This window comes from Carlito syrichta, unplaced genomic scaffold (genome assembly GCF_000164805.1).
Source record: "Carlito syrichta isolate Samal-C Ts95f unplaced genomic scaffold, Tarsius_syrichta-2.0.1 Scaffold315099, whole genome shotgun sequence".
In the NCBI taxonomy this organism is placed as follows: Eukaryota; Metazoa; Chordata; class Mammalia; order Primates; family Tarsiidae; genus Carlito; species Carlito syrichta.
In genome coordinates this window covers 630,963-703,051 of record NW_007259195.1, presented here as the reverse complement: position 1 = coordinate 703,051, position 72,089 = coordinate 630,963, and positions in this window count along the sequence as shown.

Here is a 72,089-nt window from a genome sequence, read left to right as displayed (position 1 = left end):
TAGAAAAGAGTATTTGGTGAAGTCTCAGTAAGATAGTAGTAGGTCTAGTTGGAGAGACTACTCTTGCTATGTCACTTGGACTAGAGTGAGATCCTTGACAAATATGCTCCAGAAATCACAGCGAACATTTGAACCACCATCTAGGGAGCATGGATCTCATTCACTGTATAGTTTACAATTGTTGAGTTTGGAGGCAGAATACAATCGCTAAGGAAATTGAGGCCAAATTCAACATAAATCATTACCTTCTTAAGAGAAACTTTTTAATACTACATTATTTTTACCATAGTGCTTTGTAAAATAAGTTATATTTGATGACCAGATTCCTGAAAAATATCTTCTATTAATGGAAAGTTATTTTGCTTATCAATGTTTCTAATTAATTCCTTTTTTAAAAGACTGTGTTGTTTCAATTTCTTCTAGTTGCCCTCACTTAATAAACCTCACTATCTATAATGTGACTATAGATATTCCCATGAGTTATTTTTCCTAGCTCAATTCTTTTCAAATTACACTCTTTCCCTCTTTTTTTATTTCTGGGGAAAGCCGTTTTTTTCCCCTATGGATTTAATTATCAACTCTGTGCTGAAATTTCCCAATTGTATGTCGACAGCTCTGATCACTTTCCTCATTTGTAGGCTTTGGTAGACTTACTGTTACTAATATCACTAATATTATTAATAATAATGACTAATGTCAATTGAAAATCTGACAGGTTCCAGTCACCATTTTAAACATTTTACCTATATCAATGCTTTTAACACAAAAATAAAATGCAATCAATAATCATTATTTCCACTGTGCCACAACGAAATAGAGGTAAAAAGAGATTGCATAACTTACCTTAAATCTCAACAGCAAATAGAAATCTCCACAGGCACATCAACCTGAACAGACTTCAAAACTGAATTCATTATTTTTTTGGTAATAATTGTCCCTCCTTCTGATAAATCCCCTTTGGTTACATTTGCCCCTAAAAATATCACTGTGAATGTGAACCTTCTTACATGTAGGAAAATCATGCATTGTATTTTCGTTTCTTGTGTAAATGTAGGAAAAATTATTTTAGCTAATCTTTCTCCATTCATAATTTACATTTGTGAGCAGATACCAATAGTAATTAAGATATTTTAAACATAGGTAAATTCAGCAGACAAAATATCCCCAAACAAACCTTAATGTTTTTGTTCTTTAAGTTGTAATTAATTTCATTTTATCAATTCATCATTGTTCCTTGTGTTAAAACGTCCCTCTAGATTACCTTACATCAGAGTCCCAGAGGGCTCATATTAACTTTCTGTGTACATATTTACTTACATCTTCATTTACTCAATAAATGTTTATTAAACATGAGTTACATGATAAGCTTTATGTCATACTATAGTACATGGTACTACTGTCAGTTAAGTTTCATCTATTTTGTACAAAAAAGCAAATTAAACAAAGTTTTCTTTAAATTTCTTTCATTTGTGCTTTACATATGTCTTAATCCCTTGCTATCTCCTTGTTACATTACTAATTCTTTTTTTATTTTATACATTACTAATTCTTATGAGATGTTACTTTGTTGCTCTTTAATTCTTCCAACAAATATTCATTGACTCCTATCCACTGTATTGTACCATGATGATACACTGTTGAATAAAACACACAGAGGTCTCGCCCTTTGAGAACTTCTGGTGTAACTGGTAAGAGACATTTTGCATAAGTAATCTCACAAAAAATTGAACGTTGAAGAAGAAAATCGTACCATGGGGAGCAAGACGGGGTTAACCTACCTGGAGTGGTCTCTAGAAGGTCTACTTGGGGAAAGTAACACTTACGATGACATTTAAAGGGCAAGGAGTGATGGAAAAGGAGATAATGTTTCGAAGGAAAGACATTTCAGGTAGAGGAGACAATGCTTGGCAAATCTGAGGAACTGGAAAACAGCAGATAAGTCTATAGAGCATAGAACACCAGGGGAGATACCCTGCAGAAATCCCTCTCTTGCTCCACTAGCTATGGCATCCTCTCTCTGCTCTGCACCTCTTTGTAGCTTCTGAAATATTTCATTCATTAGTTCTCCATCAGCAAGAGCCATGTTGCTTGCTTTCCAGAGCATAGTGTTTGCTTGAATAAAAGTGACGTTCATTCGCTCCTTACAGCAATTATGTTAGATAGGAGTCGTCCTTACAAATGTAATTAAAGAGCAGAGAGGGAAGATACCCACACTTGGAAGTTATGAAGTGTCAAAACCACAGCTTGCATTTAGCTCTTTTGCCTCCAGCCTCTGATTTCTGTATTGTATCATGCTGCCCTATTCCCTAGTGAGGAAACATCAATGTGGTTAGAACAGTGCCTCGCTTTCCTATCCAGAGCAGAAAATGACCTGCACTTTTCAAATGCCATGTTTTGTTTACCCTGGAATAGACTTTTGTGGACTGGAATAGAATGAAATACCTCTCCTCAATGAATGTTTCCTCTTTGTTCATAGAAAGAGCAAATTAATCCTTATGCTTTTCCTTTCAGTAGCAAAAATATCTCAAGTTTTTGAGAGACAATAATTTCTGTTATTTCTTTGAGTTGGTTTTAACAAACAGAATTTTAAATGAAATGTATTCTGGCAACATAGACTACAGAAGCATCTAGAAAACTTATATGGTAATAAATATTTAAAAGCATCAACTCATTAAAAGAATTTGATTGTCTATTTAGAATAGTTTTCTGATCTGATCAGTGTTTCTGAAACTTTCTAGTAGGTTCTTCTATGCTACTTTCACCTTTGATCCGATGCCTCTGTTTTATCTGTCAAATATTAATTATTGTTGCCATTAGTATTCAGAATTTAGGCCAAAGTAACCCATGAAAAAAGATATAACTATGCTCAAAGTCAAGGAGAATCTTACATGTTGAATTGAGGCTACTGAGTTTGTATCGGTAACTGTTCAAACTATAAGAATATCAGATTTTTATAATTAGATCTATTTTTAGGGGCCAAAGCTACTGTCAGCTATTGCTGCTGTTAATTAATTATCCACATTTGTAGTGTCTGACCCGTATTTATTCAATTAAAAAGAACAATATTTTTATCAGTAATGATAACGAGGAAAAAAAGTCGTTTTGATTCTCTGTAAATTAAATATTTGTTTTTCTAGATATAAAGTGTTGTCTCTGTATCACACCTTCCCTAATTACATGCTCCATTGAATGTTTACTCATTCACTAATACATCACTAATTCATTTTCACAAATACATTCTCACTTATAGTTATTGGTTCCATTATGCATCAAACAATGGAAATAGAAAGGTTGACACCTATTGGTGGAGAAGGACATGCAAAAATCTCATCACAATATATTTTATATAATCTTTCATTCCTCAAATTTTTATTGAGTACCTAATAGTAGTGACATTGTTCCAGGTGATGGAGACACAGAAGGGAACAAAAATCTTAATGAGATAAGTTTTTATTCTCATGCAGATTACTCTCTTTTAAGTGAACTAGCAATTAACAAACTATACAAATATATATTAGGATAGTATTAGTACTATGAAACAAAATAAAGCAAGGTAAAGAGGTAGAGATGGATAAAGGCATTATTTTTGATAGGATAGTTAGGGAAAACATGTCCTCCTAAAGTATTTGGGCAGAAAAATAAATGAAATGAGAGAGAATTTTTGAAGACCTGAGTGAAGTTAGTAGGACCAGAGGTACTTGAAAGTATAAAATGAGGTTGAAATAGCTTAAAAAATTCAGAAGAGCAAGCGGTTTGAACACAATAAGCTGTAAGGTAGCAGTTAAAAATGGGGGCAGAAGTATTGACTATCTAAATCTTTTGGAGTTTTAGGTCATGTTAAGGACTAAAAATTTTGTTGAAGTGTGACAGATGCCAGTAAACAATTTGGAACAAGAACATGACATTATCTAATTTATACATTAAAATGGGCTGTGGTTCAACAAATAATAATAACTAACATTTACTGAGATATTTATCTATGTCTACACTGGGCAAAGCCTTTTATCTTGAATACTTTGTATTATTCCCAGACCAAATTTATGAAGCATATTCTTCTTCTCTTTTAACAAACAAGGAAGCTTTAATGCAAAAATTAAGTGACTCTCACATTATCATAGAGCTGGTGATCTTTGAGCTGGTCATTGAAACGAGCAAATCTTAGAGTAGAGAAGAGGTGTTCACCCACTGTCAGTTGCTTCCACCAAGGAAGGAATATATCACAGAGGAGCATGAACAAAAGTAGGATATCCAGTTAGATGCTATAATGAGAGTCAAGGTGAGAGATGACACCTGAAATGGTGTGAGAAGTGGGTGAATTAGGTATAAACTTTGAGCAGGAATCCTACAGGAGAGTACATGTGAGGGTGTAAACTGACAGTAGGTGAACAATGGTGCTATTTACTGAGGACAGAAATGAGAGGGAACAGGAAAATACATTTTTGTTTTGTTGTATGATGTGTTTATTGAATAGAGGTAGAAAAGCAACAGGTTTATTTTGGTTTGAAAGAAACTTGAAATACCTATTTAGACCAGCGTGTAAGACAAGACAGTCAAGTGAGCATTTGGATATAATCATTTGAGACATAAATTGAGAGTCACCAACACAGAGATTACATTCAAAGCTATGGAATTTGATAAAATATCACCAAAGATATCTAAGTATTGATTCCTGGGAACTCTTATGTGTAGAAATGGGAACATGAGGTGGAAATCAGTAAAGGAGACAAATAAGGAACAGCCAGTGAGGTTGGAAAACAAATTGGGAAAGTGTGGTGTCCTACAAGTAGGCAGTTTAATAGACTATTAGAGAGGATGGAGCTTATTCTTATAGAAGATGACCCTAAGGGTGAACTGGATAAACTGAAGTTGGCCAAACAGAAGCAAAGTTAACATCCTTGCAGATGTCTATCCAAACAAGTAAAATTTAGGCATATTCAATATCATGCTTTCATTGCTCAGTGAGTACCAAAAACAAGGACCAAATGTGGAAAGATACAGTGTAGGAACTCACAGCTAAAAAGACTCAAGAAACCACTGCTTACATAGTGTCATGGTCACTGTAACAAGAGTTTGGCAACACCCTAATATCTTCTAGTCTTCAGATGCTTGCAGGGCCAGCCCCGCAAGTTTTGAGGAGTCCCTTGGAAGATGTGGTGGTGCCGGAGAATCTGTAGGGACAGATACTAAAAGAAAGAAAGAGGAGGAGAAAGAAAGAAACTGGACTCTGTCTAGCACAGAAGCTGATTCTGTAGTAGGGATAGATATTAAAAGAAAGAAAAATGGAGGGATAGATATAAAGAGGAAGAAAGAAAGTGGACAACTGTTTAGTGAATTGAGCAGAAGCCATTTTATTGGAAGTTACAGCAGGTATTTATCGCCAAATTTTACACAGACAGTCTCAAAAGTCTTTCACGTGAACACAAAGCCAGGTGCAGGAGGGGCATCCCCCACCCACCAGATGTTTTCTCAGGTATGAGCAAGGACAAACCCCAAGATTGTCTTATTGTTCCCTTTGCTAATTAATACTCATCAAAAGCAGTGCAACAATCCCTACTAGCATCATGATGTTCTGATAATCAATAACTTCTAAAGCTCATGCGCGCACAACACTCATGATGACTAGCTTAAATTTTATTTCCTTTCTATTCTATGCTAATACTACTTACACAATGCTATGGAAGCTCTTAATTATAACTTAAACCAATTCCTAAAGAATGTGGCCCAGTCCAAGGTTCACAGTGAGCCACTTCTTGGAACAATCGATTCCAATCTCTTAACAAAATGGCTATTCTAAAGTCCTATATATCTATCCTAATTTCTATGAAAATTTCTAATTCCTAATGCTAAAATATAAAGCTGATCATCAGCAATAAAGCTTCTAAAAATAAAACCCAAATATAAACTGTAAATGTACTAAGGCCAAAACCACAATAGTAGAAAATGGAGACAATGAAATTTCTAAAGTTAACTGTTTTCTTATTAAACCTCAAAATATCTTGATTGATCATGCTTGAACTAACATGATTCCCTGATGTAGCATGACCTATTCAACAATACTTTCTATGAATAAAATAAATTCAATTTCTACAACAGGTAGAAAAAACCCTGTACTACCTGTAGCTAAAGCTGGCCTAAAAGAATGCAGCCCAGTCCAAAGTACACGCTGGGCCCTCAGGAATGTGGCCCAGCCCAAACTTTGTGCTGGGCCATTTCTGATAACTCTAGATAGTCATCTATACCATTGAAAAACTGAAAACACCTCTCCATAAGTATATACTAATTCTACAAATATACTTTTAAATCTTATACAGAAGCTTGTACCATATAAAAGGCTCCCAAATGTGACCTGAATTTGAATTATATCTAATACCTACACCGAAACCACAGTTTATGGGAAACAGGAACAATGGGTTTCTAGAGTGAGCCATGCCTGTCACAGTCACAGAGCCTTCAGCTTAGATCAGCAGAATTCCTTTAGGTTACTTGCGCTGCATGGTAAAAGGAGGAAGAAAATAGGGTCAACAGCTACCGAACACATTCTAGTGGTCTTGGGGTCCACAGCCCTCCCTGATCCCTAACACTCAGTCGGCATCCATGGCTGGCTCCCAACAAGATGCTAAAACAGAACATTTCTGAGTCTGTCAGAATTATAGTGGATTATCTCAGTTTTTGGATGGAATGACACTGGTTTGGGGTTCTTTGTTTGCTTTATACTAACATGAAAGCAATAAACAACAAAAAATAAATTAAATTATGCTAAGATACTTAAGATGAACATTTGCAACAATTTTATGAAAAAAGAATAAACCATGAAATTTGGAAGCAGATACATCAGTTCAAATAGGTGCTCTGTCACCTATTATGTGTTTGTTGGGGATTTATTTACTCTCTCCCTCTTTCTACATTAAGAAAATAGAGATAATAATAGTACCTATTTCTTGCAGTAGTAAAGATAGCATGATATAATGCATTAAGGTACTTATCATATTGCTTGGTTGAAGGTAAGAGCTCAAACTGTCTTGCCTTGTATTATACCATGTCAGTTTATAATATGAGCATTTCCTTTTACTGTAGCATTAGACTGCAAAAACTTATTTTAAGGGCTGATGACTGATACATTTACATAATTTTTTATCACTAAATATGAAGGCTATTTCTAAATTTATATTATTAATATTTCTCTTAAAATGACTTTATATAAATCATTATCTGTAGCTTTGATTGGCATTCCTTATATGCTTAATTTTCTTGATTCTATTTTGGGCTATTATGTATATTTCACAAAGCCAAATTATAGATTTCATAATTTTAATAAAATAGTTATGGGCTTGTTTCATTCATGTATAGATTTTGCTGCCCAGCATTTACCATAAAGCATCGCAAATCATTATACTGTTCCTATGTGCTATAGTTTCCTTAAATTTATAGAGACAATGGAAGGAACAATAAGTTGCAGGCCAAAAACTCCTTTTAAAGTATGCATCTGAGTACATCATTCCAAAGGTATGTTAGCCCATATAGGAATTTACTTATGCCAAGGGAAATATCCCCTACTATGTATTTCAGATAGTATTCTATACTCTGAATCTCTTTTCTTTGAGTTAATTATCATATTACTCAGAACATACGTGATGAAGAGTATGGTTTTTCTAGCTAAATGATTGCTGATGTTTCAGGGGAATTATTATTCAAAGAACAGAGACCCCATTTTTCTTGACAAACTAAAAGTGAACTAATTGAATCTTTTCATGAGGTAGCTGGTACAAACCTTGGAAATTCAGTATGCAGGAAGACATCAGTTAGAATATGTGTGTTTTAAAAAACGATTATTTAGTTTTTAAACTTAACTCCTTCATTAGATACTTTAATCAAAGATAATTTAATCAGATATTACTGGCATGAGTTTCTCAGCCCTTCTGCAGATGAAATTCCTTTCTTTGAATTGTTTTAGAAGTCACACCACTGTCGACCTTCCTCTCTTCTGGTGTCTTAGGATGGGAAGGCAAAGAAAAGTTTGTTGGAGGTCAGGCTCTGGGGACCTGACATAATCACTGACTCCTCAGAAAAAGTGATCAACTAGTGATGGTGTCTATTTACAGCTCTTCCTGTTTTCATTTTAGGCACAGAAAGGACTAATATTTATAAAGTCTCATAAAAAGGCAATAATTACAGTTAATAGTTTAGAATCAATGTAGTGGCAGATATCAGATATTTATTTTGTAGCCTTAAAGGCCTTAGCAAGGAAAGAATAATTGATGTTTTGATCAAGAGTACATGTGATTTTTCAAAAAATCTTATACTTCCTGTAGAAAAATTAAGAAATTCTTTCAAAAGAGTATCTGCTGTTTAAAAAAGCAACAGATCTGACTCAAAAAGTTTTTTCTTACATTTTTCCATTTCAAAACACTGTGCCGTGACTTATAATCTTTTCTTATGAGGAAACAATTCTAATTTCAAATATTTTAATGATTTTTTTATAAGACTAGGGGACTTCTTTGGATCCTCCACGAGCTGAAATTCTCAAGTGGAATCTGGGTTTTGTAGAATGAATCAGTACTCAGAGAGGATCACTAGCAAGCTAATATTAGATATCCCTGCTAGTTCAAATTTGTTACTACCGAATGCTTTGAAACCTATATGAGTCTTTGCCCCCATAATCTTATCAAAGCATGCTAGGAAATTTTCAAACCTGCACTACTACTATGTGCGATATTGTGTTAATAAATATATGTACTGTTGTTTAGATTTCAATCTTGACTCTACCATTCCCTAGTAGTGTGACCTTGGGCAGTTTTCTTTGCTATCTAAACATCACTTTCATCATCTGTAATGTCAGAATTTTAATACCTGTGTGGCATGCTTATAATGAGAACTCCAACTATGCATACATTGAGATGTTATTCTTGACCTCCATTCTCTAGGAATCTTCCTATTTCTAAATCCAACAAATTGCCAAGTACTATTATCTCTAGCTTCAAAATGTTTTCAAAATCTGCCTACCTCACTTTGTCTTCTTTGCATTATCATGTTTGTCCAGCAACCACTTTCCTTTTCTGAAATAACCAAATGAGACTCCAACGTGGTCACTCTGCTTCTGCTCTTGCCTCCTCAGTCTTGCCATTTCACATGTGATCTCCAGAGTTGGACAGAGAAATCTCTTAAAAAACACAGATAAATGATTATATTTATCATCTGCTCAAAACCCTCCAATGGATTTTCATCTTTTTCAGAATGATCTAAACTCCCTTCCCTGGCCTACAAGGTCTTGCACCTCCTTGCCCCTCCTATAGTCTCATCCCACCCCACATGGCTTCTCCCCTCCCTTGCTCTGACCTTGTCACTCTGAACATTTGCTGCCTTCCCTCCAGGAGGCCAAATTCTACTTCCTAAGACCTGTGTCCACACTGTTCTCCTTGCTTAAAAACAGCTTCCCATAGATGTCCCTTCCAGCCTCTCCTTGTCATTTAGGCTTTACTCTTCCTCAGCTTCCAATTTAGAAGAGCTTACTTCTCCAGCTGCTCTCTATTAAATTACTCAGTTTTACTTTTCTCCTGACAGCTGTCACAGACTACAAAAACCATATTTACTGGCTTGTTTATTGTGTGTCTCTCACCCACTGGACTGGAGAATCAACAGGGGACTGGTCTGTCTCACTCACCCTTGTATTTCCAGTACAGAGGATAGTATCTTATAGCTAGTAACCATCAAAAAATGTAGGACTAATGAATATATAAATCCTCTACTATGCTTGACACTTAATAAATGCTCAATTGAAAATCATATTTATACATCCTTTTATTCCATTTCCACTGGGTAATTCTACTTTGGGTGGAAGAAATGCGTGTGTCTCAGTCATGTCTAATATCTCTCTGGAGAAACTGAAAAATAAACCTAGCCTTCAGTGTTGACATTACGACTCAGCACTTGTTGGATAGATGTTCGAATCTATGTTATCAAAGATCTGTTTAATTATTGCATCAAATTATAAACTAAATAATTATCAAGAATGAGAAAGCACAATTATTGTAATTTAGACTTGTAATATTTAGAATTATTTTTATGATATCTTATAAATGTAAATTATATATTTATTTGACCAAACATGAAGGCAGTATGGTGCTATGGAAAAACACTGGCTTAGAGTTAGGAAAAAAATTATTAAGCACTTATTTCATGATTGGTATTAGGTATAAAAATTGGTATAAAATATGATCCTTGCTCTCCAAGCAGCTTTTACTGTCATTCTGTTACTAAATATAATATGATCCTATTATTAACAAGCTGAGTTATATGGGTTTTGTAAAAATATATTCTTCAATCCCACATTCTCTAATATTCCCTGACACAAGACAGCTTTTGTTTCCAAGTGGGTATTTCCATTCCTCTTAAAACAGAAAAAACAATATGTTTTCCAACATTTCTTACATCTTCTCAGTTTTTTTCCCGAAGTCTATAATATAGAAGATATAGCTACCGACATCACAGTGAGAATCTATATAGCTGAAAGTATAGGAAATGCCAAGCTAAGTAGGCTGCTTTCTGATGGCATGCCCTCTATGAGACAGCCCTGTCCTGTCACTAGTCACAGCTGATGATGATTTACAGTAGCAAAACAGAAATTCTGGTCTTCCTCCAAGTCGGCTAAGGTGATACATAAGAAAACCTCAGTAAATAATATAAAGAGAAAAGAGAAAAAAAAAAACTAGAAAGCTGTAACTAGAATACACCAACTAGTATATTTAAATGTGTGCATATATGTGCATATATAGCAAAACAAAACATATTAACAGATGTACCTAAATTAATGCTATCATATTGATACATGCGCCATTTTGTCAGTTAATACAATTGGTTTTGATATTAAAGTACTCTTACATTACTGGAACCTGCTCAGTTGAGGTGTATTGCATTTTTAAATACACTGTTGGGTTAGTTTTGCCCAAATTTTGTTAACATGTTTGTATCTGTGTTTATAGGCAATATTGTTCTATAATTTTTATTTGTGAAATATTTTCCTCTTATTTTTGATTCCAAATAATGCTGATCTCAGAGAATGAGTTGGCCAATAGTTTAACCTCTTCAGCTTTTTGAGGAATTAGTATATAATTGATACTAATTATTACTGCAATGTTTGGTTGAATTCACCTTTGAAGCCATGGGTGTCCTAACTTTCTTTGTGAGAAGATTTTTAACTATAGGGTCTGTTTATTTAATAGATATAGAACTATTTACATTATCTATTCACTCCTTAAGTAACTTTTGGCAGTCTGTGTCTTTCAATAAGGGTGTCTATTTCATTGAAAGTGTTGAATCTATTGACACAAAGGTGTTCATCATATTCCATTTCAATTCAATACCTGTAATACTATAGTAAATACTCTAATGTAATACTATAAATTATATAGTACATATATGTATATGTACACACACATATATATACTATAAATACTATAGTGGTAATAAATACATTTCTCATTCCTCATATTTGTCTTCTCTCTATTATTCCCCATCTATCTGCCTGGAGATGAATTAATCATATTGATTTTCATATATATATATTTTTTTAAATTTTAAAGATGTAGGGTACAATTCAGGATTAGGTGTAAAGTAGACATCATACAGGTAAAGGTTGGGTCTCCCATTGGTCCTCACTTTGCCTGGTTTGAGATCAGGTAACTATATTGATGTTGTGTCCCCGCCCCACCACCACCCTGGCAGTATCCTGCTACTGCCAGTCCTTTTCTTGTAGTATTATGGTAAATATTTAGGGTTTGCTTATGAGTAACAACATATGGTACTCTGTTCTTTGTTTCTGTGATAGATCACTGAGTATTATAGACTCCAAATTCAACTAAGTTGCTGTGAAGTTCATATGCTTATCCTTCCTCATGACAGCATAATATTCCACCATGTATATGTACCACATATTTTTAATCCAGTCCAGTGTTGATGGGCAGCACAGATGGTTCCATGTTTTTGCTATTGTGAATTGTGTTGCAATAAAAATGCAAGTGCAGGTATCCATGTTGTTGAATGATTAGAGTTCCTCTGAGTATTCCCATTGGGGAATTGCTGAGTCATGTGGAAGGTCAATTTCTAGTTCTTTTAGAAATTGCCACATTATTTTCCATAGAGGTTGAACTAGTTTGCATTCCCACCAGAAGTGCAGAAGTGTTTCCTTTGCTCCACATCCTCACCAGCATCTGTTGTTTTATTAATGATGGTCATTCTTATGGGATTAGGTGATATCACGATGTGCTTTTGATTTGCTTTTCTCTGATGATTAGTGAGGCTGAGCACTTTTTCATGTGTCTGTTGGCTGCTTGTATGTCTTCTTTTGAGAAGTGTCTATTCATGTCTTTTACCCAGTTTTTAATGGAGCTGTTTGTTTTTTTCCTTTCAGCATGTTTGAGTTCCTAGTAAATCCTGGATGTTAGGTCTTTTTGAGATATGCAGTTGTCAAATAATTTTTCCCCATTCTGTGGGCTGTCTCCCTCCTCTCTTGATGGTTGCTTTTGCTTTTCAGAAGCTTTTCAGTATAATGAGGTATGATTCATCTATCTTATCCCTTATGGCATGGATATCTGGGATTTTGATCAGGAATTGGTTGCCTACTCTGATTTCTGTAAGAGTGTCTCCTATGTTTTCAAAGATTCTTATAGTTTGAAGTTTTACATTCAGGGCTTTTATCCATTTAGAGTTGACTTTTCTGTATGGTAACAAATAGGGGTCCTGTTTCATTCTTCTGCATGTGGTCAGCCTGTTTTCCAAGCACCATTTGCTGAAGAGGTTCTCCTCTCCACAGTGATTGTTGGTGGAGGCTTGTGGATAATGTGTTGGTTGAGAAATTGAAGTTTTGCTTCTGGAATCTCTCTCATGTTCCGTTGGCTCATATGCCTGTTCTGGTACCAATACCAGGCTATTTTGATTATTGTAGGCTTATAGTAAAGTTTAAAGTTTGGAAGTTTGATGCCACTCACGTTGTTTCTTTTTCTAAGGATTGTTTTGGCTATTCATGGCCATTTACATTTCCATATGAATTTCTGTATTGTCATTTCCAGGTCTGAAAGAATGCTTCTGGTAACTTGATGGGTATTGTGTTGAATCTGTAGATAGCCTTTGGTAGGATGGACATCTTAACAATATTGATTTTTCCTATCCATGAGCAAGGAATATTTTTCCATTTGTTTGTGTCTTCTTGGATTTATTTGAGCAGTGTTTTGTAGTGTTCATGTTTTTATTGTAAAGGTCTTTCACTTCTCTGGTTAGGAAGATCAGGAGGTAATTCTTTTTGTGTCTGTGTGGTGGGGGGCTATTGTGAATTTGATTGTGCTTTTTATTTGGTTCTCTGCCTGTTTGTTGGTGGTGTATAGGGATGTGACTGCCTTTTGCATATTTATTGTATATCCTTTACCAAAGTTCTTTATCAGTGAAAGAAGGTTTTTGACAGATTCACTCAGATTTGAGAGGTATAGGATCATGTAGTCAGCAAAGAAGGATAACATAATGTCCTCTTTTCCTATTTGGATACACCTGATTTCCTTCTCTTGACTAATTGCTCTAGCTAGGACTTCCAAAACAATTTGGAACAGAAGGGGTGAGAGTGGGCAGCCTCATCTTGTTCTGGTTTTCAGGGAAAATTCTTCCAGTTTCTGTCCATTTAGCAATATGCTTACTGTGGGTTTATCATAGATGGTGCTTACTATTTTGAGGTATATTCTTTCTATACCTAGATATTCAGGGTTTTTGTCAAGAAGGGAATCTGGATTTTATTAAAAACTGTTTTTACATCTAATGATATAATCATGTGGTTCTTGTTTTTACATCTGTTAATGTATTGAACTACATTTATGGTCTTGTGGACTTTAAGCCAGCCCTGCATCTCAAGGATGAAGCCTACTTGGTCATAGTGAATGATTTTTGAGATGTGTTGTTGGATCCAGTTTTCTTGAATCTTGAGAATTTTGACATCTATGTTCATTAGAAATATTGACCTGTAATTCTCTTTTTGTTGGATCTTTACCCAGTTTGGGTATCTGTGTGGTGTTAGCTTCATAAAATGATTTGGGGATAATTCTGTCTTTCTCAATTGCCTTGGATACTTGCAATATAATTAGTATCAACTCTTCCTTGTATGTTTTGTAGAATTACCCTGGAAAGTCATCTGGTCAAAGGCCTTTTATTTAGGTAGCTTTCTTATGATGGAGTCAATTTCCTGAGTTGCTATTGGTCTATTTACTGTCTGAATGTCTTCTTGTTTCAACCTTGGGAGATGGTGTGATGTCAGAAAGCCCTCCATTTCATGTAGGTTATTGAGTATGTTTCCATACAGATGTGCATAGTAATCTCTGATAATCTTTTGTATCTCTTTGAAGTAAGTTGTGATTTGATCATTTGCATTTCTGATTGTTTTTTCAGACTTTTTCTCTCTTTTTCTTAGTTATTCTGGCTAGCAGTCCATTAGTCTTTTTTATTCATTCAAAGAACTTGCTTTTTGTTTTGTTGATGTTTTCTATGATATTTTTGTCCTTTATGTAATGTATTTGGGTTTTTACTTTGGTAATCTGGATTATTCTGCTAAAGTTTGGGTTTTGGTGGTCTTGTATTTCAAGTTTCCTTAGGGGATTTGTTAGGCTATTAACTTATGAACTTTCCATTTTCTTGATGTGTGTTCATAGAGATATAAATTTCCCTCTCAGAACTGTTTTCATGGCATTCCAGAGGTTTTGGTAAGATATTTCTTCATTTTCAATAATCCCAGGAATCTTTTAATTTCTGTTTTGTTTTCTGTGCTGACCCATTCAGCATCATGCTGTTTAGTGTTCATGTCTTTGTGGGCTTTGGGGAACCTTGTTGGTGTTGATATTTATTTTTATTCTATTGTGGTCTGAGAAGGTGCATGGCAGTATTTTGATCTTATGAAATTTGTTTATGCTTGATTTATGGTCGATGATGTGGTCTATCTTAGAGAATGCTTCATGTGGTGATGAGTAGAATGTATATTCTGTGGTTGTTGGGTGAAGTGTTCTGTAGGTATATATAAAGTTCATTTGGTGAAGTGTCAAGTTGAGGTTCCGATCTCTTTATTATTTTGTCTCAATGATCTATCTAGGTTGTTGGTGGGATATTTAAATCCACAGCTATAATAGTGTTAGAGTTAATTGCTTTTTAAAATTTACTTAGTAGTTGCTTTAGAAACACTGGTGCTCCTGTGTTGGGTTCACATATGTTTAGGATGTATATTTCTTATTGATGTATTGAACCTTTTATCATTATGTTGTGTCCTTCTGTATCTTTTTAAATTTTTGATTGCTTAAAGATAGTTTTTCTAATATTAAGATCACAACTCCTGCCTTCTTTTGTGAACCATTCACCTGAAAATTCATTTCCCATCCCCTAACTTTGAGTCTGTGTGTGTCTCTTGTTGTGAGATGAGCTTCCTGGATGCAGTAGATTATTGGGTCATGGTTTTTTATCCAGTTTGCTATTCTGTGTCATTTAGTCCATTCACATTCAGGCTGATTATTGAAATTCTTTGTCCCCTTCATGTGGTTCTTATAAAGTTTTTCCTTTGTTTGTTTGTTTTCTTTTAACTTTGGGGTTGATGCATGTGGATGTTTTCAAGTTTGCAGTCATGATGTATTCTCTGTTGATTTTGTGTTGTGTTGTTCTCCTGGGAAGTATGTGATCATTCTTTTTTTATTCTTCCTGCTGCTCTTAATACCTTTTTAAGTGTCTCATGTAGAGCTGGTCTGGAAGCTGCATAATCTCTTAGGGATTGGATGTCTGGAAAGGATTTTAATTCTCCATCACTGATGAAGCTGAGTTTGGCTGGATAGGAAATTCTTGTTTGAAACTGTTTATCTTTGAGGACTTTGAACATTGGACTCTAGTTCCTTCTAGTTGTAGTGTTTCTGCTGACAGAGCTGCTGCTATTCTGATTGGTTTTCCCCGGTAGTTAGTCTGAACTTTCTCTCTTGCTTCCTTTAGGATTTTTTTTCTTTTGTAGCTACTTTGTGTAGACAAATTACTATGTGCTTCATTTGATGTCTTGTGAGGATTCTCTGTATCTCTTGTGCTTGGATGTTCACATTTCTGCTGAGATGGGGAAAGTTTTCTTTGATAACCTTCTGGAATACTTGCTCCAAGGTGTTCTCTGCTTCCCTTTATTCTTCTGGGGCACCAGTCAGGCATAGGTCTGGCCTCTAGATATAATTGCACATCTCTTGGAGGCTTTGTTCTTCCTTTCTGAGTTTTCTTTCAACATTTTTTACAAATTGCTTTAATTCCATGTTTTGGTCTTCAAAATTCTTTCTTCTGCTTGATTATTTCTGCTTTCCATGCTTCCATCCTTGTCATCTTATTATTTTATTTGCTGGGCAAAATTTTTTATGGCCAACATCTCTGTTGCAAGTTCTTTCAATGTCGCATCTTGTCTTTCTTGAATTTTATCCACTCTTTCCATCCATTCCATAATTCCTCTTGTATTCTGGGACCAGTCCTTAGTGACTTCCATGGTTTTAGCTCTCAGGTCTAATTTTTCAAGTATTTTCTCTTTGCTACACAGGGAATTGCCTGTGTTCTTCTGCTTATTTTTCCTCATTTGTGACAGATCTCTATCTCTCTTTTTTTTCTCCTTGGTTCCATTATTCAGTGGCAGTGGGAGAGGCTTTCACTTCTGATGTTTGCTCAGCCTTCTATTCTTCCCTGATCAGGGCTCTGAATTTGTTCTATTTTGAAACAGGGGTGTGAGTGGGAGGTTTTGCTGTCTCTTATGGCATTTTTTTTTTCACTTTCTTTGCACTGACCACAACACCAGGACCCTGATGCCTCTTGTAGTTTTGAGAATCAAACAAGGTGAAGGATGGGAAGCTAGGATTCAGAAACATCTTGCAAATTACAATTTTCATTTATTGTGGTATGGGTTCCCTGAGACCCACTCCCCATCACCACTCTATATGAAGATACAATGGGTACATGTGTGTACCCCCTGAGCCCAAGATACAGTAACAGCAATGAGGAAAACAGAAAAAAAGGACAATGAAATAAGATGGATAAAAATTTTTAAAAACACAGAAAAACAAAAGCAGAAACCAAAGCATAAAACAATTAAACACCACACAAACACACAGAAACCAAAACAAGCTGAAAAAAAGAAACAAAGCAAAATAAACAAACAAAAGAACCCCAAAACAGGAAAACTGAACACACACACGCTCAACACAAAATGAAAGAAAAAGAAAAGGGAGAGATTAAAAAAAGCAAAGTAAACACTCACACACACATTAAACTGAAGATAACAACAACAGCAGCAAAAACAAGCAAAATAAAAAACAAAACCTGAAAGATGAACATTCAATCAATTGCATGCACAAATAAACAGGAAAAAAAAAAGAAAGAAAAGAAAAAAAAATGTTGGGGGGAATGCAGATCAAATCCTTACATACAGATTCATGCACAAAGAAAAAAGAAAAAAAATTAAAAAACAAGAAGCACATGGCCGGGCTTGGTGGCTCAGCCTGTAATCCCGCGCCTTTGGGTGAGTGGATTGCCTGAGCCTGCGGGTTCAAGACCCGCCTGGGCAGCGAGACCTCATCTCTACAGTAAATCAAAAAATCAGCCAGGCGTGGTAGCACATGCCTGTAATTCCGGCTACTCGGAAGGCTGAGGCGGAAGGATCGCCAGAGCCCAGCAGGTGAGGCTGCGGTGGCCGGGAGCAGCCACTGCACTCCAGTAAGGGCGACAGAGTGAGACTCCAACTCAAAAAAAAAACAACAAAAAGAAGCAAACAACAACAACAAAACTAAAACCAACTTGCCCTTTTGTGTCAGGTTCTGTAATTGTTCTTTTCAGGTGCTCACAGGTAAGCCCCTCTGCTGTCTCCTGTGGAGCTGTGGCCTTATTCACTACCATTTCAGTGTCCAACTGGGGGAAAGAGAAGAAGGTGGTGGGGGTGGGTTGGGGCTTCAGTCCCCCCTTACCACTCTCATATGGTCTAGGGGTCACTTCCAGTGGGGAGGTGTGGGATTATCTCTTCCCCAGGTGCACATGGGGTCAGAGGGGGTTGCCCCTGTAAGGTTTATTCTGGAATATAATCTTCCTACTGCGACTGACGTCCAGCCTCTGCCTGGGTTTGTCCCACTCAGTTGTGCCATAACCATGTGGGTCTGACATTTAGAGAATTGCTAGGAAGAGGGAGTTGGGTCAATACTGGACTCACTGCTGATCTCTTCAGGAGTCTTTCTTGTCCTTTTATGGCCAGACCCTTTGTCTGGCAACTGAATCAGGGTAGGGAGCAGAGTGCTGAGACTCATCACTTGTTCTTTCAATCTGGAGTTTGTGCTTTCTGAACATTCATTCCCTCTGGGTCATGATCAACTCCTGAGTAGTTAATCCACCAGTCACAGAAGATTCTGTCACTCTGTGGTGAGCAAGCCAGAGCACTTTCCTGCCCAGTTTTCAAGATGGTGGCAGGGTACCTCTTTCATCTTCTCCAGTGGAACTCTGCCTCTGGACTCCCTTGCCATACTCCATTCTCTGTCCTTGCTGCCAGTGTCTAGCCAGGTGCTGTAGTGGTGAGCCAAAGCCTGGAGCCAAAGGTCACTCCCAGGAGCTTCTTCCCAGGAAGGACTTTGCTGATTAAAAAAAATGACACTCAGCTTCTGGCCCCAGGAAGTGCTAGGGTCCAAGTAGAGTATCTGTGACACCAGCTTCCTCACCAGGAGAACCCTGGCCACTTGTTCCCTAGTCCCCACTTAGACAGTCACTCACACGCCCACTTACTCACAGACACATAGGCACAATTGTCCATACACCTACTCACACTGGGATGTGCATAGTCTGATTTGCTCCACTGCTATCTTCCTCCTTTCTCCTGATTTTCTAAAAAAAAAAAAAAAAAAAATAGCCTTAACTTCATTAATATTCAACATTTTAAAAAATTTCATGATTACTATTTCGGCCTTCATTATTTCTTTTCTTCTACTACTTTTACCTTCATTTACCCTTCTTTTCATGGTTTCTTCAACTAGAATTTCAAATCATTAATTTTAGGTCTTTTTTCCAATGTGGTAGAGTTATTGCACATTAACAATTTTCAATTATGATTTTAACTCCATCACACAAATTTTGACATGTTGTGTTTTTTTTTTTTTTATTCAATTCAAGTATTTTCTAATTTGTCTTTTGAGTCTTTGTTTGACCCACTGATTACTTAGAAGTGTGTTATTTATTTTCTAAATATTTGGGAGCTGTTCAGACATCTTGTTAATGATTCAAATTGAATTTGTGATCTAATTACATATTTGATATGATTTGCATGCTTTTAAATGTATTGCAACTTACATTATGGGCCCAAATTTGGCCTATCATTTCAAATGCTCTGGATACAGTTGAAAAGAATGACAATTCTGCAGATAGTAAGTAATTTATAAATGTCAATTAGGCCAAGTTGGGTTACAGTATTGATCAAAGTCTACATTTTTACTAATGGCTTAGTTATTCTGTTATCAAAATGATAGTGTTGAAATCTCTATCACTACCAATTTTCTATATCATTTTGTGGATTTATAAGTTTTCTCATATCATTCTGTTACTGGCTACATAAATATTTATAATTAGTATGTCTCTAGACTAATCAGTACTCTTGATACCTGCCAATATAGTTGTATTTTAATCTATTGTATTTGATATTAATATAGCCACCTTAGTTTTAATTTCTGTTAGCCTGCATACACTCTCTATAGATTATTTTTAACTAATTTTTATCAAAATAGAGTATATCTCTCCTTAACATGCTACTTTTGCCTGTTGTATCCTAAGTACATGAAATAGAGTTATAATAATATTTTTAAATATTTTTGCTTAGGAATTCAGTTGTTTGTGGCATTTCCACTTCAGTTTTAATTGATTAACCTTTTTCCTAATTATGGATTTTTTTTTTTTTTTGCTTCTTTGCATTATTTGCAGACATGAGTGATAATTTTTAACCAGATATGAAGCTTTGTTGGATGCTGAATGCTTTATATTCTCATAAAATATTCTTGAACTTTGTTCTGCAACATAGTTAAAATGACCTAGAAACAGTTTGATTCTTTTGTGTCTTGGTATTATGTTTTCTTAAGCAAGATCAGGGTGCTAGGTAGTCAGAGTTAATTTTTTCCATGTTACTGAAGCAAGATCCTTCTTAGTACTCTGGTGCCATTTGAATTATGAATAATTCTGCCCTAGCTATTGGGAATAGCCACTATTCCTTGACTTATGTGATCTATTTTCTCTAATATTTTCAAGTGATTCTTTATGGCCTGGAGTAGTTTCTTCATATATGTGTGCTTATTAGTACTCAAATATACACCACATGCAGATGTATGCTGAGAATCAGGCTACCGCCAATTGCAGGGACTCAAATAGCTACAGAGTTCCTTTACAGATATTTGGAGTCTGTTCTCCATGCAGCTCTCTTTCCTCTGGAAACTCTAGCTACCTAACCCCTTGGACTTCCAGTCCCATCTCCTCAACTCAGATAGACTGGCCTCTGTGTGGGTTCTCATCATCTGCACTATGTCCTGAAAACCTTCTCCAGTCAGGAGGCTGGAGTTCACCTCATTTATTTCTCATCTTTCAAGAGTAAATGTCTTTTGTGCCATCATTTCACAAATCTTGTGAGCTGGTTTCTTATATTTCATCCAGTTTTTCAGTCTTTTAAGACAGAAAGTAAATCTAATCTATGTTTCTCCATCTTGGTCAGATTTGAATGTCAACTGTAAGGCTCATTTTTATTAGGTTACTGTGAACAATTAATAAGAGTGTTGACCACAAATACTCTAAAGAGTCAAGAAAGCTAAAAAACATAACAAATACCCACTCATGATATTTTTAGATATTAGCAAATAAGCAATCCAGACTGGAAACAAAAGAAATTTCAAGGGTAAGGGAAGATATAGTAGGGAAATCAACCTAATGAATTATGAAAAAGAAAATACATTTCAGAGACATAGCCAGACTTAAGAAGACAAGATGCCTAAAAGCACCAGGGGAAGGGTTGTAAAATCAACTGAGTGAGAAGGAGACACCGACATTCCAAAGAGACTCAGTTAGTGTTTTCCCTCAGCAAACAAGGAGGTGGCGGATTTACCATGGTTAGTTGGTTTCCACGAGGACATTTGGGTCTTTCCTATTCTTTACTGGCATTCTTCCACAATCTACAGATGCACACTGGGAATCAGGCTTCTACTGGACAGCTGGCTCAGACAGCTGCAACCATAGTTAACAAGTAACTGAAGCAAGGAATTGTTTACATGGTCCTAGCTCTATTTTCCCTTTTCTGCTGACTTGATTGCTAAAAGTTATTGGGGAACATTCACTGTATTGGGTACATTGATAACTGTAAATATGTTTAGAAAAAGTATATTATATTTTGTTTCATATATAATGCAAAAACATGTATATGCATAATATATATATCAAAAGAATTTATTTGTCCTTCTCTTACTAGTTTTTCCCCACTTTCCCCAGTCTACCACCTTATGAAAATATATGAACTCCTGTGTGAATCAGATTGCTTCTCTGTTGTAAATTAATAGTGGATATAATCATTCATTTATTTATTCCTTATTGTTCATTAGGGATCTAATTTCCTGATATTTTAATTATTGCCAACTTTTAAAAATTTTCAGATCTTGATAATTTGAAGTATAATTAGTGCTGTCACCTTTTTTCCTCCTTTGTAGAAGCTGGGTAGTCTGTTCAAAGAAAAAAAAATACATATTTTCTAAAGAGATTATATTTTGCTTCATGTTAAAGAGACAAGAAAGATATTTCCTTCTGAAATTATGTCTATTACTCAAATAACTAAGGGGGAAACAAGGGAGATTTTTTAATCACCTCTAAAGTAATATGATAGCAGTTCTTACCTAGAAATATATTTAATATATATAATTATAAAAATCATTGTTTCATAAATGTACTTAATTTTGTAGGGAAGAGTCTTTTAATTCTAAAATCCTATTTTCCTTGTTCAGTGTTTTAGATGTCTAGTTTAGCTTCCCTTGACTCATGCATTTAAAACCACAGGTTTCTATATGTTTACCCAAACCAAACCATAGCTACAATGGATATGGCATGATATAAATGTCACATAGGAATCAACACTAGGCTAATGATTAAATCTTATATTTGAGTCATATCTATTTTTTCAGCTTCATCTTTTTATTTCCCATTGTATACTAATACTTCTAATTTTAGGTACATATAGATATATCAAAATATATGGCCTTTCTTCTCAGATGTATCTTTAGAGGTGATTCGTTTGATTTCTGGAAAAGAAACATCACTGTGCTGTTATCATGGCACACTGTGGGGCAAAGAAAAAGACTTAATTGTCTCACTTGCCAATTTCCATGAAATCAGCTACTGAGGCTGACTTCAAGCTACCTACTGCTTATCTACCATATGTACAGTTTCCAGATATTTGCTGACTCTCATTAGTCATTACAAGCTGGTTCCAGCATTCCACTTAATCTAGAGACATACCAATCATAAATATTTATGTAGCCAAAAATAACAGAATGACATGAGGAGAAAACTTATAAATCCACAAAAAGATATCAAAAATTAATAATGATAGAGATTTCAGCACTATCATTTTGATAGTTGATAGAATAACTAAACCATAAGCAAAAATATAGGCTTGACCAATACTGTAAGCCAACTTGGCCTAATTGACATTTATAGATTACTCTTTATCTGCAGAAATGTCATTCTTTTCAACTGTATCCAGAGCATTTGAAATGATAGACTAAATTTGGGCTCATAAAGTTAATAGCAGAATTTGGACAAGAAACCATCAGATCCTCCTGTAAAATCTTGTAAATATCTGTTAGAAACCTCAGATATACAACAACTATCATAATCTAGCTTCCCTCAAGATGTGAAAAATAATCTTCTACCAAATATATCTTCTTGAGAAATCTGCCTTATATTCATGTTTAGTTGTTTCTCTCTCTCTCTCTCTCTCTCTCTCTCTCTCTCTCTCTGTCTCTCTCTCTCTCTCTCTCTCTCTCAAGTAGATCATTTATGTTTTCCAAAGTTTCACCTATAGTCTTCTATATTTAGAGTTATTTATTTATTCTGGGTTTTCTTGATAATAAAATTTTGCTTTTAAAGAGTCAGACTTTTGAGTAATATTAAAGTTAACATTAAAAGATCATCTCGATTGAGGCATTAAATCACAATTTTATCATTTAGGAATAAGCCCAGGTTGTGGAAATGTGCTTTTAATTAAACAAAAAATTTTAATTTGATAAGAAAAAGTGATGCCTCAAACTAAACATTAAATTAAATTCAATGATATAATTTATTTATTTTCAGATAATACTATCTTCTCAAATTATTCACATGGGGGACAAAAGAGTAAGTTTGATAAATTTAAGGGTATTAATTGTTTGATAATGTCTTCAATGACTTAAGTTTTTTTCTTTTTTACTTTCTAACATGGCATAGATACAACAAATTAAGGCTACAGCAGTGATTTGAACCCTTTATGGGTTACTCCATGAAGCCCTACTTAGATAAGTTATCTGAACACAAAGTTCAATCTTTTATCTGGAACCTTTTAATGTTTTGGAGAAGCATCACAAATAGTCAAAATAAGTCAGTTTGCATAATTAGAAAAAGATGGGTTGGTGTTCTATATCTGCAATTTTATAACTGGAAATCAGTTCCTCACTGTGTCAAGATGAGTAAATAGATATGATGCTTTTAAACAAAATAACATACACAGATATTATATGTGATTTGACTTTCCATATTTTCTAAATATATGGTGAAAATTCTTTTAATTTAGCTACATTAAAGAGAAAGAGTTAGATCTGCCCACTATCAAAACCAAAACAAAGCAGCAAGAGCTCTGGCAGCAACTATGATTGATGAAAATTTCATCAACAAGGGTCCTATAATGAACGTTTGTATACCTAACCCTGAATTGTACCCCCATCTTTAAAATAAAAAATAAATCATTATTATTCAAAATATTTTAAATGTACGTATCTCAGGCAAATCTCGTTAGAAAATTACAAGTGTAATGTGTTTTCTTTTTCTCTCAATACATTCATCTAAATTGTACACCATATTGGTAAGAGTCATTTTCATCTTTTACTACATTAACCTCAGCTATCTGACTACCAAAACATAGCTTTCATACTTTCTCATTGGTTTTCTCATTGTTATCTGGAGCAGCATTTTTTTTTTTCTTACTTGTTTTATAGTGTTTACTCCTAGGATCCTTAGGAACAAGTGTAGGAAAAAGTAGAGATTGGAGAGGAAGACCAGTGAACAACTTAAGGCCACCAAGTCATCCTCCTCTTTAACAAATTCTTTTGGGTATTTAGACTCTGATATTTGGATTGTTAGTATTTCATAAGAAAATGAGGCAATATAGATATTAATTCTTTCCATAAGAAAGCAAACAAAGAACAAATCAAAATATTGAAAGAACTAACCAAGGAACTAACTAAACTAACAAAAAAAAAGAGAGAGAAAGAAAGAAAGGAGGGAGGGAGGGAGGAAGAGAGAGAGAGAGAGAAGAAAGAAAGAAAGAAGAGAAAGAAAGAAAGAAAGAAAGAAAGAAAGAAAAAAGAAAGAAAATATAAAGAACCTAGGTTCTGGGAATAAAGAGATAAATCAAATTGAGAAAGTAGGAAAAGGAAAGAAGTAATAAGAAAATCCCATGTCAATTTTGTTTGCTATAGTTTTGAAAAAGGCATGGGGCTTAGAGTCTAGAAATTATAGTGTAATAACTACTCAATGATAAAAGGTTTGCCTTCCAAGTTTGAACAAATAAAAGACCCGATATGAGCCTTTGAATAAAACCTGGATTCATTAAAGTTGAATTCATACATAATGTTATTTTATACAATAAAAAAAGCAGGAAAGACAATTCATCTTTAGTATATAACTTAGGCAGCAAACAGAAAAAGTTAAGTAAAATACTGATTACCCCCGTACCATGTTGTGATATTCCTATTTAGACTCCCTGTTAATATAGGCCCCTAAGACAAATAAATTCCCACAAATAGGTCCAAATATAATTTAAATGTTTTCATAATCCTGGCCAAAGAAGATCCCATGTAAAAATCAGTCCTTCTTGAAGCTATGCTTACATTAAAACAAATTATATCTCCCATAAGGAAATAAACAAACCTAAATAATTAACTCAAAACACAGATCAGAAAATTAACCTCCATGGCTCAAATGTGGCCTGAGGATCCTTTTTGTATAGTCATTAGTTATGAATGGTTTTAAATTTTTAAAGTGTTGTAAAAATAACCAAAATATATGAAAAAGAGATAATTTGTGACACGTACCTAAAATTTTTACTATCCAGCTCTTACCAGAAGAAAAAAACTGCTGACTCCAATTTAAAGGCTATGTATTTGATAGTCTCAGAATTGTCTGACACTTCTGACTCTTCTTCACTCATGCAGACAAAGCAGGTGAAAATATAAAACATTAATTTATTATGACAATACTCAGAAATCTAGAAATATAGAGGAACTTCCTCAACTTCATATAGATTGTCAACAAATATCCTATACCTAACATTATAGTTAGTGGTAAAAGATTGAATATTTTCCCTCTAAGAATGTGAATTAGACAGGGGTGACCATGCTTATAACACTTTCAACATAATTCTGGAAGTTGTAATTAATAAATTAGCAAAAAGAAACAGTTATACAGAGTGGAAAGGAAGAAATAAAACTGTATCTATTTGCAAATAATATGGTTGACTATGTAAAAATTCCAAGAAATAAGTTTAGCAAAATTACAGGTTAGAAAATTAATATGAAAAAATCAACATTTCTATATACTAGGAACAAACACATGGAAAACAAATTATGAAATGTTTAGGAGTAAGTTTAACAATATCTATACAGAATTTGTATGCTGAAAACTACACAGTGCTGAAGAAAAAAATTCAGAAAGAGCTAAACAAATGGAGAGACATACCATGTTCATGGACTAATAAATGTGCCAATTCTCCACAAATTGGTTTACAGGGTTTATGAAATTTCTATAATACAATTCCCATAAAAATTTCAGAAAGATTTTCTCCAGAATTAACAAGTTCATATTAAAATTTATAAAAAATGTAAATGATCTAGATAGCAAAAAACGATTTTGAAAAAGAAGAGTAAAGTTGGAGGACCCAGTTATTTGATTTTAAGATTTACATTATAGTGCAGTTATAATGACTCTGTGGTATTGTTGTGGAGTAGACACAAAGGTCAGTAAAGTAGAACAGAGAGTCTAGAAACAGATCTACACAAATGTGCTCAATCAAATTAAACAAAGATGAAACAGTAATTCAATAGAGAAAATACAGACATTTCAGCACAGAATAGCCATCAACAGGCAGGAGAAAGAAATGGAAAGTAAAAAAGAAGGAAGAAACAAATAGAGGAGAGAGAGAAGGAGGCAGGCAGATAAGGAGGGGAGAAGAAAGAAAGGAGGAAGAAAGGAAGGAAGGAGAAAGAAAGGAAGGAAGGAAGAAAAAATAACACTGACCTGTCTCTCGCCTTATACAAAAGCTGACTCAAAATGAATTATCAAGTGTAACATGTAAAACTATATACTTAAATCCTCACAATTTCTCCTAAAAATTGGATTTCACCAAAATTTAAAGCTTTACTATGCAAAAACTGTATTTAGTAAATGAAAAGTCAAGCTACAAAGTGGAAAAAAACATTTCCAAATCACGTCTTGGACAAAGAACTAGTGTGTAGAATATATGAAAAGCTGTCAAAATTCAACAGTGAGAAGACAAACAATATAACTAGAAAATGAACAAAATATGTTGAAGAGATAGTTCAATGAAGAGGATATACCAATGTAGATAAATATATGTCAAGATTCTCAACATCATTGGCCAATTAAAACAATAGTGAAATACCATTACATAATTATCAGAATGCCCAAAAATTAAAAAAAAAAAAATACTGACCACATAAAATACGGGCAAGGATGAAGAGAAGCTCAATCACTTTTACATTATCAGTGTTTATGCAACATGATACAGTCATTCTGGAAAACAATTTGGCAGTTTCTTTAAAAAATAATAATAATAAAGCTAAACATGCACTACCATGGGACCTAGCAATTGCACTATTAAACTTTTGTCTCACCAAAATGAAGATTCACCTTTATGCAAAAACCTAGAAGCTCTAATGTTTCTAGCAGCTCTAATTATAATAGCCCCAAACTGTAAACAACATAAGTGTCCCTCACTGTGGTAATGGCTAAATGTCAGTATATCCATATCATGTAATACTATTCAGCAGTAAAAATTTACAAATTACTAATATCTTCATAAACCTGAATAAATCTCTAGAGAATTATATAGAGTGACAATAAGGCAATCCAAGGATTTTATATTACATGATTTCATATGTACAGAATTCTTCTTAGTGGTTACACAGAATTAGGGAAGGGATGAGACAGAAGTGTAATGGGTGTGACTACAAAAGGAAAAGATGGGGGATCTTTATGGTGATAAATTTCCACTGTTGGGAGTCAGCCTTGGAGGCCCACCTGATTGACAAAGTCCAGGTGCGCTGAGGATCCCCGGCTGCAAAGCGAGCCCGGGAAGCTGAGGGCCCTTCTATCTTCCGTCTTTGCTGTTGGTACAGCTGAAGAAATTCTGTGCAGTCATGGAAGAAGAAAATTACATGTTTATGCAAAGTACTCACAGCTAACCTGAGAATGTCATGGTTCATTTTTCCATTTCCCACTATGCCACTTGGCCTTTTCTAACATATACAAGGGTTAAACTCTGAAGCACATCAAGAATGCTTTCTTTCACTTGGTTATAAGTTACTAGATATTACTTGAGTAAAAAAATGATATAAGTATATTCACTCCTTATTTGATTTAGAATTATGTAGTTTAATGTTTAGACATAGGTTTTTTAGAAACACAAGTTTATAGTAAGTTCATTATGAATTCATTATAAGTTCTAACACTTATCTAGGAGTTATGTAGGTGATTTATAACACTGTTTTCACAGATTTAGGATGAAGATTAATCGTTAAGGTTTTTACTTAATTCAATAATTAAAATTCGGGGTTTTTTTTGTTTTTTTTGTTTTTTTTGAGTTGGAGTCTCACTCTGTCGCCCAGACTGGAGTGCAGTGGCCGCTCCCGGCCACCATAGCCTTGACCTGCTGGGCTCCGGTGATCCTTCCACCTCAGCCTTCCAAGTAGCCAGAATTGCAGGTATGCGTTACCATGCCTGGCTGATTTTTTGACTTATTGTAGACATGAGGTCTCACTGCCCAGGCAGTTCTCGAACCTGCAGCCTCAGGCAATCCACTCACCTCAGCCTCCCAAAGGCGTGGGATTACAGGCTGAGCCACCGAGCCTGGCTAATAGTTAAAATTCTAAGTTAATGTTTGTAGAGTGGGCTTTCACTGAATTCATAATATACTAATTGGATGCTTTTAGGCTAAATTAACTAAAGACAGAAAGCAACCTTGGGGGCCTGGGAAACATTACTAAAAGCTTCTTTTGAGTTTTCTTTAGAAATAAGCACTGCAGGATAAGAGAAAAGTAATGAAGACACCTGGACAAGAGAGACGAGTACAAAGCTTTGAAGGTCATAGAAGCCCCAGAAGGAAAACTACTGCTATATGAAGAAATGTGCACTTGGAAACTTTCTTGAGACATTTCAAGGAGTGTAATTCGGGACTTTGGACTAATACTATCATTTTTGGCTTTATGAATAAGATTCATTGTCTGAATGTTTATAGGGTTCTTGGCTTGTTTGTTGCTAAGACTACTAGATGGTGGTAACTTTTAAAGGATATGTACATAAAGGAATTTTCTTTGTCTTGCCCCTTTTCAAATGGTATAAAAGCTTTCCGTTAGCCAACTTAAAGTTCACCTGTTCAGCGAGCAGGTGTCCGAGTATATTATATTCATCTTTTGCTTATCCGTCTCTCCTTCAGGAAACCTCACAACCCGGCAGGGGCTGGACCCCTGCAGCCTACAGTTTTTAAGCTATTATCACTGAGGAAAACTGAGTAAAGGGTATTGTTTCTTAAAACTACATAATAATCTATAATAATCTCAGAACAAAATACTTAGTAAAACAAGTTGAATAATTCACTTTAAGCTGCTTTTCATAAAATCAGGGGGAAAATAAATTTAATTAAGATTTTTTTCAAATTGGTAATTGAGAAAGATATATGAAAATAAGTGTTTGTGTTTAATCATAAAAGCAGGTCAGAAAAAACCTATGCTGTATCAAAGAGACTCAGAAAGTAGTAAAAAATAAACTCTATATTTTTGTATGTGTAGAACAAAACCTATAAAGGCTATGAAGCTGACTCGTTCTTTAAATAAATAAATGGAACAAGTAGACAGCTACTTTTCTGAATGACTTTAGAATAGTCTTTAGTTTCAGTTAAGACTTGAACTAAGGTGTTCTCCTGAGGCTCATTCTAATTCTATGATATTTATGTCTAATAGCTTTCAGTTTTGCTATAGAAAAAAAATGGCTAATATACTCTTGGAATAGTACCAAATAGCATTTTTTCAGTGATAAAAACTAATGACAATTTTTGAAGGGTCTGACATAAAACACAAAAGAAGAGTTTAAATCCATAATCATTAGCAGGACATTGAAATATAAAATGTATAATGGAATGTTTTTCCCAGAAAAAGGTTACTGCTCTAGATTTCTTGTAAAATATTCACTTTTTTTTTTTTTTTTTTACTGACAAACCAATTCAAGAAATTTTTTTAAAATCCTGATTATGTTTTAGAGTTTTCTGCTAGGAGTTATGGTGAAGTGAGTATAAAAATAATAAATCAAACCTGTTCCCAAGAATGTTGCCACTTATGAATAACCCATTAGAAGAGGGGGGAAAAAAAGACAAATAACAAACAATGCACTTTTGTTATTTCCCTTACTCTCCTACTCCTAAGAGGATTTCTAAAATTCACTTTCAAAATAACCTTGGTATCTACTTTTAAGGCATTCAACCTAAGAAATGAAGTAGAGAGATATATAGCATATTCCAAAAGTGCCAAGTACATTTGGAGATGAAGAGCATAATTGGTAGCTGAACTTGAAAGGTTATTTATAGTTGGACCACAATCTATTTGAAGTTCATATAAAGAATTTGGCATGTATTTTTTAAGCAGGTCTTTGATAAAAGGGGTACTATTAATAATTGAGAAAAATATATAAGGAGTGATGGTGAAATCAAAAGTAGAGAAATCATGGGCAAGATGATCAAGTAAGAAATCCATGTAGATAATATCAGTGACAGTGGGGAAGAGAACATGGAAATAATTTATAAAGAATTATTGCCTTATGACAACTGATTTTTAAAAGTGGTGTGAAGGAGACTATGATACTGGGAAGAAAGTGTGGTCTAATAGCTGAGATTAAAAATGGGGGGAAATACTGAATCCTGATTTGAACACATTTTGGTGAGCGCAAAGAAAGTTGGCAAAATTATGTGTAGAGTAAATATGGGAACCATCAAAATAAGAGGAAATTTACAACTATAAAATAAATGGGAATGCAACCACAGAAGTGCTTAGTGAGAAAACTACTTCAGTTAACACTGAAATGGAATGAATTTGTGGAAAAAAATGCTTGACAGATAAATTAGTATATATCAAGAGGACATTAAAAATAAAATTGCTGTCTGATATTGCATAGAGATGAAGTGGTTTATGAACATAGAAGAAGCCATTTTTTTTGCAGATAGGAAGTGTAAAGTGATATTTGATGGTCCTTTATAGGTAATTATGAGAAAGACATTTGTTTTAATTATGTTAAATAGTGAGTTTAGTGGATTTTTTTCCTCAATAGAGTTGGCAATAAAAGCATAATAGAATTTTTAAAACTAATTGTGGCTTAAACATGTTTGTTAAAAATAACCAGTGAAGATAATTTATGTCACCAAAAATATTTCCTTATATTTTTAAATCTAATATCAATGAATATAAAATTGCACTTACTTTTTTAGGGTCAAATATCTAAGGATATTTGCATCTGTAGCAGACAATTTAAATTCCAAATATATATTTTGTGAAAGCATCTTCAATATCTGACTGCAATTTTTATTTTCAAAAAAAAATTAGAGAGAAGATTAATATAAGACAGCAAAAATACCTAACAAAATTCTTTTTCTGCATATGATCACGATGAAATTTCTTCCCAGATTGGGATGATGTGTACACCTATGCATGGTTTTCCTCCTGTTCCCCATAGATATGATTGTTATTGGTTTCTTTTGACTTTAGTAAATGAAATATCTCTCTAAAACTTAAAACAAAAGTGACATCAAATACCAAAATCAAAGCCCCCATTCCCCCGGAAATAAATCTGAATTGTCCATTCCATGTACCTATTATCCTATACCTCCACAAAGACAGTTATTTCCTTTTACTTCTCTCATTCAGTTTATTTAATTGATAACAACATTTTACTTATATTTTCTTAGAATGTAAATCATGCTGTTATCCTACTCTAAACTTTTCAATGATTTCCTACATTATAGGTAAAAAAATTCCACATCCTCATTTCAGTCAACAAAGACCTACAGGGTCTTTCTACTTCCTTTCAAGTGTCATCTCCTGCCAACCCAACAAACATCACTCATACCACACTGACACTATATTCCAGGCACAAAGTCCTGAAATATGCCAAATTCTTCCCCACTTCAGGGACTTCAAGCAGGCTTTATCTACTGCCTGAAACATTCTTTCATCTACTTACTATTCAACTGAGTTATAGCCCGTGGTGTAAGCTTAAATGTTACTTCTTCAAAGAAGCCTCTTAATCTAACAAAACTTCTGTCTAATTTTCATACAACTCCAATTTTCCTTAGAACATTTTAATGATGTTCACAAAGAAATTTATTTCTTGACTACTTGATGTATATTTTCCAGCTCCTAAAAAACTGATAATTTGGCAGTTATATTTATATATTCTCAGTGCATGTCATATGCTTGATGCATCATAGACAATCAAAAAAAATTCATTAAAAAAGTGGATACTTAGAGCAAGGATCTTAAGTGGAATCAGTATAACCCTAAAATAGTAAATGTAGGATTATATCTGTATCTAAATCTATGTCTATATACACACTTCTCTCTCTCTCTCTCTCTTTCTCTCTCTCAGGAGGACTGTATCCAAAGGAAACAAAGTCATGACACTTTTGCTAAAGCTATAATTTGGGCAACCCTCTCAGGTCCCCTTCCACTGTGGGAGCTCTTTTGTCCTCTCAATAAATCCTGCTTAAAAAAAAAAAAGCTATAATTTGTACTCTTGCATTGAATGGAGTTGCTTACGGTGGCCATTAGAGTGCTATTCCAAGGGTAGCATGAACTGGAAGGATTAGCTCATATCTGAACTTACTATAACACTCCCATCTGACTAGAGAGGAAATTTTTTTTTTCAAAAGGAAGTCACCAAGAACACCAATCAGGAAGAGGGTAGAAAAAAAGGTAAAGTAGCAGTGAATGAGGAAAATAATTTTCTCCTGATTGGTGTTAAGCACATGCTTATATTATCTGTGGAATATACTGTTGAGAAGTACTGGGCACTTGCCTTTCCATGATCACAGTGGTCCATCAGAGAATTATGAATTTTTACAAAAAGTGAAAAACAATGAGCTATTGCACAGTTGTGAAATACTTCACTGAATAAACAAAGTGTCATTTTAACATCTTAAAAACAAATACATAATACAAATATAGATGCGCATTGTTTTATTCAAACTAAAACTCAAGTAAGAAATAAATTTCTAGTTTTAGACCGCATTTATTCTGGTTATTCTAATCACCTGTTATCTTAGTTTTCTTACCCACCAACAGTAAAATAATGACAATTTAAAAAAATAATAATTGTATCTGAAACTCGGTAGTGCATTATTGGAAACAGCGAGGTGTTAATACTATTTGTATTTACAGCCTTTCTTAGGAAAGAATGTGAACAAGAACGGTTTTCAGGGCAATGCAATAATAAAAACAGTGCAGGACAGAGTTTTAAAAACTGAAGAGCAATTTGTGAAAGATTAAAAACAAATTGAGAACTGATACTCTTGCAGAATTAAAAAATTGATTCTCAAAAACAAAAAAAGAAATAGCAAAAAAGAGAGAACAACATGAATTAATGACAAATTGTAAAAAAAAATTATTAACAATAATTATTTTAAATGTTCTATATCCCAGGTAGTGTCTTGCTGATGGGGACAAGAACTCTTGTTATCAAGGAGCTTACATTTCTATATGGAAATAGATTTTAAAATTTAAATTAAAAGTTAATGTCTTTAAAGATAGCACACAATGTGTGTATAACATGCAGATATAACAATATAGTGAGATTATTTCTCCATAGAGGTGTTAAAAAGGATTTGATAACAAAGGATCATCTTGATTTTGCCTTCCTAACAGAAAAGAATTTTTTTCAGGAAACTAAGAGTGCAGTGAGCAGTTGTGAAAAGAAACAATTTGATGTGTGAAGGAAAAGAGCAGGATATGTGCCTTTAGGGCGCTGTTTCTTAGATTAAAATCTTACACAATTATCAAATAGGTACATAAAAATCTTATTTATGCTAAAACACACCACTTGTTCTTGTTTGTTGTTAAACTTTAGCAGTGTAAAATTGCATCATTCTGTGCACTATGTATACAATTATAAACATTATACAGTTAAATGATGATAATAGTCTGTGTCAAATATATAAAGGCTCATTATGTAGATGGAGTTGAACATCTGCTTTGTTTCCCTAGAAATTCCCAAATAAGTGAAAAGCAACAGGAAGTACTTTAAGTTTGTAATACACAATTGGTGCTGTACCACAATGGCAATTGTAAGATTTTATCTTCTGAAGATAACTTAAGGAAGAAGAGATACATTTTATCTCTGGGCATAAGTCCTAGCTGGAGGTAAAGTACGAGAAAGTCTGACTGTAAATCAAGAAACTGTTTGAAAAATATATGTGTTATGTATCTAATATATAACTATAATGACAATTGCAATTACAATTAATTGTCTTCAAGTAAATTTGTAATATCCTATACTTTATAAAGGTAGTCAGAACTGAGAATCTGCAGGATAACTAAATTCCTAATTAGCCAGGAGATCTTTTCTTCTTCAGAGCCCAAATACTTGTACTATAATTAGATTTAAATGTGTAATATTGATTTTGTAGTAATTAAATCTGTGTAAATGTTAGAGTGCTTATATTTGGTATCAGATACTGACAAAAGAGTTGCAAGTTAATTGCTTTCTAGCAAGGATTCTAAATACATTAAGATGACCTAGATTATGGTTAAAACAAGATTGAAGAAAATTTTTTTTCATTTTTAGGTGAGAAAAACCCTTAAATAGAGAAAAGACAAAAAATACACACTCATCTTTTTAGGTATATGACTTATTAAAAAAATCCATATATAAGTAAGGTTTTGCAGTATTTTTCTTTCTGTGTCCGACTTATTTCACTTAGCACATTTCTCTAAGTTCATCCATGTCATTGCAGATGGCAGAATCTCCTTCTTGTAAAGGCTGAATAGTATTCTATTTATCCATTCACCCATAGCCATAGATGGATACTTCGGTTGTTTTTGTATTTTGGTTGTTCTGAGTAATGCAGCAATGAACCCAAAAATGCAGATATTTCTACATGGGACTGATTTCATTTTCTTTGAATATGAACCCAGAGGAAGAATTGCTGCCTTATTTGGTGGTTTTACTTTTACATTTTGAGGAATTCTCATACTATTTTCTCAATGACTATTACCAATTTACATTCTCACCAACAGTGTACAAGGATTTCCTTTTCTTCACTTCCTCTCCAGTACTTATCCTTTGACGTTTTTGTAATAGCCATCCAAACAGGTGTGAGGTGATACCTCATTAAGGTTTGCATTTTCTTGAATGACTAGTGATGCTGAGCACCTTTTCTTATATTTGTTGGCTGGTGGCTACAGGGTAGAGTTGGAGGGGAGGTGGAAGGATATAGGCCAAAGGGTGTAAAGTTGCAATTTTGTGAGATGAATATGTCTAGAGAGTTCATGTATATAATGTACAGCATGATGACTATAATTAATAATATTACATAATAGAAATTTACTAAGCTAATAGATTGTAGGTACTCTTATGGTGTGCAAACTACGTGAGGTGATGGATATGTTAATTTGTTTGACTGTAGTAATGATTTTACCATATACATGTATATCAAAACATCATTCTATGCATCTTAAACATTTACAAGAAAAAATTTAAAAATATGACCATCTAAAGAGATAATAAAAGAGAGAATTTTCATATGAAGTGAACCATGGAGTTGAAAATATTGATATAAACGCCCCTAGAAATACTTCATTCTTTTTCAAATGTGCTTTTAAAAAAACTCAAAACCTCTCTGGGTTACAGGGTTAAGTTTTGAATTCCATGGTCTTTTTATTGTATAATATAATGTGAAGTATGTACTACTGAAAATGTTTTAAGATCATGTTCCCTTAAGTATTAATGTTATTCTAGTCAGCGTGTTCCATAATGTGAGTGGTTGGGGGACCCCTTGCTTTACAATCATTCAGGGTATTTGTTTAAAATTCAGATTCTCAGAGCCTACCCAAAACTTACAGAATCAGAATATCTGTTCTCAGGTCAGGTTAATTTCATTTTAACATGAGTTTTTGGTGATTCTCATAGTTATAGTTTGAAAACTCCTTCTTGGGTTATTCTAATCAATTTTGTAAGTAGATAATTTTATTCGATTTGTGACAATTACATTCATGTTTATTTAAACATGTATTCTAATTGCTTGTCAGTGCTAGATAATCTAGTGCTCATTTTAAACTTGAATCCAATAGATTATTTCTGTTACAGGAGACAACAGTAACTCAGGACATTTTATGGTGAAAAGTTACCATTTTATAAAGTCAGATGCCCTTAACTGTAACAGGTATAGTATTTCTTCCAAGGAGAATCTGTGTTCATCTATATTACTCATATCTTCAGATTCTTATCAGTCAGGTTAAAACAGTGCTCCATGTCTCTGATTTTAAATGGAACTATTTCCTGGCAAATCTAGACCCCTTAAATCCTTCACAAATAATTCTGGTAGGCTAAGAAAGTCCCATTTGTGCTCCAAGGACAAGTTATCTAGGCTTCTCCCTGACACTCCTCATGTTTTTACTCCAACTTATTGTGATTGCATTTCCTCAGATTCCACTGTCTGTGGGTACTAATTCTATGACTGGTGCCAGTCAGTTGACAGTTTTGTTTATTGACTACTTATGTTGCCCAATTTTGAGAGAGCATTGCTTATATTTTTAAAAGGTGTTTTTCACTGTTGTCAAAGATGTTGACAACAACACTATGCTCCTTATACTCTCATCATCCCAGAGAAGCAATGGCAAAGAAAAACAAATATAGCCACCACTGACTCTTTTATCCTAATCCTATGATTTTGTGAAGTTGAGCTAGAAAAATGTGATAGACATAACTCTGTATTAGAAATTACTGGTTGCCTCTGATGTCACTGAAGCAATTACTGCTTTCTCCCTGATATATTCTTTCTCAGAAGTCTCTACTATCCCTGTCAAGACAGCCCCACATTTATAATAAACAACATTTCATGGATCCCATACATTTTTTCAATTTTTTTCAAATTCATAGAAGTATATTAATTAATATAATAAAATATAAACTAATATGTATTTAATATATATTGAGTATATAATTATGAATGATATAACATTAATCAATTTTAAGTGTACAGTTTGATAAACTGTATAAACAACATAAGAATCATGAGGTCAGACACAGTGGCTTATGCCTGTAATCCCAGCACCTTGGGAGGCTGAGGCAGGAGGATCACTTGAGGCCAGGAGTTTACGACCATGCTGGGCAACATAGCAAGACCCTGTTTCTACCCCAAAAAAAAGCCAGGCATGGTGTCATGTGCCTATAGTGCTAGCAACTGAGGAGGAAAGATCAGTTGAGTTCATGAATTAATGAATTGAGGCTGCACTGAGCTATTACTGTGCCACTGTACTCCAGCCTGGGCAACAGGGTGAGAACCTGTCTCTAAATAAATATATGAATAAAAATGAAAATTAAAGCTGGGCTCAGTGGCTCAGCCTGTAATCTCGCGCCTTAGGGAGGCTGAGGTGAGTGGATTGCCTGATCCCGTGGGTTCAAGACCCGCCTAGGCAGCAAGACCTCATCTCTACAATAAATCAAAAAATCAGCTGGGCGTGGTAGCGTATGCCTGTAATTCTAGCTACTTGGAAGACTGAGGCAGAAGGATCGCCAGAGCCCTGCAGGTCTAGACTGCGGTGGCCGAGAGCGGCCGCTGCACTCCAGTCTGGGACTCCAACTCAAAAAAAAAAGTAAAATTAAAAATAGAATCTTGATATAGAACATTTCCCTTTTCTCAGAAACTTCCCTTGTTCATCTTAGCAGACAACTACTGATTATTATTTTTTATCACTATAGCCTTGGCTTTTTAAGAATATCATATAAATGGAATCATACTACTTGGCTGTTTTGACTATGTCCAGAATTTGACACTCTTTCCTTCAAAAGGGAAAATTTAATTTGTCTCAATTTCAGTGTTGGCTGGATTTACTAACTGGTTTATATCAAATACAACTGTGGTAGAATTGATGCCACTTGGCTTCTAAGGCTAGTTAATAAAAGGGTTATCTTCTACCTGGCATTCTGCTCACACTAGTGCTCATGCTCACGCTCTCCTGGGATCATTCCCTCTGAAGAAAACCAGTCACCAGGCTGTGAGGACAGCTAAGCTGCCTGTAAAAAGGCCCTCATAGGGAAAGTCTTAAACCATTTTTGCTGCTATAGAAGACTATCACAGACTGGGTAATTTATAAAGAACAAAATTTATTTTCTCACAGGTACCTTGATCTCACAGGTACCTTGAACTTGGAAATGTAAGATCAAGGTACTGGCAGATTTAGTTTTCTGGTGAGAGCTATATTCCCTACAAGTGAGGAAGGTTGTGTCCTCAAATGGCAGGAGGCAGGAAGGCAAGAAAGTCGGAAACTGTGTGAAGCCTCTTTTATAAGGACATTAATCTCATTCACAAGAAAGAAGCTCTCTTGGCCTAGTCACCTCTTAAAGACCCACCTTTTAATACCATCACACTGAGAACATGTGAATTTCGAAAGAGGTACATTCAAACCATGGCAGGGAGAAACAGGTCTCACACCAAAGCCAATACCAAATTTTCAGTCATGATAATGGGAAGTGGATCCTGTTAGGGGCCCTGAAGAGTTGAAAGTTTTCTCTATCTTTTATTCCACTTTTACCCTTTTTGCAATCTAACAAGTGAGACTGTGCACATTCATGATTGCTGGCAAAATATATGAAACTCCTGCATCAGAAAGCAAAGAATAACTTATTACAGTACAGTAAGTTCCCTACATACAAACCTTCAAATTGTGAACTTTGAAAGATGTGACATGTGTTCATATGCCCAATCAAGTAAGTTAGTTCACATGTCTGGTGTACATTGTCACTACAAGTTGTTGCTCTTTAGTATACTTTACTGTACAATACGGTATGTTTGTTTTTTATGTATTACTTGTGTGAAAAGTATTGTAAACCTATTACAATACAGTACTACATGGCTGATTATGTCAGTTGGAAACCTTGGCTAATTTATTGGACTAAATTGGACTTACCAATGTGTTCTTGGAATTGAACCCATTCATAAGTAGGGGGCTTACTTTAACAGAAGTCTCTACAGTATCGGTGTTTGCTCTGGTTCCTTGAATCTCAATTCTCATGGAGAAATACAATGCCTGAACACAAAACAAGTTTTGTTGAAACAAAGGACCATCAAGCTTGGGAGGACCAAATGTTTTATAATGTTTTTTATTTCCATCCATTTACTTTAACGTACCTGTGTATACAAAATTGGGGTGAGTTTTCTTGTTCATAGTATTTAGTTCGGTCTTTTAAAAAGTTACATATGACAATCTTTGGGTTTTATTTGAAGTGTGTAAACCAGTTATAGTTCATATAGTTATTGATATGGTTAAGTTTAAAACTACATTTCTTCCATTATTTATGCAAATCTTCAGATCTGTCTTTTCGTAGATATCATTTCTCTGTAACTCTGTCTTACAGGCCCTAGTTGCCTTGAACTTTCAAAGTTCCAATCTATTTCTTGTTCATTGCATTCTTTTTTGATTTGTCCTCATTGTGCTGCATCTTGGAAAATGCCTCCAGGTATTAAACTGGTACAATTGTAGAGCTCACCCTGCAAGTTTCTCTTACAACTTTCCTGCTGCCTGTTGCTCAATATCTGAATATTTTGCTTCATTTATTTGGCATAGGTGTTTAACTTGGAAAGGTAAATTTGATCCCTAATTTTACTTTATTTTTGTCTGTAATAAATAATCTTGTTACACTTAAGAAAAAGTTTAGTATAAATGAAATAATTATTCTGAAAGAAAGAATACAATCTCCCTGAATAAATTTTATTTTAAAATATAAATATTGATATAATACAGGGGACATCTATTTCAAATATTATGCTTATGATTCTTTTTTATCTGCATATTTTTCTCATTATGTGGTTCACGTACAAATTAATCATTAAAATTTCCTTGATATATTATAGGCATTCCATTTAATAAATAGATTTTTTGACAAATGTTTAATTAAATCCTAATGTGGAAACTAAGCGAGTATTTAAATGTAATAAGTGGGCATGCCTATTTGGGTTCATATTGCATAACCAAATATATAGTTGGAAACAGGCTCTGATTTCTATTTTCTTCAAAAGAAAGAAAATATATATGGCATTGTATTCATTCAAAAACTTTTATTGAATATCACAATTTTGTATCATCAAGGAAGATACTGCTTACTCTTATATTATGATTCTCCATATTTATAATATCTGTTTTATTCACTTTGCAAAGGCTACTTAATTAATACATGATATGGTTCAGTTGAAGTATAACTTTTGCAATAATCCAGTCTGCCAAGCCTACATATTGCAACTTGGATGTAAATTATAACTGTCTTGGAATTAAAAATAATGCATGCCACCAAATTCTACAGTTGTTTCATTATGAGGGGCTGGTGCACCCAAAATAGAATTATCTTTTGGAGGGTAGGCCCCTTACAAGGGGCACTTACAGTATATCTGGAGTAATTTCCTCCAAATCAAATGATCAACCAAAGATTTAATCGGGAAGTTTTGAGAAGGTTGCAGCACGATTTGAGGCAGAAACATCTTGAGCTGTGCAAACAAGTGCCCGGTTCTTCTGCCATGATAACATGCCTGCACCCATCACACTGAATGTTCAACAGTTTTTGACCAAAAACAACATGAGTCTCATGCTCCACCTTCCCTATTCACCCGATCTTGCCCCAAGCAACTTTTTTTGTTTCTCCAGATGGAAAAAGTTCTCAAAGGTAAACATTATTTAGATATGGAAGTGGTAAAACAAAAAATGACAGAGGCATTAAAAGGCATCAAAATGGATGAGTTCAAAAACTGTTTTGAGCAATGATAAAAGAGTCTCAATAGGTGTATTGCATCCAGTGGAGAGTACTTTGAAGGTGACTGAAATTTAAACATGTAAGAATAAATGCACGATTTTTATAAATAAATTTGGGGTATTTTGGGGGTCCCCCTTGTTTGTACAGATATAATATGCTATTTGTCTTATGTATTGAGAGAAGTTCTTAGCTCAACAACGTTTCTCAATATGTTTTCACTAAAGTATCCCAATAACGGAGAAAACTCTGAGGTTTGAGAAAACAACTCAAAACAAATTTATTTTATGAGCAACCACAAAAATTTATATAATTTTGAATTAACTACAAAAATATTTTGTAGAATTAAATTTGTATTTTAAATTACTTATTTTTCCTAAAATGTTTTAATAAATTAATACTAGGGAGTCTTGACAGTGTAATCTATTCATACACATTTAAATTTCTTCTTTAGAACTCTAGCACATAGCCATTTGGCCTAATATAAGAAGCATGCACATAAAGCAAAAGTTCAGTCTTATTTCTATGTCCAATCTTTAGGAACTGAGTGACATTGTGCAATTTATTCAGTGTATATAAGCCTCACATTTCAAGTCATTAATAACAAGAAAGATATTGCAAGTAGCTCAAAGAGCTTTGGAGAGGTAAGTTTATGCAGACAAGTTAGCAAAGAAATATGACAAGACCTATATTGTATACAAAACTGGTTGATGCACAACATAACCTTAAACTCTAGCCTCTGACATTATCAGTTTTACCAGAGACAGATAATTTGCTATTTGAACAAACAGAAATATGCAAGTTAGCTGCTGCCCTGACAAATCTATAAATTGCTCATTAGTAGAAAGTCAATCTCAGCATTGCACTGAAAAACACCTAGTATCTCCTGCCCGTTTCTAGTTTCAGGTGAGTTGAAGAGTGACTGGGAATTAGAGAAATAGTTGTATTTATAAAATTAATATAGAAGTTATTTTATAAAGGGTAAGGGGAAATTAAGAATATACAATATTTTAAAGATTAAAATTTTATTATTTTTTAGAAAATTCAAATAAACTTTATGAAGCTTTAATTTTTGCCAGAACTGCTAGAGACATTTTTAAAACTTATACCTTTGTTCAGGTAGTGAAACTTAGGCCTAAAATATTATTTATATTCTCCACCCAAAAAATTCTTTCCTTTTTTATCAGCTTTGAAATGTATTTAAATATAATCCATCATAAAAGTAAAACAATAATTTTTTTATGTCTCTAATTCTGGTCACCTCCATGATTTGTGTCCAGGTATCATATACTGTAATTTTGGCTTTGTAGCCAGGGTACATAAAGATATGTATTCATACGATCTGGCTCCTGAGTATATAGGTTATGAAAGATATTGTGGGAAAAGAGAGAGGGAGAAAAGATGAGTGAGAATTCACTAGTGAAAAAATGCAGAATTGCTGTTTTTACAGTACAGTTTTAGCTACTAAAATTAATTAATACTTTTTGTTTTGTAAGTTGATATACTTTTTGATGGAGTTTTGCTGTCGGTAACTTGTGTCTTTTTTTGTATTGTTTTGTTTTGTTTTGCTTTAAGCAACTCTCAGTTGTTTAGGAGATATCTTGACCAAGACAAGCAATTGGATTTGTCTTTTGTAACAGGAGAAAAGGAAAAGAAAATTTGTAAGGATATAGGTAGACTTGTGTGCATAAATGCTAATAGTCTGAGAATAGATTATCTGCGAAGTGAGGAGAAGCTGACAGAACTGGAGACTGTAGACAAAGTTAAATACTTCTGAATCTGCATAATCTTCCACCTTCTCAGGATCTTACTATTCTTGTGAGTGTATTAAACCAAAAGCATAGACCCAAAAGGAGAATTCAGAAGATCTTTATTTTATAAACAGTTCAAAGAAGGAGAAGCCAAAGGGGAAATGAAAGACTTAGTCAAAAAGATAGATGTGAAACCAGGAAAATCAAAGAAGTAGAGTTTTAAAATGTAAGTAGGCCAAAGCAACAAAGCTGCATGATGCAGAGAGTTAATGTAAGAGGAGAGAAACGTGTTTGGTAATGAGGATGTTCTTAGCAACAGAAGTTTTCAGCAGCAGTGGGAGAGGAAAATAGGTTTTTGAAATTTGAGAAGATAATAATTTTTAAAAATTGGCAAATTTTTAAAACGATTGAAGTCCGATTGACATTGATAAGTACTTATTTAATGTATATAACTTGAGTTTAAAGATAAATATAGAGTGCTTCTAAACTATGTGTTCAAAAATGTTGGCTGAAGACATTTACAATAAAGTGTGAAAGTAATGACATAACTAATGAAATGAAAACAATATCATTATTTGTGCTACAAAGTTGTTAAAGTTATAAATGAGTGAACAGTTTTATATATCAGTTATTGAATGCAAATTTTGGACATTTCTAGAAAGGTGTGAAAGGCAATTTTCATTGTACAGGTAAATTTCTAATAAATTGGTTTATTTTACTTTTGAGATTTTACGCTAAGGACATTTTCGAAGATAAACTACTGAGAGAATTTGTTTATATACCACAAAAGTGTTAGTCATCAACCAATCAAACATAATAGTGAACCATTGTAAATAAGCTAAATGTTTTGAAAATGGGGGATTTGGAAATGTTTGTATAATGGAATATTAAACATTCATTATAATTATGCCTTTAAAAGACTATTGACAATTAAAAAAAAGAACAATTGCTGGAAAGTGAAAGAAAAAAAATCCTCAAAGCAATATGTATCACATCATGCACTTTGGTGAAAAATTAACATATGCACACTAAGAACAAATTATTCATTGGTGGTATTTCAAACAAAAAAAATAAGGCTTTACATTTCCCCAAAAAAGGGCTTTACCTTTGCTGTGTTCACTGCTTTCCAAGTTTTAAACCCTGATCTATATTACTTTTATAGTTACAAAGCAAAATTCTTGAACTTAACCAAAAAAAAATCACTGAAGGAAAAATTAAAACTAGCATGATGGATTAAATAAAGCTTTAGAGTTGAGTCAAATTTCTCTGTGAAATAATGTTCATCTGGGTATTTTTGTTTTCAGATGAGGGATATCCAATAGAGAATGAGTGTTGAAGAGATAAGAATATATGTATTTCATATGCTTAAAGGCAACCAGAATTTTATCTCTTTCACTGATCACTGATCTTTCCTATATGCCAAAAAAATTCATTTTGAAAATTATTTCTCTGAGGAATGGCCCTTTTGCCATTTCTGTTTCTTAGCTCAAAGTCTTTTCCAATTCCTTCCAGTAATAAAAGTAAAAGCCTTCTGAATTCAGGTTCAAACTAGGGTCAGACCAAGAGAAAACAAACAAAAAAATCTCCCTAATAATCCTGAAAGATTCTCTCAAGATTATAACCTAATACTGTGCTTAATGTGCTTATCATCAGTTGTTTAATAACACTGATTTTACTAATTAGCTTCAAATTTTGATCTGCAGTGGGTACTAGACTAATACATTATAACCAAAAATACAGAAATAGCTTAGATATAAAATATGATTTGATTATTTTGCACTTAGTTATCTCATGGCTTTAATTATGCCATGGGCCAAATTGTATAACTGAATGCCTATTGTGTGTTACACTTTATGTTCTGCAACTCTTTAGCCAGTCCTGTGGTCTTACTAACCTCTCCTGATTTTAATGTTTTCCTATGTAGAGAAGTTAGTTGGGCTTGAGCAACTTTAATGTGCAGCAGAATTACCAGGTGGTACTATTGCCACTGTCCTAGGGACCACATTTTGTGAATCATTGACTTAGTTGACATTTTAGTTTTCTTCTAGTTCACGAAGTCAATGAATCAATATGCTTAAGTCAGAATACCAACATAGTTGGAATATCTTAGCGCCATTTGCATAGTTGGACCAATTAGGAGATTGGTCATCCTAGGCCATATAGTGCTGTAACAGAATATCTGAGAGTAATTTAAAAAGAAAAGATGTTTATTTAGCTTGTGTTTCTGCCAGTTGTGAAGTACAAGGAGCGCAGAGGTGGTATATCTTCAACTTCTGGTGAGGGTTTTTTCTGTGGTTTATCATAACATGGCAAAGAAGGTCGAAGGGGAATTGGACACGTATGAGGTGGCAAAACTTAAGGGGCATCTTGATTTTAAAACAGTTCACTTGAGGGAACATCTCTGCAAGAACTAATCCAGTATTACAAGAGTGAAAACCCATTCACTCTTGGGACAATGGCACTGACCCCTTCACGAGGGATCCATTGACACTAACAAAACACCTCCCACTAGACTCCACTTCCCAAGACCACAACATTGAGAATCAAATTTTAACATGCATTTTGATGGCAACAAAGAAACCATAACATTCTTAAAATCCTCTTTATACCATATTTGTAGCATTTTTTGGTATTGTTTCTTATAGCAGGATAAGAAAAGTATTTCACACATAAAGATAAATACATAACTCCAATAACAATTTAATATGGACAATTTACTGAATGTCTTAGTCTTTTTGTGTTGCTATAAGAAAATGTGTAAGACTCCGAGACTGAGTAATGTATAAAGAACAGATTCAGTTTCTATCTTTCTTTCTTTCTTTCTCTCTCTCTCCTTCTTTCTTTCTTTCTTTTGAGTTTGGGGATCTCATTGTGTCACTCAGGCTGGAGTACAGTGGCACAATCTTGGTTCACTGCAGTCTTGACTTCCTGGGCTGAGATGATCCTGTCACCTCAGCCTCCTGAGTACTTGGAACTACAGGTGCTAGCCATCACAATTGGCTAATTTTTAGATTTTTTGTAGAGATTAGGTCTTAAACTCCTGGGCTCACTTTTTAGATTTTGTGTTAAGAACATTATCCAAGGTAAACTACTCAGATAATTTGTTTATATGTCACAAATTGTTAGCCATCAACCAACTGAACAATCCTTAACCACTCAAAGATTGAGTTTATAGGCATAAGTCACCATGTCTAGCCACGAACAAACTCTTATTTTTCACATTTCTGAAAGCTGGAAAGTTCATGATCAGGGTACAGGTGCTGGTAAGCTTGTTGTCTGATGAGGGTTTGAGCCCTGCTTCCAAGATGGCACCTCGATTTCTTCTGGAGAAAGATGTTGTGTCCTCACAAGGCAGAAGGCAAAAGAGCAAAAGAGGGACAAGCTCCCTCTATCAAGCGTCTTTATTTCTTATTTTTTTTTATTATAAAGATATGGGTACAATTCTGGGTTAGGGATGCAAACGTTGCTTATGCAGGTATCCTTGTGGATGAGGTATGCCCCTCCCTCCCCTAGCAGTTTTCCTCAACTGCCAATCCCACCCACCTCCCCTGAAAGTTTCCCACTACTGCCATTCCCTTTCTTGTAGTATTATAACTGTTCAAGTTCTGCTTACGAGTGAGAGCATATGGTACTTACTATTCTTGGTTTCTGTGATAGATCGCTGAGTATGATCGACTCCAAATCCATCCAAGTTGCTGAGAAGTCCATATGTTTGTCCTTTCTTAGGTCTGCATAATATTCCATTGTGTATATGTACCACGTTTTGTTTTTTAATCCAGTCCAGCTTTGATAGGCAACGTGATTGGATCTCTGTTTTTGCTATTGTGAATAGAGCTGCAACAAACATATGTGTGCATATATCTTTTTTGTAGAATGATTTGAGTTCCTCCAGGTATATTCCCAATAGGGGAGTTGCTGGGTCATATGGGAGGTCAATTACTAGTTCTTTCAGAAATCCAGAGAGGTTGCACTAGTTTGCATCCCACCAGCAGTGTAGAAGCATTCCTTTTGATCTGAATCCTCACCAGCATCTGTTGTTCTTTGTTTTATTAAAGATGGCTATTTTTACTGGGGTTAAATGGTATCTTAATGAGGTTTTGATTTCCGTTTCTCTGTTGATGTGTGAGGCTGAGCACTTTTTCATGTTTCTGTTGGCTGCCTGTATATCTTCTTTTGAGAAGTGTCTATTCATGTATTTTAGCCACTTTTTAATGGGGCTGTCTGCTTTTTTCCTTTCAGGCATTTGAGTTCCTTGTAGATCCTAGAAATAGGCCTCTGTCAGATATACAGTTGGTAAATATTTTTTCCCATTCTGTGGGCTGTCTCCCTGCTCTCCTGATGGTTTCTTTTGTTTTGCAGAACCTTGTTAGTTTGATGAGGTTCCAGTTGTCCATCTTATTTCTTAAGGTATTGGTTTTTAGGGTTCTGAATAGGAATTGGTTGCCAGTTCCATTTTCCATAAGGGTGTCTCCTGCATTTTCTAAGATTTTTATAGTTTGAGGATTTACATTTAGGTCTTTGATTCATTTAGAGTTAATTTTTGTGTATGTTGATAGGTAGGGATCCTGTTTCGATCTTCTGCATGTGGTCAGCCAGTTTTCCCAACACCATTTACTGAATAGGTTCTTTAAAAGATTATTTAATCCTATTCACAGGAAGGATCCCTCTGGTCTAATTACCTCCAAAATGCCCAACCTACTAATACTATCATGTGGGTAACACTTTAATTTGAGGGGGCACAATCACAATGGAGCATTTTGTCCCTGGTCCCCAAAATATATGTTCTCCTTACATGTAAAATATATTCATTCAAGTCAGTGGTTTCCATAAGTCTTACTTCAAGCCACCATCAGCTTTTAAGTCCAAATTTCTATCTAAACATCATAAGGGTGAGACACAGGGTACCATTCATCCTGAGACAAATTGCCTCCCCCCAGCTATGAGCCTGTAAAGTCAAAAAACTTAGGTACTTTCAAAATACAGTGATTGGACAGGTATAGGATAGACCAGGCATGTCCAATCCATGGCCACATGTGGTCCAAGTCAGCTAGTAATGTAACCCCACCAAATATTTTAGCATCATGTGTTTTTTAGCATTTATTTTCCTCATGACCCCATGTGTAGTTCCATTTTGGAAGTTCACAGTCATGCCCTTTTCGTGACAATGTTTTCTGGCAACACATACATTTGTGAGCAGCTGTTTTCAATTATGAAGTACATGAACAGCAAAATTTGAACAAACATTTCTGATGATCACCTTGAGACCTCACTAAAAATTATGACTACTTCCATTGAACTAGACATAGAACACAAGATCAAATTTCCCATTAGTTTTATATTGCTTTCATTTTTTCTAAACTTTATAACAAAAATATTAAAAATAAAAGAATTTTTAATATATATTATATAATTTATGTGCTGCCTAAGACAATTCCTCTATACTCGATGCAGCTCAGGGAAGCCAAAAGATTGGATACTCCTGAGATACACATTTTCATTTCAAAAGAGGGAAATATGAAAGAAGAAATAAGTAATGGGTCCTGAGGAAGTTCAAAGCTCAACAGAGCAAACAACATTAAATCTTAAGGCTTGAGAATAATCTTTGACTTCATGACTCCCCTTCTGGAAACACTGGTAAGTGATTGGACCCCTAAGGCTTCTGTGCTCATGACTTTGGGGGTATGCCCATGTTTCTGCTCTCAAGCATTTAAGTTGTGTGCCTGGGGGGTTCCAAGCCTAGCACCATACACTGTTGGTTCCACATATTTGGAGTCTTGGGATAGTGCTGCCCCAACAGCTTCACTAAACATTTTTCTAGTGGGGCTCCTTGTGGTGGCCCAGACCTCACAGTACCCCTGGGTATTGTCTAGGACCTCTCTTTGACACCCTTGGCCTTATGTTGTAGTTATCTGCTTGTGTTGTGAGGCTGTTTTTGTTTTTTTTTTTTTCATCTAGTTGAAGACAGCCATGCTTCCATAGCTTATGAATTCTGTCAGCCTGGAAAGTTACAACCATGTTTGTTCTGCCAAAGTTTATGATGTATACCTTCTGGAGCAGTGACTCACACCTGGGCTCATCTGAACCACAGCTGGGCTAAGAAGTTCTGTACCAGAATGTGGGAAGCAGAGACTTGAGATGGCTCTGGGCAGTGAATGTGGAGGTCCCACTGTCACCCTGGTTCTCTCATTTCAAACTATTTTTCTCCCAAAGCCCTAGCATTCTGAGTCTGCAGTGAACATGAAGTCTCAAAGATCCTCAAAAATGCCCTTGAGGTCATTCTCTTATTATCTTTATGACTAGTCCCTGGAATTTTTCTAATCATAGTAGTGTCCTCATCAAATGGTTACTTGTCCTAGGTCTCATCCTTAAATCAATTATTTCTTAAATAAATTATACATTATTGTTTAGTCTTTAGACCAGGCTGAGAATTTTCTAATATTTACATTCTGCTTCCCTTTTAATGATAAGCTTTTGTCTTTAAACTATATCTCTCTTCTTGCATTTTCACTAAGAAAAGTCATGCAATATCCTGAATGCTTTGCTATTGTTTAAAGATTTCTTCCTCCAAATATTCTAGTTTTATCACTTTTAGTTTCTTTCTTTCACCAAGTCCTGGAACACAAACATGAATCAGCAAAATTTCTTGCTCCTTTATAACAAACATAGCCTACCCTCCAGCTTTCAATACCTTCTTCCTCACTCCATACAGTACTTCATCAGAATGGCCTCTAATGTCCATATTGCTACAACATTCTATTCACAACAATTTATATGCTCTCTAAGAAGAATGAGGTTTTTCTTAACAGCTCTTCTCGTCTTTTGTGTGCTCACCAGAATTGCCTTAAGTGTTCCATTTACAACAATACAGGCTTTTCCCAGAATTCACTTAAATAATTCCACTCTCTACCCAGTTCCAAAACTGCTTCCATATTTGTAGGGATTTGGTATTGCAACACCCCACTCCTGATACCAATTTCTGTCATAGTCTGTTTATGCTACTATTACAAAATACCTGAGACTGGGTAATTTATAAAGAACAGATTCTGAAGGTCAGGAAGTTTAAGATCAAGGCACCAGCATCTGGTATATGGTGAGGGCTTTGATGGAAGGCAGGAGGGCAAGCAAGGACTAACTCCCTCCATCAAGTCCCTTTATAAGGGCAAAAACTCTCATTCACTAGGGAGAAGCTCTTAAGGCTTAATCATTTCTGAAAGTTCCCATCTCTGCTATCACACTGGTAGCACTTGAATTTGGGAGGGAACACGTTTAAACCATAGAACTGGATAACTCTTTATCTAAACAAAAGATAAGGTTTTATATAGCATATGTATATACATTTGTCAGTGCTTACCACAGTGCTACCACCTAGTAGTTTTTGTCATAATGAGTAGATTTAGTATTTCTTGGATTAGTTATAGATTTTTTTGTTTATTAGAATTTTTACTACTTCAATATTGGAATAATAAATGCTGATTCTTCTTTTTCCCCAGAATAACAAATATCTCCTATTTCTCTATCCAGCTTTTACAATTATCTACCTATCTGCTAGCATAGTGTTAAATTATGATATAGACTTGTCAATTGTCATTTAATTTACTTATTTTCACAAAATATATTTCATCCCCTTCTCATTTTAGTTAGTTTATTTTTTTGCATATTAATAAAGATGGAAAACATATTACAAATAACACACTAAACACATAGAGAATGGGGATAGAATAAAATTTTGAATATTGGAAATGTTTTACTTATTGAAAGCACATCAAATAAAAATCAAAGGCCACCCAAGAGCTAAAATTGTCAAAAAGAAACAAAGGAAGCAAGCAGAGAATACCCTAGGGAAGAGGCAAAAATAAACAGAAGGTGACAAGTCATTTAAGCAGTTAAATGTTTGTTCCTGCTCTCAGAAATGATTCTTTTTGTTTCTACAGGCACTGAAAGGTCATTTTAATGTATCTTTACTATAAAACAAAACACATTTCACTAGGTGGTTAGGAAAGACAAAGTGCCAACAACAATGCATTGCTGGGAACCATTTTAAAGCTGTTCAGTAAATAATACTCTTAGCTCCCTAGTGCACTTCTAAGTCAAGTGGGATTTGAAATACCACACCTACAGATAGTATTCATCATCTAGCTTTCCCAAATACCAGTGCATAATGGAATATTCTAATACAACTTGGTAGCAAAAAAAGTGCAGTTTTTTCATTTCATGATTTTCAAATAATCATGTGGGATTGAGCTGTGTGACTGCCATTAAGAAACAGCTTTAGCATATCACTATAAGAAAATGAAGGAGCCAGAGTGTATTATTCAACTAACCAGTAGAGCAAGGATTTGTGCAGACCTTCCATTCTACAGCACAACAGAGAAAACACACAATATTGAGAATATGAAAAATAAAAATCCAGTGGTGTTCACCTTTTTACATACTTGTATTAATCCAAAAAAACAGAGTTTTGACAAAAATGTGTCTAAGCATTTTTCACAATACAATTTTTTCTAAATTTGCAGTTGACATTACATTTTATTATGAACATTTGTTAGCAGAAAGAATGCTCTTTTAAATTTTAGAAAGATAATCAATTCAACAACTGACATTTCCTTTAATCATTCTCCACTTTGACTTTTAAATTAATGTTCTTCATGTTCTGTTCATAAACTGCACTAGAGAAAGGAAGGTTGAAATGACTCGACAATTATTTGCCCCAGAATATTTCTTTCCAAACTCCAGTAAAAACAGTTTGTATACATAAAAGCTACCAGTTAAAAATTTTCATATTCCTAAGCTACCAGTTTTATCTTCATAGGCATTGAGTACAAACAAATGTAGTGGGATGAAAAGGTACTCTATTTTGACAAAATGTGGTCCAGGAACTGGTAGCATCATTATCACCTGGGAGCTTGTTAGGATAAGAATCTATATTTTAACGAGCTCCCAGGTGATCATGTTCATGTTAAAGCTTGAGAAGCATTGCTCTATATAACTCACTCACAACTGCAAAGTAGAAAAACATAGTTGAGGGGTTAAGGATCAAATTTAAATGAGAATCCATATCTTAATTTTACAAAAAGAATGCTGCTGCAAATGATGTGATCTTGTTCTTCTTTATGCCTCCATAATATTCCACCATATATACACACCACATTTTCTTTATCCAGTCCACTTACACTGGGCATCTGGGTTGGTTCTGTGTTTTGGCTATTGTGAATAGTGCTGCAATGAACATACATGTATAGATGTCTTTTTGGTAGAGTTATGTATGTGATCCTTTGTGTATATTCTTAGAAGTGGAATTGCTGGATCAAACGATAGTTCAATTTTTAATTCTTTGAGAAAATGCCACACTGCTTTCCACAAAGATTGAACTGGCTTATATTCCCACCAACAATGAGGAAGCATTCCCTATTTTCCATAGCCTCACTAACACTTGTTATTTTTTGACTTTTTAATAATAGCCATCCTTACCAGTGCTAGGTGGTATCTTACTGTAGTTTTGATTTACATTTCTCTGATAATCAGAGATGCTGAGCATTTTTCCATATGTTTGTTGGCTGCTTGCATGTCTTTTTTTGAAAAGTGACTGTTCATGTCCTTTTCTACTTTTCAATAAGGTTGTTGTTGTTGTTGTTGTTATTTTCCTTGCCAATTCATGTGAGTTTCTTGTAGATCCTGGATATTAGGCCTTTGTCAGATACATAACTTACAATTTTTTTTCACATTCCTTAGGTTGTCTCTTTACTTTCTGATGGTTTCTTTTGCTCTGCAAAAACTTTTTAGTTTAATGAGGTACCACCTCTCAACTTTAGTTTTTGCTGCATTTACTTTTCAAGACTTGGCAATTAATTCATTGCCTACTCCAGTGACCAGAAGGGTGTTCCCTTAGTTTTAGTTTAAGATTCTTATAGCCAGGCTCGATGGCTCAGCCTGTAATCCCACGCCTTTGGGAGGCCAAGGTGAGTGGATTGCCTGATTCCGCGGGTTCGAGACCCGTCTGGGCAACTTGGCGAGACCTCATCTCTACAATAAATCAAAAAATTAGCCGGGCGTGGTAGCGCATGCCTGTAGTTCCAGCTACTTAGAAGACTGAGGTGGAAGGATCACCGGAGCCCAGCAGGTCGAGGCTGCAGCGGCCACTGCACTCCAGTCCGGGCGACAGAGTGAGACTCCAACTCAAAAAAAAAAAAAAGATTCTTGTAATTTAAGGTTTTACATTTAAGACCTTGATCCATTTTGAGTTAACTTTTGTATAAGATGATAGGTAGAAATTCAGTTTAATTATTCTACATGTGGTTAGCTAGTTTTCCCAGCACTCTTTGCTATATATGGTTTCCTTATCCCAGTGTTTGTTTTTGTCTACTTTGTTAAAGATGTTTGGGTTGAAGATCCGTGGCTTTACTTCCAGATTATCTGTCCTGTTCCATTTGTCTATGTCTATCCCTGTTCAATGCCATGCTCTCTTGATTACTATAGCTTTGTAGTAAAGTTTGAAATCTGGAAATGTGATGCCTCTAGGTTTGTTCCTTTTGCTGAGAATTGCTTTAACTATTCTGGCTCTTTTTTTCCTTCCATATGAATTTCTGTATTGTCTTTTCTAGGTCTGTGGAAAACGATGCTGGTAATTTAATAGAATTGCATTGAATCTGTAGATTACCTTGGGTTGAATGGACATCTTGACAATATCAAATCTTCTAAGCCATGATCACATATTTGTGTCATAGTTGATTTCTTATAGCAGTGTTTTATAGTTCTCATTGTAAAGGTATTTCTGCTCTTTGATTAGGAGGATGCCAAGTTTGTTTGTTTGTTTGTTTGTGGCTATTGCAAATGGGACTGTGTTTTTTATTTGGTTTTCAACCTGCTTGTTGTTGTTGTATAGAAACACAATTATTTTTTGTGTATCAATTTCTCTATCCCTAGACTTTACCGAAGTTGTCTATTAGTGTGAGGATGTTTTGGACAGACTTTCTATGGCTTTCTAGGTATAAAATTATATCATCTGCAAAGAGGGATAACTTAACTTTCTCTTTATCCTATTTCGATACCCTTAATTTTTTTCTCTTTCCTGATTGTTAAAATGAGCAATAGTGAAGCTTTGTTTTGCACTATAAATTTGCACAATTTTTTGCAGTATTATTTAAAGCTAACTGAAGGACTGTCATTTGTTGTTGTTTCAAAATAAACCTAAAGGGAAAATGTATTTGAAGAGCAAAATATTTCTTTAAAACTTATTCACCAACAGAATGATTTCACTCTTTATACTAGAGCATAGAATTGCCAGCAAACTTTTTAGGGTAATATATAGAAATAGGGAAGGGCTCAGTTGCTGACAGAGCTGCTCTATTAGACAGACCTTTCTCCTGAGTTTCACATAAGCACGTCAAATCTCCTATTAGACTTCTTCACAGTCACTTCAGTTTAAACTAGGGTGGCTAAATCTTGGCATTGCTGACATTGTCTAGTGCATTGTAGGGAGTTTAGCAGCAGCTCCGGCCTCTACACACTAGATATAAGTAGCACAACTCTCAGTTTTTACAACCAAACATGTTTTGGGGCATTGCCATGCATCTCAAGGGGACAAAAATATCTCTCTCAGTTGAGAAACACTGAATTAAACAGTGCCCTAACTGAACTCACTGTTTTCTCTTCTAAACACGGCCCCTTTCCTGAGTTCCCTAGATCCAGATTGTGCACACTGGAAATCTGGGAGTAATCAGTTATACTTCCCAAATTTTTTTCCACCAAAGCTGTTTTTTGTATGTATGTATTTATAGACACTATATGATCCATAATAGAAATACTCAGTTTTAAGAATTATACTAAGAAGACACTTCATTAAAGAACAGATGAAGCAGAAAGGAAATCCTGATGAACAATGAATATGTATGTATCTTGATGGTGAGTTAAAGGATGATAAAATGTTCCATATGAAGTTATCACAGTAATGCTTCATTTGGTGGGTAGCAGAAATGAGGAAATAAAAATATCTAAAACGAGAATCAGGAGAATTGAAGCTTTTGGTAAGGCAAAGTCTTGTTATTTTGTCTTCGTATTGTAAGATAAGCTATTATATTTCATTAAGCCCCAGCAGTCCTAATTATATTTTTCAAATCAAGCTTTAGTTATTCTCATTAAACAAACTAATATTTCTTATCTGGACAGATTCACTGTGTTGCACAATTGCAAAAAAAGCCAAGTACATCAAATTCTGAGTCAATATCTCCCTGGGAGGTGCAGCATGTACAGCTTATATGTACAAAGGCAGAGTCCTTATCCTTTGCCCAGATTCTAATTTTCTCTCATCTGGATTATTGTATAGCTCTCCAAATATGTTTCCAAATTTGCATAACTCTAATCCATAAGACATATAATAACCAGAACAAAATTTATGTTTTTCCTTCTAGTGAGCTATACCATATATATGAGTAAAACATACGTGAATAGTATAAAGAAAAATGGGAATAAGCAAATAAAAATAAGAATAATAAAAAAGAAATCACTACCCATGTCAAGAAACAAAATATTGTTAGCTCTTTTCTATGCATGATCTCCTTATGATTCTATTCCCCCTCTTTTCATGGATATTTGGGGTAATATTGTCTATGCTAGATATTTGTATAACTTAATCCCTTTTGTCCTTATTTCAAAGCAATGTGAATGTTTCTTCAACATGTGCTTTTATTTTTAAGTAATCTTGCTTAGTGTTGCTTGTTTGTATGCTTATTTGCCCTAAATTTTCAAGTATAGTGACATAAAGCTACTGATGAGATCCTCTTATTATTTTTATTTACTATTTATGTATTTCTAATTTTTATAAATTCATACTAGTTATACATATGTATGTGTAATATATTGATACAAGAATACAAAGTATATTTATCACATAAGAGTAATTGGGATATTCATCAACTTAAGCATTTATCATTTCTTTGTTTTGAGAACATTCCAAATGAACTTTTCTAGTTATTTTGACATATACAGTCAATTATTGCTGACTATAATTCCCTTGCAATGCTCCTGAGCACAGATATTATTCCTTCAATCTAGCTGTATTTTCTTGCCTATTAACCAACATCTATCTATTATTCCACTCCCTTCTATCCTCTCCAGCATCTGGTAGCCATCATTATGTTCTCTATTTCTATGAGATCAGTTTTTTAGTTCCCATATATAAGTAAGAACACGCCTGGCTTATTTCACTTAACATAATGTTCTCTGGTCTATCCATGTTGTTGCAAATGACAAGATTTAATTATTTTTATTACATATTAATATTCCATTGTGTGTGTATGTATATATATATATAAAATAACATTTTCTCTTATTATTTTACATTCCTGATATAAATATTTTGTGCTATCTTGCCTTTTATAATTTATTCTTGCCAGATTTTTCAAGTCTATTGTTTCATGAAATTTCATTTTTAATTGTTGTTATTCTCTAACTTATAGTTTCCATTTTATTCTTTCTAAAATAAACTTTTTATTTAGAAGCATTTTTGAGTTAGAGAATTATTGTGAAAACAGACAGAGTTCTCTTATATCTTATACCCAATTTACCTATAATTAACATCTTATGTCAGTATTGTACATTCATAACAGCAAACCAATATTGATATATTATTATCAGCTAAGTTCATATCTTATTCATATTTTCTCAGTTTTTCTTAATGTCCTTTTTCTATTCCAGGATCTCAACCAGGACACTGCACTATATTTAGTAGTCATGTTTCCTGAAGCTCATTTAGTTTGTGATCATTTCTCAGATTTTCTTTGATTTGATGATTTTGACAGTTTTAGAGACCACTGAACAACATTTTTGTAGAATGTCCTTCAAATAAGATTTTTCTGACTTTTAAAAATTATTAGACTTCAATAATGTGTTTTTCAGTGAAAACCACAGAGATAAAGTACCATTCTCATCACAACACATCAGGGATACTATCATTCATCAATAGGATTATAACAGTTGATGTCAACTTTGATCATCTGGTTTGACTGTCTTTTGAGGTCCCTTTTTTCTTCTTCCTGTTTATACTGGACTTTTCGGAAGAAAGTCATCATGTTCGGTCCTCATTTTAGAAGTGGAAGGGTTATACTGCACCACTCAAGGTAGAATAGCTACATACATTATTTGGAATAATTTCTCACAGACACTTGCCTATTGTCATTCATTTATTCATTTACTCCGTCATTTATCTATATTGGTATGGATTCATGGACATTTATTTTATTTTTAGGGTTAGCCTCTTCAGAAATACTGTATCAGTAGAGTACAGTGCTTATGTACAGTTCTTTTTGTATTTAGGCTTACAGGCTTCACTCATTTCCAAGATTACTGAGGTCAGCAACTTATCCTTTCACTCACTTCTTTGAGGTTGTTTCACACATTTGTGATACGTTTAAGTTATTTCATCACATTCTGCATTCCATCCTGAAATCCTCACATCTCTTAAAATTAATATTGAAAATGTCCATTCATTAATGTTTGCTCTTCTTCTGTAATTTCTATGTGTCTTGACATATGTCTAATATCTTTTATTCACCATCACAGTGTCATATAAAATAGTCTCAATGTACTAAAATATCCACGTACTTCATGTATTTAACCCTTCTGTACACATTGACTCCCTGGCAACCCTACCTTTTTAGTTTTGCCCTTTCTAGACTATAATTAGAATCATATACTATGTATCTTTCTTGAACTGGTTTCCTTCATCTAGTGATGTATAGTCTAGAGTTGTTCATGTATTTTTATGTCTAGGTAGCTCATTATCTTTATTGCCGATAATATTTTATGGTATGGATGCAAAACATTTTGGTTTTTTTAATCAACTATTGAAGGATATCTTAGTTGCTTTCATATTTGAATGATTACAAATAAATCGTCTATAAACATTTATGGGCAGATTTTTTTTGTGGACATAAGCTTTCAAATCAGTTGAGTAAAAACATAGGGCTGTGATTGCTATACCATACAGTAAGAAAACACTAAGTTTTGTAAGAAATTATCAAATAATCCTTCGAAGTGGCTGTGCCATTCTCATTTTCACCAGCAATAAGTGATTTTGTTAGTCTGCATTCTCGCCAAGAGTTGGGGTTGTCAGTGTTATTTTTGTTTGTTTGTTTCTTTGTTTTCTTTATTTCAGCCATCTTGATAAGGTATCTTATTGCTATTTTAATTTGCAGTTCTCCAGTTGGGCACCTTTCCCTGTGCTATTTGCCATCTATATATCTTCAGTGATAAAATCTCTGTTCAGACCTTTGTCCATTTTAAAATTAGATTTACTTGTTTACTTACTGGTGAATTTTAAGAGTCATTTGTATATATTGGATATAATCCTTTATCACACATGTTTTTTTTATATATTTTTTACTAAATCTATGGTTGATATTTTCATTCTCTTAAAAGTGTCTTTATCAGAGCAGGTTTTTAATTTTAGCAAAACCAAATTTATTAGGGTTTTTTCCCCTAAATTTTGCTTTTGATATTTTTGTTGGAAGACACATTTCTAAACCCAAGTTCATGTACACTTTTTTTAAAAATGTTTTCTCAAGAAGATTTCTGCATTTATGTCAGGATTCATTTTGCATTAACTGTTTTGGTAAAGTGTAAGGTCTGGGTCTGGTTCATTATTTTGCATATTGACACGTAAGTTTTTCAGCACTATTTGTTGAATAGATTGTCCTTTCTCCATTGAATTGCCTTTGCTCCTTTGCCAAAGATCAATTAATGATTGCATTAATTTTCGAGGCCTATCATAACAAAGTGCCACAGACTAAGTGGCTTAAACAACAGAAATATATTTTTCAAACAATTCTGGAGGCTGGAAGTTTGAGAGTAAGGTGTCGGCAAGATTAGTTCCTTCTGTGGGTCATGAGGGAAGAATCTATTTCAGGCCTCTCCCCTTGGCATGAGAATGATCATCTTATTCCTGTGTCTTCATATCATCTTCTCTCTGCTTATGTCTGTGTCCAAATTTCCTTTTTTTAAATAAGGACACCAATCATATTTGATTAGGTTCCACCCTTATGATCTCATTTTAACTTAATTACCGTTTTAAGGATCCTGTCTTCAAATACCGTCACAATCTGAGATAATAGGGTTAGGAATTTGGGGGGAAGGAAGCACAATTTGACTTATAACAACTATATTTGTATAGATATATTTCTAGGTTTCTTATTCTGTGCCATTTATCTATCTGTTCTTTCACCAATATCATGCTTTCTTGATATGTAAACTTGTAGTAAATCTTGAAACTGGGTAACGTGAGTTCTCCAAATTGATTGTTCTTTTTCAATTTTTTGGTTTTTTATATCATTTGCCTTTCCATACAAACTTGAGAATTAGATTTTCAATATCTTTGAGATAGTTTACTGAGATTTTGAGTGAGGTATTTTAAATTGGAAAGAGTAAACATTTTAACAGTATTGAGTTTTCTAATCCATGAATGAGAACAAAGACTATCTTTCCATTTTTTAGAATTTTGGGTTTTTTTCCATAGTGTTTATATATATAGGTTTTGTACAGATTTTGTTAAATTTTTACATGAGTATTTATTTAATTTTGGTAGTGTAACCATAAATTGGATCACCTTTTATATCTCAAATGTCAATTGTTTATTGATTATACATAGAAAAGCAATTATTGCAATATTATAAAGTATTATTACAACATTAACCTTGCATCCTATGACCTTGATATACTTGTTATTTCTTCCATAAAGTTATTTTTAAAATTTTTATCAATCATTTGGGATTTTCCACATAGACAATCAAATATTCTTTGAATCAGAGTGATGTTTTTATTATTTTCCAATCCATATACTTTTTATTCTCTCTTCTTGTCTTATTGTATTACTCAAGACTTCTAGTATGATTATAAAACTGCTAAAAGAAGACATCCTTGTTTTGTTCCTCATCTTAGAGGGAATATTTATCTTCTCAACATTAAGTATTACGTTAACTTTAGGTGTTTTGCAGATGTTCCTTGTCAAATTGAGAAAGTCCCTTCTATTCCTAGTTTTCTGTGAATTTTTAAAAATTATTAAGAGGTATTGGATTTTGTCATATGATTTTAATTTCCAAAAATCTCTAGGTACCAGGACTTAAATGCAAAACATAGCAGTTTTGGAATATGAAAATGATGTGATTTATACAGTTTTACAAGATAGTTAGATTTTGAATTATAGTCTACTAAATTCCTGTTGTTCAAATCAGTTAATTTATAGATATTTTTATGATTAAAAAAACTAGAAATTTTATAGGAAAAGTAGACACAAAAGAAAAGTTTGCAGAAATCAGGTTCAACTACTGTGTTATACAATTGTGAGATTAGCATGATAATTTTATTACTTGTATATTTTGTGCATTTTGGAATCAGAATCCTGGAGATAAGGAGCCAATTTAGAATTTTCTCTTAGCATTCTGTAATGGAATGCGGGAGCAAAATCAACAAGACAGAAAATAAAATTTCATTATGAAAAGTAGCGTATCTTTCTTCCTTCTTTCCCACTTACTCCCCTTTCGTTATTTTTTTACACAAATATTCATGGAGACTTATTGTGCCATTTCCCCAGGAATATTTCAAAATAATTGTTTGTACACAGAGAGTTTTAAAAGTCATCCAAATAGTTAAGAATACTTTCAAGGAACTGAAGCAAAGGTAAATATTGAAGGACAATTCTCCTCCAGCCTGAACTCATCTGATTTTTTAATCTGTATTATTCTGTTATATCACTTTTCCACTAGCTTTGTTCAACTAGTAGACTCACTAGCATCATTTGATGTCATGTGTCATTCTACAGAAATGAGAATAGATTGAGAAATTCTAACCAAGTGACCCAAGATAGGAACAAGTTATATGTAGAAGACAAAGATAGAAAAGATCTATTAGATTTTTAAATTTGAATTCTTATTTCTGTTGTGTGAAAATAAATGAGCAATGCAATAACACTGAAAACCCATTCCTTAATCACACTCTTCTATTGTTAAATTATCTCTCTCTAGAGAATTGCAGTATAGTTTTGAAATTTTATAATGGGTATACCTTTATAAGTGGATGTTTTCATCTACTTGGTTAGACAATCCGTGGGTTATGCAATCTGGAAACTCTGTGAAATTTCTTCCTAATTTATTGTGTTAATAATTTTCTGTTCCTAAATAACTTTTATTCAGATTTGTTCTTTCATTAACTCATTCTTTAATTGTAATTTTCCCATTTTTTAACAAATTTTTTTGTTTTACTTCTGAAATATTTTTCAAATTTATTTTTCTCCTTATTCATTTGAACTTGTCATTTCTCATTTTATATTTTTAATTTCCAAGAGCACTTTTTGTTTTCAAAGTTTTTTTTATTGTATTCTATTTTTTGTTTCAATGATGGAAAAACCCTCTTTCTCTCCCTCCCTCTTTTACAGTTAATTAGTGACACTTTTCTTATATTTGTTTTGGTCTTTTTTTTTAACTTGTACATTTTTAATTTTAAAGATGTGGGGTACAATTCAGGGTTAGATATACAAATGTTCATTATGCAGGTACTCTTGTTGATGAAGTGTGCACCCCCCCCTCCACTGGCAGTTTCCCTTAACTGCCAATCCCATCCCCCCTTCCCCTGGCAGTTTCCCACAACCACCAATCTCTTTCTTAGACTATTACAATAATTGTTCAAGGTCCACTTATGAGTGAGAACATATGGTACTCTGTTCTTTGTTTCTGTGATAGATCACTGAGTATGATAGACTCTAAATTCATTCAGGTTACTGCTAAGTCTACATGTTTGTCCTTCTTTGGGTCTGCATAATATTCCATTGTGTATATGTATCACATTTTTAAAATCCAATCCAACTTCGATGAGCAGCATGGTTGGTTCCATGTTTTTGCTATTGTGACTAGAGCTGCAATAATCATGCATGTGCAGATATCTTTTTTTGTAGAATGATTTGAGTTCCTATGGGTGTATTCTCAATAGGAGGATAGTTGAGTCATGTTTTTCTCAAATGTCTGATGATCAAGCTGTTCTGTTCATATTTATGAATTAATGTTAAGAAGCTTATTAGAATTCTGTACACATAAGTGCAACTGATTAAGCATAGATTTTACTACAGCTGGTCAGTTTCTCAGGAAAGACTTCCCAGGTTCAAAACGATTTCTCTCTTTTTGGGAGCTGAATGGATTAGCATGGTGCATGTAAATTCCCACTTCTCTTTTTAGATTGATATTTCCGTGACATCTGGTTTTCTCCACTGTAGGCAAGCTGTGCTTTACTTTCTGTCTTGCTTTCTGTCTGGCATGGTGGAACACTTCACACTGCCACAAAGATTCTGAAGGTAATATGGGGATCTAATTGCTTCTTCGAAGACTTTCAACAAACTCTATTGTCTTAACCCAAACTTTCAGACTCACTTTTAGTATTCCACAAAATTTGAGGTTCCACATGGTTCTCTTTTTATTTTAATTTTTTATTTATTATTTTATTTTAAATATGTGGGGTACAATTCAGGGTTAGGTATGCAAATGTTCATTATGAATTTCCCTTTGTTGATGAGGTGTGCCTCCCCTTCCTCAGTCAGACTCCTACTACTGCCAATCCCACTCCCCCGCCCCCCTCTCGGCATTTTTCCGCTACTGCCAATCATTTTCTTATAGTATTATGATAATTGTTCAAGGTCCACTTATGAGTGAGAACATGTGATACTCAGTTTTTTGTTTCTGTGAAAGGACACTCAGTATTATAGACTCTAAGTCTATCCAGGTTGCTCTGAAGTTCATGATTTTGTTCTTCATTATGGCTGCATAATATTCCATACTGTATATGTACCACATTTTTTTATCCAGTCATCTATTGATGGGCAGCACAGTTGGTTCCATGTTCTTGCTACTGTGAACAATGCTGTGATAAACATATGTGTTCAGGTATCTTTTTTGCAGAGTGATTTGAGTTCTTCTGGGTATATTCCCAATAGGGGGATTTTAGGGTCATATGGAAAGTCAATTTTCACATCTTTTAAAACTTGCCACACTGTTTTCCACAGAGGCTATACTAGTTTACACTCCCACCAACAGTGTAGAAGTGCTCCCTTTTCATCACATCCTCTCCAACATCTGTGATTTTTTGTTATTGATGATAGCCATCCTTACTGGAGTTAGGTGGAATCGCAGTATAGTTTTAACTTGCATTTCTTTGATGACTAATGAGGTTGAACATTTGTTCATGTTATCTGTTGGCTGTTCCTATGTCTTCTTTTGAGAAGTGTCTATTCATATCTTTTGCCCACTTTGTAATGGGACTGTTTGTTTTTTTTCTTTTTGGCATGTTTGAGTCCCCTGTAGATCCTAGATATTAGCCCTTTGTCAGACATACAGTTGGCAAATATTTTTTCCCAGTCTGTGGGCTGTCTCCGTGCTCTCTTGATGGTTTCTTTGGCTTTGCAGAAGCTTGTCAGTTTGATGAGATCCCACTTGTCTACCTTATCTCTTATGTCATGGGCACTTGGGATTTTGATCAGGAATTGGTTGCCAGTTCTCATTTCCATAAGGGTTTCTCCTGCATTTTCTATGGTGTTCTATACTGTTTCATTTCTTTGTAATGTATTTTTTTCAGTGTTCCAAGGCGTAGGTTGATTTCAAATCATTAAATATTATGTTAGAAACATTGTTAACAGCTAGATAGTTTCTCCAGAAGAGTTATAAACCTTATATCACAAAGCACTGAGGTATTTTTCATACACAATCAAATGTTCACATTTAAATGTACTGCTGATTAAACTCAAGAACATACACGCCGACGCAAGTATATATTGATATATCATTTGTTTGTTGATTGATTTGCCTGTTGTCTTGATTTTTACATGACTATAATTTACTTGGACTTTTTTTTTGAGTCAGGGTCTCACTCTGTCACCCAAGATGGGAGGCAGTGGCATGATCATGTTAATGGCTTATCATAGCCTCAGAATCCTGGGCTCAGGCAATCCTTCCACCTCAGCCTCCTAAGTAGTTGACAATACAGTTGTATGCCACCATGCTAACTAATTTTTTTAATTTTTGTCAAAATGAGGTCTCACGTGTGCCCATGTTGGTCTTGAACTTCTGGACCCAAGTTATATTACACCCTTGGCTGCCCAGAGTTCTAAGATTACAGGCATGAGTCACTATGCCCTGCCTGTTTGGACTAAAAAAAAACTATTTCAGAATTGATTTTAAAGGATATAAATTATAAGTTAGTCAAAAGGTCTTATCAAACTAAATATATTTGAATGACTTAATGTAATATATGCCTTAGATAAACATTTCTCTGATGCCATTGATAATGACATATTCAAATTAAATTATTCAAATAAATGATTTAGGATCACATATTTCAGACTAATCTCAGTGTTATTTATTATTAAACTGCATGTCCAATAAATTGCTACATGTATTGGCAGACATGCAGTTTTAACTTTGTCCTCATGTTTCTCCATCTCCTAAAGTAAGAATAATTTAAATGCTTGATAAATTTCATTCTACTTGTATGGCTTTAGTTTGTTTTCCTTGGTAAAGGAAACAAAACATCCTAATTATAACCCTTATTGTCAAACAAACTAATGAGAGGTTTTAAAAGTAACAGTTCTATATACATTAATGTCATAAGGTATAACTACAAAATGGGTTATTATAAAATTAGACAAAATAACTTCCTATTTCCTTTTATGAACACAATTAAATACTTTCTTACTCAGAATCAGTGTAATTTTCATGTATACAATTCCCAGTAAATATATATATATTTTCCTATTACGTATCAATTCTTACTCCTGTAACATTTGATTTTGGGCAGTTTGTTAACTGTTTTCATTCTAAATTCACATCGCTTAATATTCGTGTTAGAAAACATTTTCTTGATATATTATCTTGATATGTAATATAGAACCACATATATTTTATAAAATTTAGGTAAAATGGATATAAAAATAGACTCACTAATTGGATATTTAGCAAGTTTAAAGAACAGAAGACTTCAAAGGACTTGGTTCAGATAGATCAATCATTATACAGATGTGATAGCATCAACAAAAAATTATCGTGCAGATTTCCATTTTGATATTCTTACATATTGTTCTTCATTCACTAGGAGATCAGTGAATCTTTTAAAATTACTAGCCATCATATTTAGATATATTCAATTAAAAAGGAAGAAGGTAATTAAATAGCTTATATAAGCAGAGATGTCAATTTTCTTTAAGGAGTATCAATACCTCCTGTTAAATTCTCTTGTCCAAGTTTGATCTGGATAAAATACATAGCATATCTACTTAATATATATGTGAAAATGGGAAACATTCTTTTTAGAATTTACTCAAAAAATGGTTCAAGGCTGTAATATACAGGAATATGGAAATAAATTGTGACCCTGACTTTTTATCTAAAGAAATTTTAGGCTGCAATATACGTATGTGAGCCAAAACGAGGCAAATATTCTGTCTGAGCAAAGGTAAAAAATTGGAGTTATACATTACTAAGGTGACCAGAGTTTACAGATGGAATACTGAAGAAAAGAAAGTTGCTCAAGGAAAGAAATATATATATGCATAGGCAATCATTCAATTTTTTGGCTAAACACTAGGCTGCATCTTGACAGGAAGACTCCATATTCACAGTGTGGACAAAGTGTAACCAAAAGAAGAGCAACTAAGGAGAAGTAGTTACTGGAGATGTATTGCCATGTACCCATGCAAGCCATCTGTACTTTCAGGATCTGCTTGAACTAACCCATTTATTCTCCTGCACTAATTGCATCAATTTTATACTGCCACCAGTGGGGTAAGAGAAAATACTTGGTATTATCAGAGATTTTCATTTTTCACTGATGTTTGTGAAAATTTATCTCATTGTTGACATTTCCTTGATTTCTCTTGAAGTTCATGATATTTACAAATATGTATTGGTCATTTGCTGTCTTCTGTGAATTTTTGGATTGTTTCATAGCTTTTTTCTATAAAATATTTGTCTTTTATTGTCTTTTACTGATTTACAAGAATACTTTACATATTCTGCAGCCAAATATTTTGTTAGTTGTATGTTCTCAACTCTGAAGTCAAATTATATTATCATATTTTTTTCTAAAGTATTTACAAATTTGAGTTTTTCATGTGAGTCCTTAATCCAAATGTATAGACTTTTCCTTATCATGCAGAAGTTTAAAAACTTGCTTATATAGTGTCTCGGTAATATTTTAGGCTAAAAGAAATCCTTCATAGTTCCATTTTTTTTTTTTAATTTAGATGTGTGGAGAGCATGTAAGGGCTTGCTACATAAGTAGATTGCATGAAGGCAAGGTTTGAGCTTATAGAGAACCTTCTCCTCTCTTAGTAGTAAACATGGCTCCCAATGGGTAGTTGTGTTCCTTATTCCCCCTCCTATCTTCCCTCCTTTAGCAGTGCCCAGTGTCTGTTGTCCCTGCCTTTTGTGACCAAATGCCAAATGTTTAGTGTACACTTATAAGTGAGAACATGTGGTATGCATTTTTTATTTGTTTATTTCTGTGATCGTTCAATTAGAATGATGATCTCCAGCTGCACCCATGTTGCTGAAAGGGACTTTTTTGTGTGTGACTGCATCATACTTCGGGTGTATATGTACCACATTTTCTTTATCTAGTCCAATTCTGATGGACTTCTGGGTTGGTTCCATGTATTTACTACAGTGAATAGTGCAGCAACAAACATGTGTGCAGATGTTTTTTTGGTAGAGTAATTTATGTTCTTCCAGATATATTCCCATAAATGGAATTGCTGGATCAAATAGCAGCTCCATTTTTAGTTCTTTGAGAAAATGCCACACTGCTTTTCTCAAAGACTGAACTAACTTATATTGCAACCAACAGTATAGAAGCATTCCCTTTCTTCACAGTCTCACCAATTCCGTTTTTTTTAAATTTTTTTATTTTTTAATGATAGCAATCTTGACCAATGTGAGGTAGTACTTCACTGTAGTTCTGATTTGAATTTCTCTGACGATTAGTGAAACTAAGCCTTTTTTCATACACTTGCTGGCTGCTTGCGTGTCTTCCTTTGAGAAGTATCTGTTCATGTAATTTGCACACTTTTTAAAAAGGTTGTTAGTTGTTTTTTTCTGTCATTCATTTGAGTTCCTTATAAATTCTGAATGTTGTCTTTGTCAAATGCATAGCTTGAAAATACCTTTTTTTCCGTTCCATGGGTTGTCTCTTTACTCTCTTGATGATTTCTTTTGCTGTGCAAAAACTTTTTAGTTTGATAAATTCCCATCTGCCAATCTTAGCTTTTGCTATATATGTTTTTGATGACTTGGCCATGAATTCATTTCTCAGGCCAATGTCCAAGAGGGTGTTACCTAAATTTTCTTCTAAGATTCATATACTTTGAGGTTTTACATTTAAGTCTTTGATCCATTTTGAGTTAATTTTTATATGTGGTGATAGGAAAAGGTTACATTTTATTCTTCTACATATGGTTAGCCAGGTTTTCCAGCACCATTTGCTAAATATGGTTTCCATTCCCCGATGTTTGTTTTTGTTGATTTTGTCAAAGATGAATTGGTTGAAGGTCTGTGGTTTTATTTCTTGATTATCTGTCCTGTTCCATTGGTGTATGTATTTTTTTTTTTTTACATCAGTACCATGCAGCCTTGGTTACTGCAGACTTGTACTAAAGTTTGAATTCTGAGAGTGTGATTCCTCCAGCTTTGTTCTTTTTGCTGAGAATTGCTTTCACTATTAAGGCTCTTTTTGCTTTCATATGAATTTCTGTTTTATTTAGGTCTGTGGAAAATGATGCTGGTTACTTGAAAGGGGTTGCATTATATCTGTAGATTACTTTGGGTAGAATGGACCACTTGATGATACTGATTCTTCCAATCCATGACCATAGGATGTTTTTCCATTTGTTGGTGTCATCTTTGATTTCTTTAAGCAGCATATCGTAGTTCTCATTGTAAAGATAGTTCACCCCTCTGGTTAGATGAATGTTGAGGCATTTCATTTTATTTTTTTTGTAGATATTGTGAATGGGATTGTGTTTTTTATTTGGTTCTTATCCTGTTTGTGAATGATGTATAGAATTGCAACTCGTTTTGTGTATTGATTTTGTCTCAAGATTTTACCAAAGTCATTTACCAGTGTGAGGAGGTTTTTGACAAACTCGCTAGGGTTTTCTAGGTATAGAATCACAGTATGTGAAGAGGGATAATTTAACTTCCTTTTCCTATTTGAGTATCTCTTTTTTTTCCTGCTTGATTGTTCTGGCTAGGATTTCCAGTTCTATGTTAAATAGGAAGGGTGTCTCATTCCACATCTTAGTGGGAATGCTTCCAGCTTCTGCCAACACTAAATAAAATGTTGGTTTCAGGTTTGTCATAGATGGCTTTCATTATTTTAAGGAATGTTTCCTCAGTGCCTACATGTTTGTAGGTTTTTATGAAGAAGAATGCTTTTATTGAAAGCTTTTTCCTGTGTTTATTGAGATAAATTTTTGGCTCTTGGCTTTATACCTGCTTATGTGGTGGATTGCATTTATTAATTTCATATGTTGAACTAGCCTGGCATCCTGGAAATGAAGAATCTGGTCATGATAAATGACCCTTGTAATGAACTGTTGGATGCGACTTGCTAAACTCTTGCTGAGAATTTTTGCATTTATAGTCATCAAGAATTGTGGCTGAAATTTACATTTCCTATTAGGTCTTTGCCAATTTTGAGTATCAGGATGGTATTGGCTTCATAGAATGATCTAGGGAGAATTTCTTTTTATATGATTGCTTGGAATCCTTTCAGTTGGATTGGTAACAACTTTTTCTTATGCACCTTGCAGAATGTAGCTAAGAAACTGTCTGATCCAGGGCTTTTTTTTTTTAGCAGGGGGAGTGGAGAGCAGTGAGGAAGTTTCTTATTACTTATGAATTAATTATTTAGATTATTATTAGTCTGTCTAGGGCTGTAATTTCTTCCTGTTTCAATCTTGGGAGGTTGTATGATGCCAATAATTGCTCAATTTCCTTTAGATTTTCAAGCTTACTCTTTTACAGATGTTCATAGTAATTTCTGATAATTTTCTGTATTTCTTCAGGGTTGGTTGTAACCTCATCCTTTCTATTTCTAATTGTGTGTGTGTGTGTGTGTGTGTGTTTTGTTTTGTTTTTTGTTTTTGTATTTTCTCTCTCTTTGTTAAATTGTTCAGGGGTCTTTTAATCTTATTTATTGTTTCAAAGAACAAGATTTTTGTCTTGTTGGTTGTTTGTATTTTTGTCTCTATTTTATTTGCTTGTGATTTTACTTTAATAACATAGAGCCAAACAAGTCAATAATAGTAGTTTTGTATCTGACAGATGCTGCTGTATTTCTCTTGAATAATTAAAATATTCCACAACAATTTTGTGTCTCATTAGTGGATATATTGTGATGTTATGATCTAATTTCATTTATTTATTTTTCAGATTATGTATCCTAGCATTATTAGTTTCTCATTTCTTGATTCATATGTGATGTGGTTTCTATCATATTTCAGATTTCTGTGTGCAGAGGTCTACATCTTGACCCTATTTTGCCTTACTAGTCTATCGTCCTGTCCCTCAGACAATACCACCATGCTTAAATAACTGCAAGTTTATAATAATTTTGGTATTTACTAGATAAACATGCTGTTTTCAAAATTACCTGAACTCTTCTTGCCTTTTTTTAAAATGAATTTTTCATGGTTTGTCATGTTTCATAAAATCCCATTAGAAATTTATTTGGAATTACATTGAAATTGTAGATTATTTTCTAGTGAGTTGGTATCTTTATGGTATTCAGTCTGCCAGCAAGCAAACACTGTGTACCTCCCTATTCTTGTTTATTGTAGATTTATCCAACTTTTTTTCCAAAACATATTTTTTACATAACTCTTACACTATTATTTCAAAGAATTCCTTGAAATCATTCTTTTGATGTTGAAATTATATTTTTGCCTTTTGTAAGTAAATACTGCTTATATTTGGATGGTTTTGTAGCTTTATAAGCTACTACATCATCACAAATAGCATTGGTTTTAGCACATCACCAGCTTGCACTACAAATCCAAGTATGAAGAATGATACTTCTGAATAATATTAGTATAAAATATTTTGATTTTTATTTCTTCAAAAAATGGTGTCTTTTCTTGACAAAAATTTCAACAAATCTTGCTGTATAATTAAACACAAAAACGTATTTTACTTATTTAGTCAAGGGTGATAAATTATAAAAAACAGACCATTAAAATGTACGCTATTGAGGAAGAACTTACAACATAGCCACATGTTTATATTGTCTCATATTTTAATATTCTTTTAGATTATGGCTGATAAGTGAACTCTGAAATATCACACATTGTAACATGGTCCTAATCATTGCACACTGTATAACACCTAAACTGCTGTATAGCCTGTAATTCACTGAGTGAGATAAATATGTTAATCACATGTTATGTTGTGCTGAAAGTTTCTACCTGCTTGCTATCAGTTTTTGTACTTATCTTGTGGTGGGTCTGTTACAAATGCTTCATGCAAAGCACAAGTCTGTGAACCACATGCTATATATTACAGTAGAGAAGAAAATGCAGCCACTGTACACAGAAATAACAAAAACAAAAACTTTTCTTTGAAGTACATAATAATTCTTTTAGAGTATGTGCAGTTCAATCATAGTGGTAATAGGAAGTAAGATTTTCTTATTTTTAATCTTCATTGCTTAAAAACAAAATGAATTGAAGTCCAACTCTAAGAATTACGTAACAATAAATGTAGTTTGTGATTTAATTTTGTGTTCAACTGTGTTTAGATTTCACAGTTGCAAAAATAGAGAAATATTTTAGGATAGTTACACAGATTAAGGAGCTTCTACTTTCCTCATCAAGAAAGTATTGCTGTAAAAATAAAATCAACTGAACTAAGCAGTGAGTTTCATGGCACAATATCGATTGTTAATTATGTGTTGTTAATATAATAAATTAGAAAAGAGTATATATGTTATTTAATAATATGGAAGCCTATCAAAAATAGCCATCACTGCACACTGAAGTACAATAATTGTTGAAGGAAAAAAATTCTACCAAGACCCACTTTTGATATTTCTACAAAACCAAGAGTCAATTTGGTCTTATGTTTTTGTTTTGTTTCGTTTTGCTTTGTTTTTTAGAGTCGGAGTCTCACTCTGTCGCCCAGACTGGAGTGCAGTGGCCGCTCCCGGCCACTGCAGCCTCGACCTGCTGGGCTCCGGCGATCCTTCCGCCTAGCCTTCCAAGTAGCTGGAACTGCAGGCGCGCGCTACTACTCCCGGCTAATTTTTTTGCTTTATTGTGGAGATGAGGTCTCGCCAATTTGCCCAGGCGGGTCTCGAACCTGAGGGCTCAGGCAATTCACTCACCTCAGCTTCCCAAGGCGCGGGATTACAGGCTGAGTCACAGAGCCCGGTGGTCTTATGTTTTAAACGATATAAATTGCTTGCTTACTTGCCTAATTGTCTGTTATTTTGGTTATTCATAATTTCATGTGAGAAAAAAGTACAGATATGCTACTGATTAAGTATTAAAGATAAATATTGAAAATATGGTATCACTTAATTCAGTTTGGGAGACATATTTTAAAGAATATTGTGAAATATCTTTGAAATCTCTTCAGTTTGATTTCTCTACTGTGCATTTTATTTTAGAGAAATAATATAGTTTAAGTATACATTTTTCTCCCCAATTAGTGCTGTTGTCAATTCAACCAGATAGATTGATTAACATGTTAATAAGAAGAAACCTAGTTTATTTGTCACATTAAGTACTTTAAATACTGATACTAGTGGTATTTGTTTGAAATTATCATATAAGGATATTATATAGATTTATTATATTATCATATATTATATTAGACTTATTATTAGTTATTGCCTCAGCTATAATGCATAGCAGACCTTCCCCATACTCAGTGACTTAAAAAATAAAAATTTGTTTTTCTTATGAATGTAAGCTTGGTTTCTTAGGTATTAAAAATAATGTATGGCCTACGGAATCCCAGAACAAAGAGACTAATGATTTCAAAGAAAAATATTAAAAAGAAGGAAACCCACAGAAGTCATCAAAACTAGGGAATATAATAGAAAAGGATGATAACACTCACAAAATATATATATATATATATATTAAGCCAGGATAGTCAGAGACTCAGTCTACGTTAAAAAGCAGCACACATAGACTTTTAGGAGAATCAGAAGTAATTGGAAATTATTCCATCAAGGATTAAAGTTAATGTCTGTGAATGAGAAAGCTTTAAAATCCTTTTAATATGAGTATTTGAAGCAAAACAATTTTCTGATATAACCCATAGCACCCGAACTTGGAAAAAATATATACCAGAGGTCATCAAGTTAGTAACTAAATTAAGCATGGCTAAGTGAATATATGGACCTAGTCTAAATGGATATTGAGTACCTTTATGTATGTAGGCAACTGCATAAATTTAAAAAATATTATGAAGCTTCTGTAACTTATAGAAGAAAGAAAACAACTTTATATAGCATAATAGCTTCTAAAAACATTTACATCTTAATGCATACATAGAAATGAGACCCTAGGATAAAAGCTATGCTTTTAAAGCTAAGTTTGAGAAATAAAGGAGAAGCAAACAGTATAAATATAAACGAGACATTACTTACAATAAGCTGGATAGAAAAACTATGGGGAAGATGTTCTTAGAAAGAGTCCAAAAGATGCAATAGATGGAATTTCCAAGATGAAAAATGAAAAATGTTAGGAACAAA